The sequence below is a fragment of the Acipenser ruthenus genome, chromosome 40, assembly GCF_902713425.1.
Source record: "Acipenser ruthenus chromosome 40, fAciRut3.2 maternal haplotype, whole genome shotgun sequence".
In the NCBI taxonomy this organism is placed as follows: domain Eukaryota; kingdom Metazoa; phylum Chordata; class Actinopteri; order Acipenseriformes; family Acipenseridae; genus Acipenser; species Acipenser ruthenus.
Genome location: NC_081228.1, coordinates 5042085 through 5114173, shown reverse-complemented (window position 1 = coordinate 5114173; position 72089 = coordinate 5042085).

Genomic DNA, 72089 nt, shown 5'->3' with positions numbered 1-72089 from the left:
CACAAAAGACAATGCCGTAGGGTGCATGGAAGGCGCAAGCTTACTGTAGGAAGCCCACTGTTTACTGGTTATGCTTTGAGTTATGTGATAATGGGAATGAGTTTAAGGAGAATGTATTAGTCTTTTATGCATCGTTTCCAAAATACCTTTCTCTGAATCTCTGCCATTTAGTTGTCTTGCTCTCCAGCAGCAAGTCAGATGTGCAGGGCTGCTCAATATTCCCTCACCAGCTGCTGTACTTTCTCAGGCTCACGTCTTCTTGACAGTGCTCATTTTTGTTAGTGGCGTTGTAGCTCAGACCACCGACAGATCTGGACAGCACAATGCAACAGTCTTCCATTTTATCGTCCTTGAGGGAGTACAATTGTGCTAGAGAGGTATCTGTTTTAGTTACTTGTTCACATTTTACTTTCTTAAACTAGTTCAGCACCATAGACAGCAGCCAATAAACTGTCAATGTCTGTTGTCCAATTTCACTATGCTTAATTGACAAAGAAAGTACACCTGTGTACCCCAGGCTCCTTGATAAATGATAGGGATTTGTTTCCCCAACACTTTCCTGCATCAATGTAGTTACTTATTATGTTACAATGAAAAGGCTTCATTTTTAATTTAACGATGCAAAGCCTTGTCTAATGCTCTGTATCTGGGAACTACAGTTCAGGGGGAGCAGAGGTGTTTTACTTAAAGAGTACATAAGCACCTTTTTATTTGATTATGTTACATGTTCCCATGTGTTGCTAGAACTGTTTATGTAAGGTGTGTGTATTGTTTTAATTTATTTTATTATTTATTTATTTTTTTTACATTTTGACCACTTTTTTAACTTTTACATTGCATTCCCTCAAGACGGCTTCCCATGTACCCACATGGACCTCTCAGAAGTACATTTCCCATCATCCTCCTGCTCACTGGTAAATCCATCTCACTTACATATGTGAGCAGGAGGATGATGGGAAATATAGTTCTTAGAGGTCCATGCCGGTACATGAGAAGCCATCTTGAGGCAGGGAATGCAATTTAAAAGTTTTAAAAAGTGGTCAAAATGTAAAAAAATATAATAAAAATTTAAAACAATACACAAACCTTACGTAAACATTTGTAGCAAAACATGGGAACACATAACACAATAAAATAAAAAAGGTCCTTATGTACCCTTTAAGTTCTTTTTGCTGCTCTCATGCTTGATTTATGCTGTGTAATTAAAAAGAAAAAGCACTGCTCCTGGCCATTTTGCCCCGATAGCTCATGCAGCAATTAAGCGGAATGCTTATTTCACTCAAGCCTCAAGGTGTTCAAGCATCTATCCTATTTGTAAGACAGCAAGGATGCAGGATGGCTGACTCAGGGATGGACTGTGACAAATTTAAGAGGAAGGATTGTATATTAAGACTTGATAGTCGATACAGAACACATGATTGTGCAAAATTGCAGACTTGATGAGAGCAAGGGGGATACTGTGGGCTTCAAGATCACCTGCAGATCCCAGTACTTTTGGTAACCCAGTCCTCTTGGTAAATTAAATGTTTGTTATGTTGTTCACTGAAAGGATTCCCAGGCTTTGAAGCAAAAGTGTTAGATGTAAGACCCTCCTTTAATTCTTTTCTACAGCAAAAGGATCGCTGGCAGATATCACTTTTCTCCAGTTCTTGGCAGGAGAGCAAGTGTGAAATGGTCTGAAATTGCCACGGTATGATCTGAAGTTTTCATTTTCAGATGATGAATGAGACTTTCCATCTTTCCCTCTTATCAGAATTATTTGGTACACACACAGCAATCCATCCCGCATCTGACAGCCTGTGAGCTAATCCCTCCCTCAGCTCAACACAATGAAAGTCTGGGAAAGCAATAGGTAAAATCTGATCTATTGACGTGTTTTATCAAAAGGGAAACAGTCCTGTAGTAAAGTTTTAAAGGTGGGGTGACACTGGAGTCTGCTGTTATACTAAGGAAAATACTGTCTCCTCTCTCTACTCTCTTCTTTATTCATTTTTTAGTTACTCAGTAAGAGATAACTGATGGCCAACAACATATAGTTGGACAGTTATCTAATCTGATAATAGGTAACTGTTTTCTTCTAAATAAACATGTTTTCCATCAGGCCAGGTTCTGTGTTTCCATGCTGAATCCCAGCAGATGGACAGTCTTTGTGCAAACAAGAGCACTGGAAACATCTCTTGAACGGTTCATAGACAATGGCACATCTCTCAAGGGTCATGAAAAGAGAAATGTACAGTACCATGAGTGGAGTTTACAGAACCCATTATTCAATTCAAATATCCACTTCACATTGTCTCCATGCATTAGACAACAAACGTTGAATGTCAAATACAGCATACAAAGAAGACATTTTTTCTTTGTGTTGGTGTTGCCAAGTTTGAATTCACGCCCATTTAAATGTTATAAAATAAATAAATGCATACATAAAAAGGCTGAAGCGTGGTGCTGTAATTCATTGCAGGGGAAGTATTGTACATTACCTTCAGTGCATTACACAAGAGATATTTTCTTTTGCACATAAAATAAAGAGATGCTGACCAGGTCTGAGGGAGAGAGAGAGAGAGAGAGAGAGAGAGAGAGAGAGAGAGAGAGAGAGAGAGAGAGAGAGAGAGAGAGAGAGAGAGAGAGAGAGAGAGAGAGAGAGAGAGAGAGAGAGGCAATTTGATTTTTGAAAGAGTAAATTCTTGGAGGATGTGCTGTTGGCCTTATCTGTACTGGTCTTGCAAAAACTCATCTGTCATAGTCAGCATTTTTAAACACTAAAGGAAAGACAAATATAGAGGAGCATTTTTTTTAAATGTTGTCTTTGGTTTGTATACCGTGTGGCAGGAGTAGGTGTCCCTGACACTGAGCATCATTGTAGCGGATCTCTGTTGCCGGAGAAGGGGAGGAAATGTCATTAGGGACTTCAGGGTCGGGTCGATGCTCTTTGTTATCCCAGAACAAGAGCATTTAAAGATTACTTCCTGCCCCTTTCAATTAACTGCTGCCTTCTTGGCAATTGTTTCTTTTTAAAGTTATTTATGCAGTCTTTTCAATAATGGAAACCTCTCTTTCACACCAAAAATCAGCTCTTAAATGAATGGGGTATTCAATATGGTTTGTAGATTTGCTATAGATTCTATGAAATGCTGTCTTTGCGAACTTCTACTGTAAGGGTGTTGAAGGTTTTTTATTTAAAGTGACAGTGCTACGTGGTCAGGCAATGAACAAAGGGGTGTCCTGGAATAACTTGATATTCTACAATTTCATTTTCTTGCTATCCACTACCTACATTAGGGTTTTCCTGGATGCCTCTCAAATGTACTTTTGCTGTAAATAACATAAAATAACAAACAGAATCTGTACCCTCCTGAGAAGCAAGCAAAGCAGGACAGGGAATGTGAAAACATTTAAAATTACAGCAAAATAAAAAAAAGACTGGCACTTGACAGTGGTATTTATGTGTTCCTTATCTGGCAGTTGTGCCTGTTACCTTACCTAATTGGATCTCTGCTGTCAGGGAATGTCAGTGTAACTATTATAAGCCATTGTATCCTACATGCTTGGATTGGAATGGTATCAATTACTTGAAAGCGTTTTACATGTTAATGAGTTTTAATGCATGCATACTGGATGCTGATGCTAATGACACCCACTGTGCAAAAATAAACTTAACATTTTTTGACATGTTTCCTGGTTATGATTTTTAATGCCACGTGACTGTCTTCAGTATTAGTGTTGTTGCGAATATAAACTACAGGAGTCTATCTAAAACAAATCAATTGAAAACCACAGCAATAAAAATGCTGCCACTATTTTACATAGTTTTACTGGACAGATAAGGGATTTATTCTGACATAATTAGGGGATTTTAGTAAATAGTTAACATATCTGTGTTTGTCTGGTTTAATCATATACACATTACATTGCCATTCTCACCATATGTTCATGTAGTCAATGATCTAATGTGTAAATTCATTATTTTTGTAAATGTAAGCCCAGAAGAAGAAAAGGAAAAACAGACACTTTGAGTATGCAAAACAGATGGTTGTCTGTATGAAATCTCCACAGCAATTCAGAGAAGCATTTTTCTTTCTACGCTGTGAGCCTGTAGTGCATTCAACAATGGGCCCCGTCTCTCTCTTTCTTTGACAGTGGATTAGACGATCATCACCCTCTTCATGCAAGATTACATTTTGTTAACATATTTGCTGCCATATGCAGGCCCAAACAAACATCCATCTCCTGTTTGGTAAATGGGAAAACCAAGAAAAAGATTGAAGGTACTGAATCCCTTTCAATCCAGAAAGCCTTCACAATAAAGCTTACAGAATACGGTGTAGTGTTTAGGACTAGTGCATTACTTATCGCAGCTGTCTTACGGGCTGTACAGTACCTGTGTGCAATTTCTTTTTCAACAGAATTCCGGTTGTTTTTCATATTACTCGCATACCCAGTGTCATTAATCATTTTTTTTGTACAGATGGTAAAAATAAATGTAGCTGCAGATTGGTTTTTTGGGGGGACTTAATATTTGAATACAGCACAAGGATGTGATGACCCACCCCATTTGTGTCTGTGTGACAAAGACTGATTCTTGGTGATAAATCTCCCTCCTGACCTGTGAGGGCGCTGTGTAAAGGAAACAGAGTGCCCTGGACTGGACAGCCAGAAAATCCATTCTCAGGGTTAGAAAGGGGGTGGAGCTAGAAAGGGGGTGGAGCTACTGTACACTAAATCGACCCAGAAGAGAAACGACGTGGCAGCCGTGGATTGGAGGAGCGGTTGCACTAGTTAACCAAGGGGTCATGATTGATGGTACAAAAGGGGACGTAGCGAGTTGATCTGTTCCTTTGTATGGTTAAAGCTGACCTGGAAGGAGAAACATGTATTGTTATCGTGAGTGTTTTGTTTGTTTTTGTCGTGTCTAAGGAACCACTTTGTTTGTTGTTATTAGTCACTAAAGGCCAGCACTTATCCAGACTACACTGCACCATTGTTCACGATAAACTGTATTTACACCACGAGCACTAAGTCACTCACTGTGGACTTGTGTTTGTGTTTTGTGTTACATGTGGGTGTTAAAGATCAGTACTGTTATTATTTCGGGACCAACCCGTGGATTAAAACAGAGCAATACACGCCGCTGTATTGCCTGTTAGCATTGTTATTATTTACTGTCTTTGTGTCATCAGACCAATTGGTATACACATAAAATATCATTGCACCTGGATTATCATTGTCTGTCTGTTCATTGATCACTGCTGCATCCCTGCACCTGCACACTGTTAACCACTTTGCCACAGTCCAGCACAACACTCAAAGCAACCCAGTAACAGAAAACAAACCACTGCGATTCATTTAACAAGGACCCCTGCTTTAATTTATGGCTCCGATGATCACCCCCAGCTGGCCGTGGATTCCCTTGCAAAACCAGCCATAGACTAGTGGTTGAACTACTGGGACTAGCATTAGCAATATAACATGTATCCATGGCTACCCCTCCAAGGATTGCTGCAATACAAACAATTGCCATGTTGCAATATTGCTTGAAAAGTGCTATTTTGTCTGACCTTGTGTAAAGGAGCATTAAACTGCATAGGTATTAATCCAAAACAACTCCAGAGATCTGAACTAAACTTCACACACCAGCTTTTAGAGACAGTACCTTGTATGGGAACTAATATTACTTGTCTTAAAAAACACAGTAAAGATTTTGCATGCATAATGTTTATTTTAAATCATTAAATATTTAGGAGGGTTGCACACGTTTATCGGTGGAAGTTAACCTGAAGGTTAAAATGCTTAAATCCCTACCACAGCATGTTTTTTCTTTATTTTATCAAGCCCACTGTGTTACATTATTCACCTGACTGGTTTTCCACATTGAAATCAATGGGAGTCCAAGTGGTCTGCTCACTCCATTAATTCAGTATTATGGGTCTGCTTGTCTGTCCTGGACAGCTGTAATCTATATATATATATATATATATATATATATATATATATATATATATATATATATATATATATATATAATGTCTAAAGGAACATTTACTTTATGACCTTCAGTGGAGGTGAAAGATAAAGATTTATGTCAATGCTCTAAAATACAAAAGGAAAATGAATGTTATTTTGTGGGAAATTGTTCACTACTGAATGCTTGGCTTCACTTATCTTCCAAAAAGCTGAAATAATACTTGTTTCTGATACCCATAATAACATGCTGTATCATACTTAGCTGGTCTCTGCAACGCTTGCCTGTTCTTTGCTGTGCTTTAACTTGTCATTACCACATCTGGCAATGCTTTTATCATGAACTCATATAAGGGCATATTTTCAAAAGAGATTGAAGCAACTAAGGGCTAGATTCTCACTTGCAGAGGGTCTTCATGATTGTGTAATAATTGCTCTGTACCTGAAGGGTTAAAATCTATAGTGTGACAGACAAACAGACAGAAAAGATCATCGCATAAGGGTCCCAGTTTTTAGAACGAGGACCCTAACGAACAAAAACCAACCTGAACCTATTTACAAACCCCTGATGTGAATGTTGGAGTTGTGTATTTCTCTCTCAAGCAATCTATATTTGATAGGGGCGTTCAACCTTACATTTCTTCAGCAATTTACCATAACAGGTGGAATTAATAATTATTTTCATAATATGACGTTGGTGATGGCTTTCCAAAAACACCTGTTTTTTTAAAGGGTTAATGATGCGGTGGAAGTTATAGATGCGGTGTAAGATATTTGATAAACACACTAATGAGGTTGATGAGACCAGAGCCCTTGAATAGCTCAAGCAGATGGCAGCACAAACCAAGCCTGGATAAATCAGACCTTTAGTGCTTTAAGGTGCTCACTCTAGAGACATTTGTTTGGCTGCTGTTCATGAAAACATGCTATTAAAATAACAGCATCTTAAATTTGTGTATTTCATTTTACTCTCTATACAGAAAACAAATACGTTTACCAACTGTTATCCAATTCTGTATTGTACTGAGCTCTGTTAAATAGTGACGATGACATTACCCAATAGTGCTCATCGTGCAGGAGGACAGGTAATGTCACAGTTGAAAAATGTTAATGGTAGTTGTTAGGAGTGTGCAATAATACTGATACAGCAGTATTTGCGATATTCATCAGGAAATACAATAATTGGTATTTGAACAATAAAAATTGTATTTTTGGGTTAACTGATTCAGGGAAACGTCTACTGGAAAAGATAATCACTTCCTGTGAGAACTCATAATGTGAGCAGTGCTAACACAAAAGAAAATATGGCAGAAGCACACAGAGATTTTGATCTCCTTAATTTCTGTAGAGCAAAGTCACGTGTCTGGAATAATTTCCTACTAAAAAAAATGCAATAAATTGCAATACAGATCATTCGTCCCAATACCCACACCTAGTAATTATTCACTGCATATAAATACACAAAAATAAAACAGCAAATACTACCTTGCTCCAGTAATAAAAAAATGCCTGGACCAACCACATTCATTTTAATTTAAACCTACACAAATAATTTGGTAACACTTCACACAGTGTATGTCAATACTGTGTATTTGCATAGAAGTTACTTAGTAAATACATGTGTATTTACACATAATTGCAATGTTATTATGCATAGTTACAATGTACCTAATGTGTAAATTTTTTGCCAGATATATGTAAGTACACAATTGTATCAGAAAAAGGTTAGGGTTAGGGTTAGGGTTATTGTTAAGTTTAGAGTTAAGTTCAGCGTTAAGGATAGGGTTAGGGTTATATCGTGCAAAAATATATTTATTACATTGTAAATAAAGATGCTAGTATTAATCAATTAGTCGGTTATTGATCACCATGCTGGCTTTATGTTTTCAAGCCTCAGTTTAACATACATTGATCGATTAATTGACCTGGCGCCTCACAAAGCTAGCTACCATGCAACCCATGCTTTCCTTGCACATTAATAGCACATGGTTTTGTATTTGTTTTGTGATGAGAAATGTCGGATATCTTATTGCATTTTAATAATAGAATTAATAGTTATGATAGTTTATTCAATGCCTACATCATAGTATCAATTGTTGCTTTTTAATTTCTTGTTGGTTATGACAGTCTTTAAAGTTGTTGATGAACATCATTAATATAGTCAATACAGTAAATATGCATTTTGTTTCAATGGCATTGACTATGTAGTGGCTGCCTTGCTTTTAATCCACTCTGTTTTGAGTTAAAAGGCATTTAATGAACACTCTGAAGTAAGCAATGTGATGATGATGCATCATTTTGTTGTCTCAGAATTGATCTGTTTGCCCATTAGATTCCACAGGATTGTAAGAAACCCTAGATTTATTCTTTAAAGCTTTATGTGATCAATAAAGCATACATAGAGGAATGTGGTTTTTAATGATTACGTCTTCGCAAGATTCATTTTTAAACAGCGCGTCGATAAAAAAAACAGTACCAAATCCATACCAAATAACTGCTTTAATGGCTAATGCAGATTGCAAAGCTCTTAAAAGATAGTACCTTATGTGAATTTGCCATCCATCTGTTCACCATTTCATTAAATGCAGCACTCGCATGAAAACTGCAATTTGGCTGTAATTTCGCTGAAGTTGTTGTTAACAATTTGCAGTTATTGTTTCTGTCTTTGGGTTTAAAGCAGGTTTGTATTTTTAACAAGTACTGTAAGTTTAGCTGGGCTGTATTTTTCATTTCACAGTCTAAAAATAGGTATTTCATGATATTTCACGATTAAACACAGCATTTATTAAAACAGAAAAAATAACGCTGTCACATTCAAAATTGATCATTTTTCTCTTGAGTTAATATACAACAAACGTTCCTAATTATTGAAATGCTAACCTGAACAACAGTAAAGGCTAAATATAGTCATTCTATTTTAAACATCAGTGGATTAGCAAACAAAAAACATGCTATTTGTGGAAGCAGCTAGTTTGAAATGACCTAGGAAGTGGAACTGTACCTGACTACCTGAAAGTAAAGCATATTAATAGCTTTCTTCAGCATGGTGCCAGATAACACATGCTTACAATAACATGTGTTTCTTTCAAAACTGTACATGAGAGACCTACAGAGCGAATGGAAATTCACAACATAGAGGGCCCCTTGAAATAATAAACCCACGTTCCATGCACATTGCAGGTGATTAAATGTATTTAATCTTGTTTAATTGTATTGTAGTTCAAAAGCATAGATGAACATTGTGGTTGTAATTTGAGCATTGCATTTCAGTCTGGGTGAGGGCTGAGGTTATTTTTTTGTACGTGTTTAGTAATGTTAAGGTATATGAGGGCCCAAAAGGAAAACCCAAACTGTACATTAGAGAAGCAGCAGCGAGAAGCTAATCACAATGTGAAATTGGTCCAGCGCAGTGTTTCCCTTCCTGTGAAACAATCCTTTTATCTTAAATGCATTGGGACTGGGTAGGCAAGGCCTCCCATGTGTGAAACATTAGACTTTCAGCCCCTGATTTATTTCTCTATTTGTGTTTATGATTCAAATCCCTGCAAGCAGAATAGAAGAATCGTACTGAAATATTCATGAAGACCATTATAAGAAGCCTTTTTGCATTGTTTGTGTGTTATTGTCTCAGGGATAAAAAAAAACAAACAAAAAAAGACAAACATTGAACAGGCACAGTCTGTAGAGAGTTGAAGAGCAAGCAGATTTAAATCAGAATTGAACTGCTTTTTTTATGTGCTTTCTCGTTTCCGAGTGCCGTTTCGTAAATATTGGGTTTAGTTAATTTGATTCGTATGAACTTAGAAAGTGCACTGGGAGGTTTTCATAGCGCTAGGATTATGCAATACTATCTAGCTGGCTGTGCAGTCTTGTTGGGTCAGATACGGTTTGGATTTTTAGAGAGACGTCAATGAGGGGCACTACTGCTAGCCACTGAGATGTAATATTATTGCCGGAATGAAGAAGTGAAAGATACAATAGAAGTTCCGGTGTTCCATGCCACCCAGTATGAACTGCGCATGCGTTTGTACTTTTCTGAACCTGTTATAGCTCCTCCCATTAAAGGGGGCCTCCCATGTAAATGTTTTACTGGATGTACATTTCATTCAGGATCATTCAGGATATAATAGGGAAGACACTAGGCTGCATCCAATTAGTCCCTGGTTCTTGTTATATGTAGGCTCCCCTTATTTACACTTCTCCTGTACCAAAGTGATTAGTACAATAATTTAACAAAGACTGGTGCGTACATGTTCCACGCATAATAACTGGGGAATACATATTCATTATTCTAAATAAAGGAGTAAGACGCATATATTATGCTTGGTTCCATGGGGAGGTGTGGTGTGGTTTCACGGCTTTAGCTATGAGAACGTGTCTGTGGGACGCATGGTTCCACGGGGAGGCGTGGATCCATGGAACACCAGCATCTTGCACTTCCCCTTGTACAATCATTTACTGTACGGGAATTACGTTCAGTATTCAGCAAAGTAGGAAAGAGGGTTGCTGGTGGGTCATCCTTCATTGTGGAGCCAGCGATGTAACACGTTTGTTTCATTGCAGGACTCCTGTAGAATGGTCAGTCTATGTCTTGAAAGCTTGACAATGCATTCATTGAGGTGCAGTTGGGCACAGCATTCATTTTATTTTTCTTATGTTCACCCCATCTCCAAATGATGTTTAAAAAGTCACTGTAGAGTACGTTCTTTGTGGAACAGAGATTAGATTTATTTTTTAGCTGCTTGTTTTTATAGTTCCTCACGTATACAGAGTGAAAATTATCCACAGTAAACCAATAAGAAACATCTTCCCGATATTTTGATGTTCTAGGCAATTCTTCTGTTTGTCCCTTTTGCTGATAAAGCTGCACATTTTGGAAACGCAGGCAGGATGTTCATTTTTCAACCTTGGCTCCCCCACCCTTTGGTCGTTCATTGTTTTATTTAATTTTTTCAATCAAGCAGAAGCATTTCCTTCAACTCCACTTAGAAAACGTCCTTTCGGTGTTTATGGCAGATCTAATCATATCGGGGGGTCGGGGTGCTAATGGGAAATTCAGTTTCACTGTTGTCAGGTTCGTTCTCTAATAAAACCTCAGTTCTGCCTCTGGGTTCTTCATCATTAAGAATCTGCTGCAATGTACTGTCATTATGCATTCAGGCGCTTTTTATGAGCACATGCAAAGTCTTTTCTGTATTCTTCTTTAATAAAATTACATTTTCAGGGCAGATACTATCGCAGGGTATAAAAGATAATGGGCTTCTTATCTGTTTTCATGAGACAATGCTTGTCCCTTAACTACGGTGCTTTCATACCAATTGGGCACTTAGAAAGCTGAAAAAAAACATTTCTCTGACATCTGGTGAAAGATACTAATGGTTTTTTTCATGAAATGTCTAAAAAAACATCAGTCCTTATGGACAGTTAATGGAAGTCAGTTTTGCATGCAAATAATGGAAACTTCCTGTGAGCATAAATCCAAATCAGACGTTGGTTCAATGTGGCTGCAAAGAATAATCAAGCATGCTTCAATATACCTTGAAAACAAACACAGGAAGAAAAATACAAATACTGGGAAGGACTGGAGTCGACGGTAATAAAAGCTTAGCAAAGTGAAGCAAACCACAGTCATAATAAAACAAATGCATTAAAATAGTCGTTAGTATATTTCAGAAGGGATGAAACATCAATTACAATTGTAAAATATATTTTATAAAACTACCTACAAGCTACTTACAATACAACATTAAAACAAGGGTTGTTTATGTCTGGTTTGGTAGCTTTGCTGGGTGCGTTTTATCCTTTCTGATTTTTTTTTTGTTGTTGCAATAACTACATGTTGTTTGTTTTAGCTTTGAGAGACATAAATGTATTGCAATGGCATAGCGTGGACTGCAGCACAATTGCAACGCATTTACCAATATGGCAAACTAATCTACAGGAAGAGCATTGCCTTTTAATTCACCTAGTTAGAGACGGATGAAACAGGCTAATGAAACAGAAGGCAATGGTGTGTGAGTGCATGTGACAAGGTGGAAGACATTGAACAGGATTCACACAAGGGTTCACAACACACTGCAGAACAGTATGTACAGCTTCCAGTCTGTTCTACACTGGTAACAGCACGCACTTAGATCTGCGTTCTAGTAATGGATCAGCTTTCATTGCTGCATGACAGATCCCCTGTTTACGCTCATTTGCTGATAGCGTTTATTTTCTTGTAGGTCCCCTGAAAGCAATATTTCCCTGAAGCCTGAGTTTGTTTCCCAGCCTCAATCCCCCTGAGCCTCCTGCTCTCCTCCACAGTACCTTTACCCCCGGATTTCACTTAGCTTTCTGTAATTATATCTGAAAGGGAGTTTACTCCTTTCATCTGACAAGGAAGGAAGGAAGGAAGGAAGGAAGGAAGGAAGGAAGGAAGGAAGGAAGGTATAAAACCAGGGGAATATATTCGCATCAAGAGGTTTGCACCCACCACCCCCTGGAGAGAAGGATGTGTGATTACAACTAAAACCAAGAGAGAGCACCGCTTAGGTTTCAATTTTCCTTTTGTCAGGCTGCACTGAGAAAAATAACATTACTGGTGTTCTTTTAACTGTTTTATCCCCCCCCCCCCCCCCCAACACATTGCCTGTTCTTTCCTGTAAACCGGTTGGCACACATATTTTCTAGTTTTTTTTTCTGCTCTTGGTTTTAAATCCAGGTTCTACAAAACCACATATATATATATATATATATATATATATATATATATATATATATATATATATATATATATATATATGTATATGTGTTAATTAAACAGAATCTTCCAGAATTCATTTCAGGTTAACCTTGGATATTCACTGGTTTGTCTGGTTTGTTTCAGGGGAGTGGAGATTTCTTTTTCAATTAACTTTATATATTATTATTATTATTTATTTCTTAGCAGACACCCTTATCCGGGGCGACTTACATTTGTTACAAGATATCACATTATTTTTACATACAATTACTTTATTTTTATTATTTTTTTTTTTTAACAAATTATTTTTACATATAATTACCCATTTATACAGTTGGGTTTATACTGGCGCAATCTAGGAAAAGTACCTGGCTCAAGGGTACAGCAGCAGTGTCCCTCACTGGGGATTGAACCCACAACCATCCGGTCAAGAGTCCAGAGCCCTAAACATTACTCCACACTGCTGCCTTATATAGAAGGTATGTAAACACTGTGCTCTTAAGACACCTTACGAACATGATTAAAATGTACCAATAGTGTAAACAGCTGTGTTTAAATGATTTGTTTGCAACTGGTTTTGTTAATAAAAGTAACTCCTACAGAAGTAAATGTCTGCTCATTTTTGTCAAAGTTTAGACTTTTTCTGAAAAGAACGTCTTGGTTTCAGTCAAACGTTAAAGAATACAACAATATTCTCTATGCGCTCTAGAATGGCGTGGTGTATATTATGTTCTGACCTGAACCATTTGTCACATCTTTCAAAATGAAATCATAGTTAGCTCATGCTGAAGAGTATCTGAATCCAGCAAAATGATGCACACTGCAGGCAATCTAGTTTGTGCTATAGGAGCCTGTAAATAGATTGTGTTTGTGCATGAACATATATTGCTTTTATGTTGCAGTTCTTTTAGTAGATAAAGTTAAAAATATCGAAGGCTGTTGGGTTAGTAACTGAATGTGCTTATTTATCTCTACTGGATGAACTGAAATAAACCTCAGTAATGGGGATTGGAATACACCATGTAATATATATTTCTTCATGTGCACAGAGCCAGAGCCTGACTCCCAAACCCTACTGAATTTGGGTATAGTCAGTAGCCAGAGCCCAGAAGGTTGTGGGCTTTTTCTATTGAATGCATCACAGATGAATGTTCAACAAATACATATATTGTTCGACTGATGTCAAACAATATATGTATTTCTGCATACAAATGGTCCATGGTAGACTTTTGTGGAGCTTAAAACATTCAGTCATTAGCCAAAGACACTTGGTTATTCTTCAGATTTACCGGTAAATGTCCGAAGTAAAGCACTATCATGTTTATTTCAGACATTTACCGTTTTTTGTATAAATACTGCTGAAAACAATTTCACTGCAACAAATTCACTTCTTATTGCATTCAGCCTGACTTAAAGGTTCTGATTTTCTGCTGCAGGAGAAAGTGGAAGATTATTAAATGTTATGTTGGCTCAGGGAAGTTACAGCAATTCAAACGCGTAGACCTTCCTGAGATTCATGAATCTGTCTACATTCAGACTCTTCTGGGTAATCATTAAAACTGTTATGCCTGCTGCTTTGTGTTTTTCTTATTTTTCATTTTTAAATGGCCAGCGAGCCTGGCCTTGAGACGTTGACAGAATTGCTTTCCGCTGTGTGGGGTAGTGGAAACATGCTGCCCCTAAGGCAAGGGGAAGGTTAATGGTTTTTCTTGCTAGCTCTGTAATGTTCAAGGCACTGTTCCTCTCTGTTGAGTCCCTTTATTATTTGTTCTAAGACTTCTTTCAGGTAACAACAAACACAGTTATCGTTCAAGTCAAAAAGGTTTAAAGAAGAGGAAAAAATCTCTAGGACTGGTGTAATGTGGTACACTTCATGAATCCTCTGAAATCTTAATCTTATTTTGTCACTTGGTTTCATTATTTACATCATCTATGTTTCATAAATTGCACCAGAATATTTGTACCACAGAGTATTTAGGCTTTACTCATATACTGTATTATCAAAATGTAGATGACGTGGCTGAATTTTGTACAGCCCTTCTAATGATGACTAGATAAAAAAAGTGTTTTCAATTGTATAGAATTTGTCATTGTTCACCTTTCGCTTGCAAATTACAATCTTCTTTGCTTTGCTCAAAATTTGTAACAGTGACAAGTTGTGCACATTGTTAATGTACCAAAGCATGCATTATGCATGTGTGTGAGACAGGGTGAGAACCTGGGCCATGAAGACTTCTGAAATAACTTGCTAGTGATACTCTAAATGAGCCAGACTCCCTGTGATAGGATTGCAAGGAGTCCCTATTGTAACTCCCGACCACTGGCAGCGCTGTGTAGGGCTGACCGTGATTGGGTCAGGAGGTTGAACTCTGACCAGACCGGAAGTTCCGGATCAGGCGGCCATCTTGGCCCAAGACTATTCTTTATTCATCGGAAGGGAGCCAAGATGCGGTGAGAGGAAACCCACTGCAGCAGCATGGAGAAACCCTGTGCTTCCTTTGTTGTTGTTTTTTGTAACAGCGATGTTTTTGTTTACTCTTTTTATTTGACACCTGAGTTTACCATTGTTGGTATTCCAGATAGTTTTCTTGTTTGTTTTCGGCAATACTGTACTGTTTATTTTCATTATGTGTTAAAATAAAACCCTGCCCAGATATCATTGTTGGTACAGGGCTCCAGGACTAAACGTCACTTCCGGCTCCTGTGTGCTGTCATTTCTGGTCCTTCCCTAAGCTCCGCCCACTACCCTCCCACACTCCCTTAGTGGAATAGTAGGATAAGCCTTCATACCTGACAGTGCATGGGCAGTGCTAAAATATACTCCAATGGACCACCGGTATGTCTTATCTTTGGTGCTTAATTTCAATTTGATAAACAGATTTAGGCACACCGGGATACAAAGGAATCGCAATGACTGACAATCAGAGCATATCTGAATTGAGCATTTTCAATCAATGCAGGTCTGAATTCAATTTTTTGCTCGGGGAGCGTCTCAATTTTAAAAGTAGCAGATTGGCAAAAGTCCAGTGACAAAAATTGGCTGTCTGACATGTTCTCTGTCAGACAGCCCACTGAGACGCGATAGGATTGACACAAAGGGCAAGTGATAAGTATGGTGGGTTAGCATCAGCATAAAGGTGCAATCTGGCACAATGCCTGCAAGGACTGGCTGTTCAGACATGAGCTGGAAATTGCATTCAAAACGTTCCATGCCCTAGCATGTAAGCCACATATGTGTGAGATAAGGGTTTTAATGTAAAGAGCATTGCAAAATGGGGGTGGCATCCCTTATATGAGGTCATCATGCAACAAAGGTAACACACTATCTCCTAGACTCATATGAGGTCATCATGCATTTGCATCTTCCATGTGTCCCCATATAAAGACCAGAAGGTATTTTTATCCGTCCCCATATGAGGTCGCCATGCATGAAATGGATAAACTGCCCCCAAAAATATTGTTTAAAAGCTGCTTGTAACCATTAATTGTAAGTGATGCTTTTACCATCGATTTGAGTTCTAGATTTCCTCTTTAACTTTCGTAGACTTGAGATGCTGGAGCAATTTCTGTTTTTGTTACAGGGTTCCTAAGTAACTACAATGTGAACACACAGAGTTTAGAGTTACAATGCAGATTCTGTGAATTGACCTGCCCAGAAGAACAGTATGTATTGCACAATGTACTGCGTGGCCACAAGCATGCCAATGTAAAAATGATAACAAAATATTGTGAAGTTCCTGCTAACCTGAGTGCGGGTAGCTTTCATTCAATCACCTGACCCAGGCTGCTGGCTAAGAATCTCTTGACACATCTGCAAATGCTGAAATAATTCAATATCGAAGACATGTTGGACAGGTAGTAGTTGGATCAGGAGGACAGAGCTTGTAAGCAGATGTCTTTTTGGCATGGTGATGGGTGCCCAGTGCCAGTCTGACAGATGGGGAATGTTATGGCATTGTTCTCATTAAGAGGGGATTGATATTGGGTTACCATGGTTCACTAAGAGCACAGTGTAGCTGATCTTTGTACTGGAAACTGTGTTCTCTTGAACATGCACCAGCCTGCAGGCTTCACTGAGTGCCAGCTGAAGAAGACATGGGGAAAGGGATTAAGCAGGGACCGATGATTGAGTAATGGCTGCATTCATTAGGAGCTAATGCTTTCCTATAATTTCTGCTATCATCAAGGGAGCGCTGGTGTTCATTATAATAATCCCTGACAAGTTTACACTTTAAAAGAAAAAAACACACACTTAGCTAGACTATATTTTTGTGTTGTGTTGTCCTTGTTTTAGACTACTGACTGATCGTGTCCGTGATGAGTTTAGTTTGACTTTTTTTGCTCTGTGATTGTTGTGGTCTTTCTAATGGTTTTTATGCTGATGTAGACCTGTAGGACTAGAGATTGTTTATATGTATATAACACCCCCCCCCCACCCCTTGTGAATGTAGTCACCAGAACCAGCATTTTATGAGGTTTGATCTGTTTTAATTGGGCCGAGGTTCAGATTTGTGTCACATTAACGGTCTGTTCAAATTAAACCATTAAGCCAGAACACAAAAGCCTTGACACATCACACGCCATTCATGTATAAGCTCACTACTTTGAACAGAGTAGCTTATTTAGCAGTAGCATTTTCCCTGTGGCTACATAGCTTACTAGGTTGAGGAGTGAGCGGTAAGGCTTTCATTTCATATAGGTCATGACTTTTTTTATTTTAGTCAACGTACTTACGTAATTGGATACTCTCTGGGTGAAGAAAGAGCTCCTGGAGCTTGAGACACCTCAGTTCCTCTAAATATATAACAGGGGGACATCAACTGGAAATATTGATATGCCTTTCCCTGAAAAAAAGAAGAAAGTTATAATCCCTGATAGGACAGCATGGTTTTCTTGGTTTTATTACATAAGAACGTAAGAAAATTAGCCATTCAGCATGTCTCTGAGAGGTTCTAGTAAGATAGCACAGTGATTCATACTATTCTGTATCTTATGTACTTTTGTGGCTGGACAGTGAATATAATTTAGTCCCAATTGCATTTTGATTAGCTTAGCCATTTCTTCGACCATGTTGACAGTAAATTGTAAAAGTCATATGATTTCCTGTATACATTTTTAGGTGTAATTCAGATTGCAAAATAATAAGGGAGCTCTGTAAATGTATTCAACAGACGTCTGAACATAGAACAGAGCAGACCAGAGGAATAGACCTAACCGTGTTCATTTTACCACTGGCATGCTTTCTCACTGCACCTTGTGCCCAATGAAGCAATGCTAGATTGATCTGTTTACCCATTGCTGTTTGAGATGTGCATTTGTATTTATTTTCTTTGCAGCTGATTCATTTCCTGTGAGATCTGCTCTTCTTTTCTTTGAGATACAGTGTGGTTTACTTGTTCCCTATGTCATACCTTGCAATGCTTAATGGACTGGGAGGGATATATAAGGACACTCATATCTGTATTTATGTAACATAAAAACGACATCATCATATACCTACAATCAATTGCATGGCCCTAGCTATACAACATATTATAAAATATCCACCAATGCAGTGTGTTGACTGCCCCCTTCCTGCACTTCTAGTTAAACAGATCAATACATTGCATGTTTGAAATACTACAGGGGTGACCCTTCACTGTCTATTCAGAGATGCATTTGTTCTGCTTTTTTTCATGTGAGGAATGCTTCGATTAGAGGCTTCAATGCCTGCGACTGGCTAATTCATTTTGTGCTGATGGCATGAGAGGATACTGCATGTAAAATGCATTTAAGAGCAATATTGTAAGGTGGCAGAACAAGCAATCAATTTTGGATTCCTGATTCTCTTTTTTCCAGTTCACTGCAGCGCTATTTTAATCAAACCAACACAGAGGCAGCATGCATTTTCATTAAGCCACAAAGCTATGCATTTGCACCTGTCTTCTTTCAGTAACACTTTACATTAAGTGTCTCTAATTACTGTGTATTTACATAGTAGTTACTTAGTAAATATATGTGTACTTACACATACTTATAATGTTGTTATGCGTAGTTACAATCTACTTAATGTGTAAATCTTTTTGCATAATATAACATTAACCCTATCCCTTACCCTAACCCAAACTCTATCCCTTACCCTAACCCTTTTCATTTATCATGCAAAATATTTACACATGAAGTACATTGTAACTATGCATAATAACATTGTAATTATGTGTAAGTACACATGTATTTACTACGTATCTAAATACACAGTAATTAGAGAGACACTTAATGTAAAGTGTTACAATTTTTTCATCAGTTGTCCTTTTTGGACGCAAAATGAGCCACTTATGATCTGCTGGGATCGACACTAAAGCCAGTAGAGCTGATGTGGGAGTCACTGGAGAGCATCATTGCTACACACCAAACAAGTACTTCTGCAAATGTATCAGCATCTATCTCACCATCTCTGAAACCCCTTTTAACTTCGAAGCGTTAGCAAGGATGCATCAAACTATCAAGGGACATCTCGAGCAGGCAAACAATGCTCTGTTAAAATATCACCTCATAAACAGAATGCTAATTTAAGTTTTCTACATGCCTCTAAGTTATTTATTATTAGCTTCATAAAATGTACCTTCCCTGTTTCTCATGAAAATACAGAATAAGCCCTAGTGCTGCTTCATTTACATAAACCAATTATTTTTGAAGCCGTATTAAAATAACTTACTAAATGTACAGTACATGTTTTTCTAGTTTGTGAAAAACAAAACAAACAATAAAGAAACATAATAAATATGGGGTGTGCATGAACCCGAGGGTTAAACTCCAAACCATACCGATTCCTGGCTCAACAGGTGGATTACACCTGTGGAACAGTTAATTCTTCGATAAGAGCAGCCCTCTGATCTGCTAGCACAAAACAGAGGCCATACATTTCCTAGAAGTCATGGAGTAAAGTAAGTGCTGACCCAAGAGACTTGGAACTTAAATCATAACTTATTAGAGGACTGACTAATAGCAAACAGTGATTAAATCAGCATTTGGAAACAGCGAGAGAGCTGATCTTGGCTGGAGAGAAGAAAACCCTCGCCTTTGACCTGATAATAAATCACAGGAATCTTTACTAATTAGAAGATGTTTATTTGTGATTCAATAACGGATTGTAAATGTCAGCAGTGCAGTAGTAATGAAGTAGTTACTGGTCACTAGTCATACTCAGGACACCCGTGCATGTGTACATTAATTAATGTATTATTAATGTTAGCCTTACAGCACAAAGTAAATGATTGCAGTGATGTTAATTATTCTGATGCAGAGCTTATCTGTGTGACACAAAGGACTGTCAGCAGGTTATTTATTGAATCTAATTGCTTTTGTAACAAGGCAGCAAACTGGCAACCGTGGTTCTCAACCTCTGTTCAAAAGACTTTTTAGTTTTGTCTTAGCATCGTATCACGAAACACTGCCCGTTACACATTATTAAGTGAGTTTAATGTTCCCTCAAAAATAATACAGTTTGTCTATAGGCTGGACTGTAGGTATACAAAGGCTACCAGCAAACACAAAGCAATACCTTGATCTGAAGAAAGCCAAAGAAATACATTTAATGGTTCTTGTTAGTTTTGCACTTTGATCAGCGAAAGCGGTTTCTGTTTAGCATTCCATCATTCGATTTGTGGAACCTGTTCCTCAGCTAATTAAGCAAAGCTTGAAAAGATATATACTTTTCTCATAACTGCTGTCTATTGGCAGTATTGATTTCACTGACCATCCGTCAATGTCTTGCATTGCTTGAAGCTGCCTAAATCAGCATAATACAGTCTCCTAAGGGAAATAAAACACATACTGCACTCCAAGATAAAAACATACAAAACTGACAAGTAAATATTGCTGTCTGAAATTGAAAGTCAATTGCAGATCAGAGTATAAACTCCATACTCTCCTCCCTCCTTGTTAAAATCAACCAGAAAAATATGCCTATAATTGTTGAAGTATCATTAAAATAATTTCATTTTCCTAGGAGAGGAATAACAAAATATACATGAAGACATGATACAGTAATAACATAGACAACTTTTTACATTAAATAATGTCAGTGCCAGAAATGCAAGTCAAATCTGCTAAGAAATAAAAGCAATGCTATGAATGGTGCCAATGTTTGATTGTGTCAGAATTATCTTCAGTGAATATTTTTTTTCTACAATCTTTTTTGCATCATTAGTTTTTGTTTCATTTACTGTCAGGGACTTCAGAGCTCCCAGCGCATTGTATTAAAGGCTTAATAAGCAACTCTTCAAATGTTAGCCTACAACAAAAAAAAGAAAAAAAAAGCCTACATACTGGAAATCATTGAGAAGCTGTCAGCAATCTCTTGCTTGTTTCGCACGAAAAGGGCAATTCTTTTTATTTTTTTTGTCTGAGTTGTATTGTTTATGATTTTAGAATATTTATGTTTCCCATGTGGAGAGCTCTGCTATTATATGATTTAAAGTTAGTTTAGTCAAAGCCAATGAACAGCTAGCTAAATAGATTAATAGCCTAGTCCGTTATTCCTTCATTTAATGGTGTTTTTAAATGTTGGGAAGAGGTAGTCTCCAACAGAAGACATGTCTCTCCAAATGATGTAGAGATCTATAAATATAACACAATGCAACAAAACTACATTGTATGTATTTTTTTAGAGACGGTAACATTTTACATTGTGACTCTAATTACTGTGTATTTACATAGTTGTTACATAGTAAATACATGCGTACTTAACCATAATTACAATATTATTATGCATAGTTACAATGTACTTAATGTGTACTTAATGTGTCTTACTGGGCAAATATATATATATTTGCCCAGTAAGAACATGGTAACTATGCATAACTAAGTAGCTACTATGTAAATACACAGTAATTAGAGACACTTAGGGGCTGATGTAAGGATATGCGCAGTGCAAACAATTGCGACTGCAAAATCCAAATTGCATTGCTACCAGGCAACTATTTCTCATTATATTTGTCTTATTTATCTATTTTTTTTCTGCAGACTATTAAGGGCATGACATTGGCTGCTTTACAGGAGATCTGACAACTTAACCTGACTCTGCCACATGGCCTGTCTGTTATCTTCATAACGGCATCTTTATTTGAGCCATAACAGATGACCCAGCCCAAAATGAAATATTTCCTAACCATCTGAATCGGTACCACAAAGCTATTAGTAATGCAATAGTGCGTTTACTACACTGCTGTTGCTATAAAGGTAGCCTCCTGAAATGCTGAATATATTTAATAGCTTCGGGAGTTCGTGAAAACCATTTTAGCAAATGCAATGAGTTTTGTCAGCTAGTCAGCATATTAAGAATTTGCCTATTACTACATATTAAATTGACTTATAAGCAAACATTAATATGATGTTTGTTATTCTATATGCTGGAAACTATCAAAGCGGTATATTGGTGGACTAAATTGAAATACATCACCAAGAACTTCACAACACTCAATCAGAGGTAAAACTACTCGGAAAACATGCTAAGAAAATGTTATTTAAAGCTATTAAAGTGGCGAGCATTCTTGTGCTGCCAGTTCAAATCAAGCTATAAACCAAACAAGTTAGCAGCAACCACAGTAAGAGACTTTTCTAAGGTACGTCTCCATCCTTAATGGTTTGTGACTGAGGATCGAACCTGGGTTCTTAGGTTGAGAGACAGGCATGCAGTCTACAACAAGCGAGCCAGATTGTGCAACTACTCAGAAACATCAACAGCAATGGTAACCCTTCTTAATCACAGAGATGTGGGCTTTACTTGTTGAGCCATTTTTAATGAGACAATATGTTAACATTATTGCGTTTGACATATAACTGTATTTCCCTGGAAGTGGTTAGGCAAACCGGTACTAGTAAAAAATATGCATTTTATACAGGTAAGCAAAAAAAAAATCATTTAAATCAGCGAAAATCAATGGTGCTGGGAAATGCAGCTGATGCTGGGAGTTTAACATCAGACTCCAAGTCTGTGATTTTGTGTTGACAAACGCCAGAAGGCATTTACAGCAGCTCCTTTGATTCTCTGACTATCCTTGACACACATAACAGTTGCATGAAGAGACAAGTGAAAACATTAAACTTAACAGAATAAAAAATGACAGAAAATGAGCTTTGCCGTTAAGAGGGCTGTAAAACCATGATGTTGTGATTAGACATTCTTTAAAACAGAGGATTCTTAGGATGGAAAGCGAGATCCTGAGCCACACCTATCCTATCAATCCCCTTGAATAAATCTTACCCCTTAACAATGCTGTCGTCTTTCTTATTGAATAGACTGCTGCCCAATAAATACCCAGCGATACTGAACTACCGCACAGGGTGTAACATTGTACCTGGTAGTATAAACATCTTTTATTTCTGCAGCATTATTATTTTTTATTATCTCGAATTGAAATGCTAAATTGTGCAGAATAGATTATGTTGTAGTGGTCACAATACTCAGTTCAACAGAAAAAATGAGCACTGGTTATAGTCTTACCTAAGTGCACTCTATTGTGTCCATCACTGCATTAACACACTTCAAAATACATGTACCAGTACATTAACTGCACAGCATAGTACTGTCAAGTTTACAAAAGTGAGTTATGTGGCTGTCTGTGAAGAATAAGGACACAGAAACTTAAATTGCATTTACTGTACTATAAAACAGTCAGCATCAAGTTCTACTAAAGCTGAGCTGAAATCACGGTCTACCAAAAGGTGAAAGGCTTCATTTTCTCATTGGCAGCCCACTGAACCATTCATTTCCCTTCCCCAAATACAGCTCATTATAGAGCACTCCACAGTCTCACAGTGAAGAATACAGTGAACATTAGCAGGGACTGCAGTGAGCTAGCTCAAAGAACCAGGTCTCAGTAGTCAGATTTGTGATGGCTGGAAGTTTAATTAATTATTTTCTACTGATAGACAAAGGCAGACACAGGCATCGTTCTGAAGAGATAAATTACCTGCTCCTTGACATCACACTAAAACAGGTGGTTCAGGCAGTGGTTTGCTTGCTTGTTCTGGTTTCTGCAATTATGGCCTTTGTCGGTTAATGAAATAGACACTTTTCCCTAAAAAAGCGTTTCATCAAAGCAATCAGCTTTCCATGACGGTAATACCGTTCCTAAGCACCATTGATCTTGCATGAAATAAGGGCCAATACAAACCCCCCCCCCAAAAAAAAACAGAACATATATCATGCAAAAATATTTACACATTAAGTACATTGTAACTATGCATAAAGACAATGTAATTATGTGTAAGTACACAGGCACTGAAAATGTGCATTTGACAAATCAAAGCAGAATTTACTCACTCTACAGTATGTCCATGCTCAAGTTTGTTTATGACCTGCTGCAATGAAACAGTCAGAAATAACAGGGGGTGCATTTGAGAGCTGTATTGAAATGTTTACTATCTTCAGGTGAGAACCGGAGACCGAGTGCAGGCAGGTTGAGGTTGAGGTTGAGTTAGTTGTCTTCTAAAGGACATTATGCTACCGTACTTTTCATGGATGATCAGTCTACAATAGTTACCAGCTGGTTATGACAGATGTCATAAAAACCGTAGCCATCTGATGCATTCTGCTGGTAAAACAGGAGCCAGTGACAGGAATGAATTTCAACAACCTTTAAATTAGAAAGGTCCATATGTGAGGTTGCCTTTAGCTGTACGGTCGACTCATTGCAGTCGGTTCTCATCAGAGGGCTGGCAGCCTGTTTAGACAGTGTCAGCGTAATGGGAAAACATCTGCCCTAAGCTGCGTCGGCAAAACTGTGGATTCGTGTCTTTTATGATGACAGAGCAATGGGCTAGAAAATACAATCCCTTTCTTATTAACCAGATGGGTGCACAGACTCTCAACACAGCTCCAGGTTTAAATAACCTACATTTTCAATTAGGTTTGCATATCACACGCCAGTGTCATTAGGAATAATGAGATGGTGGCAAGCAGCACATTTCACAGCGAGCGTTTTCAGGAAAAGGAAGTCTAGCTGACTTCTGGTTAGTTTCAAACCATAACCAACTAGGGTTGGTTCATTCCCTTACCCTTCCATATTTACCAAAGAAAAGCATGTGTGATATCGGTATGGAATGTGAACCATCTTGTGATGACATAGTACAGGCTGCTGTGTGATACAGGTATCCACTTAACGGGAGTTCACAGTGGGTGCTCACAAGCGGTTTTGCCATGACATGGGTTTACTGGCTGCTCTGAACTTGAGTGGATGGGAATCTGCTAAATTCCAGAATACAGTAGATCCTTATATTGAGCCAACTGGAAAGTCTTTGTAAATTAGCTGTGTTAAATACAAGCAGATTTTCACTCAAGCGGGTCAGAGTGGCCAGTAAGCCACAAGTAGCCACTCTGACCTCTTACAAAAAAAAATCAGCTTGTATCGTAGAGCATCCTATGCAATATTCTATATGATTATTATTATTATTATTTGAAATCTGCTGGGAAACATTGATACTTTTCCCAACAAAATACCTTGTGTTAGAGTTTGGCTGTCTTACCTTGGCTCAGTTACTATGGAAACTTGGCTCTGAAGGATTGCTATGACAACACAAGGGAGAAAATATGTTCATGGAGAATAATTTTGAATTAGTGCTATAGAAAAGGCTTTTTTTTCCTGAAAGGCTTTTTTTTTTAAAAACTGGAAAGTTATATTACCAACACAAAACAACTTACCAGTAGATGCAGAAGCATTTACAGTTTCTGAATAGTTTATTTCTAGTTTACCATTTAAAAATGTTTTGGTTGATTCTAACCGAATCCGGGACTTAACAATACAGTATGCTGATTACATATCAATACAGGTTTTTACATGCATCACATGTTATTTCATTGATTTTCTGTAGTTGTATTGCCTTCTCCCACACACAAACATGAACACTCAAACAAAATTCTAAACAAACATGGCAAGCCATCTCAAAGCTCTTCTACGAAATAAGAGTGATAGAAACTCAAATGTTTCTATAAAAAAAAATTCAACAAGACGTACATATACTGAGCTTAACAGTAATGTGTCCTGTGGCACATTTTTAAAAGTAGAAACTATTTCTAGTTCCTGTGTATGCACATGCATATATTAATAAAAAAAAGACACCTGAGCTTTTTGCATACACTTTTTGTTTGGTAATATTTGTTAATATCTATATATATATATATATAGGGCAGATATATATAATTTTACACTATTCTGTCATGGATTTCCTCGAAAAAAATCTGTTTTATTTTTGGAATATCTACTTAGCAAACATAGGACTGAAGCTAAATAGATAGCGAAACGATTCCCAGATGAGAAAAATCAGTTGTAACTGATTGCATCAGGCCTGCTGGGGATGTCTTCTCATGCACAGTGCCATTAATCTCAGAAACATTGGGATTAGACAGTCAAGTCAAAGAAGGCTCCTTAAGCAGGTCCCTCAGGTAATGGGTATTAATTCTCAGTGCCACATGATATTCTTTAGACCCGAAGATTAGTTTCATGGAGGGTTGCTTTTGATTTTAAATCACGGAATCTTGCTGCCGTGAAATCGCTCAGAAGACGAAACCATGTCAATTTAAGGCTTCAGTGAAATGATGCACCCAGGATGCTAGATTTCCATAATAATGCTAAACTTCTTCCAGAGCACAATTTTATCAACACTTTTTAAAGCCGCTGTCAATAACTGTATAAAAACGATGTCCGATAGCCTCACAGATTGATGGGATTTAATTGATTTGTCCGGTATTGACCATTAATGTCAAAAACATGTATCAGTAGCTTAGGAACCCATATTATCATTTCAGCAGCCAGAGGATAAGTATACATATATATATATATATATATATATATATATAACACTGTATTGCAATCTATGTGACTCATGCACAGGCCCACCGAGAGGGCGGGGAGGCCAGGGATATTTCCCTGGGGCCCGCTGCCCTGAAGGGGGCCCCGGAGAAAGCAAAACAATACATAACAAAAATTCTGGTCAATCAATACTGAACATTTCAACATTATTAAAAAAAAAAAAAAAAACGTAGCAGGACCGATTGCATTTGCGTCACCACCATGTTAAAAAACAAAAAAAAGGTAAAGGTTGCTCTACACTGCTTAGTAGGCTCCTGTACACTGAACCGATGTGCTCGGGCAGGGACGTTTGTACCCTGCACAAGTTTACCATAGTTTAAGCAGTGGAAGCGCTGTCAAAATACTATTCATTTATTTGAAATTCAATATCTGAAATACATAGTGAGAATCGTTGGGTGTGTGTTTATTATTTCTAACTATGAATACAACTGGGCATATGCTGAATAAGTTGTTTGTCAGTTTTAATGTTATTTCTCTGTTTTGTACTGTAGCGAAGCTTGGACTCCAGGAAGGAGGGTGAGTGCTGTGTATTATTTGGATATTATTTGGACATTATTTGGGTTGAATTGAACCTTGGCAAGAGATGGTTGTTTGTGCATAATTTTAAAATTCATGAATAGGGTTAAATGCATCTAATGCTTATAGGATTATTTGGCTTTTGAAAATGTTAAGTTCCGTAAAACAGAATAATAATTTAAGACAAATCAGCAAAGAAAACACAAACGAAAGTAATGTGGACTATACTGCTACAGAACCTTCCATTATGCATACACATATTACAGTTGTAATTTCCTTTCAAAACGATAGGCTACAGCATTATAAACACAGTGAGATACTGTATGCAATTGTAAAAAATAAAAAATAAACATATATTGCAATCTGTCATGATTTAACTGTATGATTCCATCTATGATCCATGAAGCTGCCATTTAGTTTGATCAGCAGGTGATTGCAATACTACACACATGGGGACGAGGGGACAGGAGGCACTAACCAGTCCTTTCCCCTGGGCCCGTCAAGTCCCTTGGAAATGTGTTTAGACGAGATGACAAATGAAGAAGCAGCAGTAATCAGACAGTGATAAGGACCGAGTGGTAACCTGGATACGGCTGAAGTGTGCTTGTTGCTGATTTATACAGGCTTGTTTTTAATAAGACACTCGAATACCCGCAGTTCTGGAGGTGGTCTTCAAGGTTTCAGAGCGGGTTAAGGCAAAGAACAGAATGTACGAAAAAAAAGCTTTTAAGAGATGGAGAATAGATGTTTAAAATACACTCAATTGGATTAACAAAGAAGGCGTGTGAAGTGTGTTTAATATAGTGCATACCAACACCGTACAATGGGCTGAGCTATCTTCAAAGAGCAAGGTTCAATAATGCACTGTTTAAAAACATCATATAACCCAGGCGTTTAAACATAACCTTGGTCACACAAGTAGTGTGTTTTTGCTGTTGATCTTTGTCATTTAGGTATTTTCTCTCATTTGAAGGCCTGAGTTTCCAGCTAAAGCACTGTAAGTTAATTTGCTGTGATACAGGGCAATGCCTGAGCTTTAAACTTGAATTCTGCTTCTATTGTGCAGAATTTACTGCAGGAAGATTTTGAGTTTAGGTAGGGGGTCCCATTGCTGCAGCTCAGGAAATTGACTTTTACAGTAGCAGGATAAATTAGTTTCAAATGCATAATCACAATAATAATAATAATAATAATAATAATAATAAAAATAATAATAATAATAATAATAATAATAATAGTAACCAAAATATTAATATGATCACATCCTGATTATTAAAGGGTTAAATGCATAGCACGATACTATGATACCAAGGGGCTATGTCAAAACCAACAGCAGCAACATGATAACTACAGTAAAGAATCAACTTTTAAAGCTTCTCAGGGGCATTAGATACACTTTTCCATTTTACACGTTTGTGTTCATCCACGGCTAAGACTGTCTCGTCTAATTCATCCCAGAAATCCATTCTCTCTTCATGAAGTCCGAGTGAGTCCACTGCATAAGCATTTGCAAGATGGAATGCAGGCAATAACCTAAAGCCAAGGAGCAAATGATCTAGAACTGATGTGACAGGCTTCCTATCAGCATATGCAGCCAAAAGCATTGCTTCTAGTATGAGCTGTGAACCAGAAATAATGTTCTTCTGTTCAAAATTAGAAGCCCAGCGGAAAACACAGAGCTGCACTTTACAGCGCATTAACCCTAATGGAAATTCTTATATTCCACATAGGCAGCTACCTAAAGCAAACAGGATTTTCAAATATTTGTCACTCAATTACATGCTCACCGGATGAGGATTTCTAGTAATCTACAAATGTCCTTAAATATTTCATGGCTTTCAGTATAAGGGTTCAGATTCAAGCAGTGTTTTACTCTTCAAGTGGGTTAATCCAGTGTCTATCTGTCTGTGCTATAATGATTTAACCAGGCTGATTTACAGTAAGACACCCTGCAATATTCATCAGATACTGGAGATCGCTGTAGACTTTTTAAGCACGCTGGGGACGTGTCATCTTACTTAATAAAGTGCTATAAAAAATAATGAAAGGAACATTGCAAATCAAGAACAGATTTTGTTAACACTTTACATCTGTAACTGCTGTGCAATTACACAAAAGTTACTTAGTTAATACATGTGTACTTACATATAATTACAATTTTATTATGCAGTTTTCGCATGATATAACCCTAATTCTAAACCTAAATCTAAACCTAACCCTAACTGTAAACTCCTTTTCTGATACAATTGTGTACTTACATATACCGTGCAAAAAATATAGTATAAAACTACTGATAAACAGGTAGCCCTTTACATGAGGTGTCCCTCACTGCAATGTAATTATAGCATAGTAATGCATGGTTATGCTGTTACAATGCACCAGCATTCTAGTGTCTGTAATTAGACTGAACTTTACATAAGGGGTGTCTCCCCCCCAACACAATTTCTCTGCAAATGATACGTTCATATTTAAAAAGGCAGTCAAGAAAACGAAATTCCCATTACAATAAAAAGCATGCACGATGTACAGTAACTTTAAAGTGCCTCAACCATATTCATAATATACTACAACATACGATGATGCGCTTGCTTTGTGACTGGATTAAGATATATGTGTGTTGCTGTTAAAACAACGTGCATCATTTCTGTAGGAATATCATTTGCTGGTTTACCGTCTGCATTGCTCCCAGTGCTTCCTTGCAGCATGTTCGCCATACAAAAAAGATGTGTGATCTTCTCATTTGTATTGATTTCAATGCATGGACATTTCCCAGTGCTTGCTGTATTTATGCCATAAGGGAACACGGTGTTACCAACAGATGTCTATTGTTACCTTGTCATGTAAGAAGTGCAGCTACTTTGCTCATCAATGTTTCAAATATGTTCTTATTAGTTTTACTGTGAAGCCCCAAGGTAGGTAATGCATACGTGTATTTGTACCTTGTTCTGCTTTTAGTGAACAATAAATCTTAGAAAATAATGGAATTCTTCTGGTATTATGAAATACAGCACTGTCAAACAAAAGACATATTGTACTGTAAACCAGCGCCTTATTATTATTATTATTATTATTATTATTATTATTATTATTATTATTATATATATATATAAATATATATATATATATATATATATATATATATATATATATATATATATATATATATACACTGTGTGTATATATATATATATATATATATATATATATATTTTATATTCTTGAAAAAACTGTTACAGAATTTGAAGCTCGTAAATCATACCAGAGTGCTTGATGGTTAGTGTAACAGGGGTGTTCTGTTACTGTGTGGGTATCCGCTGAGATTTGGGTTTGACGTTGAAACTCAGCTCGGGCATCCAGTTTTTATTTATTTTCAGGCAGTTGCAGTGTTGGTGGCTGCCACTAGGGTACCAGCAATGGTAGCCTTAGTGCGGGAGGATATATACAAGGCAGTACATGAATAACAAAATACAAAAACAACTAAGAAACAAAAGGTGGCCAAGCTTGGGCCGAGCACTACTCCCACTAAAAGGGAGGTCCCGCTTCAGGAACCTTCACTCTGCATAAACTCAATAAACTTTTGGTAGGATTGAAAATCCCCTAAAATAATCCTTACCTATTGTCCTAAGGATCCTGGTTAAACACTCAGTGGTTCTTAACTCACCCTGGTTCCACATGCTAGTCGTGAGGGTTTCGTCCTTCACCTCCAGGCTTGCAAAAGAAAGAACAAACACAAGAAGCACAGACAAAGAACAACAAGCAGGTGAGCAGGGTTAATTGATTGTCAATTCTTCAGTTGAGACTTGGCCACCTGCATTGGGTTTAAATTAGGCAGGCAGGGAGGTGTAAACTTGCACCCTTGCCATCCAGCACAAACTTTGTTTTTACAAAACTTGCACATTTTTTTTACAAACCAAACCAAAACTATATTTTATTTATAAGCCCAACACAAATATATTATTTACCGGGGCAGCCCTCAGCCCTGCCACAGTTAGCATAAAGGGAATAGGTGGGGCAGTGCAACAATGTGTCATCTTAACCTTTGTATGGGGGATCATTTTTACACAGTTTGCGTCTATAAAAGCTTTCATTTATGAAGTTGTGAACTAAGATTCTGGAGCTTAAACAGGATAGCTGCCCTCCCCTTCTAGACGAAGCCAAAAAGCAGGTGGAGGCCGAGGAGGAGGAGCAGCGAACTCCGGCACAGAGCAACGGACGTAATGGATTGAGGGTAAGAGATAAATCCTGTTATTGCCGAACGATTTGTTCAGAGTATTTAAAGCGTCTAAAAGTGAGTTAAAAGTGAGTTTCCTGCCTGAACCACCGCTTTGCTTAATTAATATATACACACACACACATTGTTACCCCAGAAGTGCACTGCTTTTTCTAATAGAGGTGTGTGTTCGGGCTTGTCCGGCTGTGTCTTGAAGATTCATTGAATACTGCAGGTCATATAGCGACATGTATTTTCTGAATGAATAAACCCAGCAGACTGTTTCTGAGTCAGGGGTTCCCCCTGTCAAACTGGCTATGATTGGTTCCATGATGCAGTGCTCCTGCAGGTTGGTATGGAAGAGGAAGCTAGTAATGCAAGTGTATACTAGTAACAGGTTGCTATGCAAACTAATCAGCAGAAACTACATTACGGGATACACAATGGTTTTAGGTGACCAAGAATAACCAGTGAGTGAGTGGAAGACACTGTGTATACCATGTGCAATTAACCATTGACTTATGAAGACAGATTTCATTTAGCTTGACAGATTGAGGTTGTTGTGGCGAGATCCTAAGTGAAGCTTGGCAAAGCTGCTTTCGTGATGTCACTGCTACAAGCTGGACATGGGAATATGAAAACACAAATACGCTTTGGAGCACACCCATGTGTAGAATAAAGGCCTTTCGTGTTGTTTTGCTCCACAATTGATGAGAAGCTAAAATTGCCTGGAAAATAATGAGATCTCCAGACCCTTCTGGAGGGGACAGGCTGTTTCAATGAAAATGCTACAACAACACAGCACCACAGCAAAAGACATCTTTTAATTATGAGACACGGGGAACTGGAAACCATTTTCTCGGTTAAACCGCCTAATATACGGAACGTAGAGGAGAGGCTTAATGCCAATTATTTCTGAAGTACATATGTGTTGCAAACAGATTATCTTTGATGATTTCAGCCGTCTTTTGACAAGTCAAGCATCAAACCCTAACTGCGAGAGGACCTGCTCTTTAAAATAATGCCAAAATGGTAATTACATTAGGGTGCAGTTCACATTGCCACAGTTTGTGCTAAACAACAATTAGTGGAAGCCAGACACCTCTGACACTACAGACAAACACTAATTAAATTAGCTGGTAGACGGCAGAATGTAAGAAGGAGGCTGGTTCTTAGTTCAGAAAGCTAGGGCTAGATTCTACAAATTAGCACGTGATGTATTTAGTTATTCTTCCTGTAAGTAAAATACACCAATTGCAATCCTAAAATGAAGAGGAAACAGTTTAGGATGACTTACTAGCCCCTAAATGAATTAAGATTAATTGGTTTGAGGGGAAAAAACAAGCTGCGTTCTAAAGATGTGCTCCAGGTATAACCAGATCTTTTGCTGTTGTTTTTAGTACTGTTAAGATACCAAGTACAGTGAGCAGTAGCACATTTAATGTACCTGTATATAAGTATTACAAAAAAATAAAGGCAGTCATAAACCAATAAAGGTTTATTTTAACGTATCCTTTACCCATATTAAAGCACCTGGATATGCATCAGTATAAAGACAATTTGTATATATTCGAACATTACGCATAAATGTACATAATGTTTCAGTGTCACACTGACCAAGGACAGAGAATATTGCATTAGCAATAACTGTAATCCATTCTTACTGTAAAGCATCTTCTCTAACCTTAACTGAGCTCTATGGATCTGACATGGGTGCAGCTCAAGCCTCAATGCAGACTGCCTGCACGCCACGAAGGAACGACATTTTTCAGCTTATCTAGCCTGCTTATTGGGGAGGTTAATCTGTATAGACTGCTGCGCTTTTAAAGAAATCGGAAATCTAGGGCTCAAAACTGCTTGAGATACAATCACATCAGCTGCTTTAGTGGATTAGAGTTTTCTTTTCTCTCCTCCTGCTGCTGCTGCTTCCCCTCTCGCTCCCAGGACCATGAGAGACGGATATTTTTCATTCTCAATTATCTCCCGCCTTGTCAGTGTCAGTCAATGGGGGAGTGGGAGAGTACAGAAATGCAAAAGGTGTCAACAGATTTGTTGCCGGATCCTCTGGGCCTGGCACGATTAATTCCTATTTCTTTATTGTATCCAAGGTGTTGTTCTCCGCTTAGAGTGACTCACAGTGCAAACAAACAGCAATCAATCCTGCACCACTGCCAAGAGGGACAGCATGGAGTCAAAGTGTGTCACTAATATAAATTACTGTTATTTCAAAATATAATGTCTTTTCTCATTGCTGTGTACCAATCTGTAGCAAGTATGCACACACATTAAGTGCCTCTAATTACTCTTTAAGTACACTATACAGTAATAACATAGTAATTACACACACCATGCTGTATTGTGTAGTTACAGTGACATGACTATATTGTGACATGTGTAATTACAATGAAGTAATCAAAACAAACTAGGATGACATATTTTAACAGAATATCTTGTTTCTAGGTGTTGTAAAATGGCACAATAATTTGGTAACACTTTACATTAAGTGTCTCTAATTACTGTGTATTTACAAAGTAGTTACTTAGCAATGTGTAAATCTTTTTGCACGATATAACCCTAACCCTTTTCTGAGAGAATTGTTTGCTTACATAAATCGTGTTACAGGTGTTACTAGTCACTCTGCTTTGTTTGGGGCTGCTTGAGTTTGCAGTAGTCATAACCCCCCCATGCGATATCTCGGAGGTTCGAAAGCCTATATAATGTTATGCACTCTCAAGAGTCATTGTAATGCCACTGGTATAATGTAGTGCAGCAGGCCTAAATGGAAATTGGATTGGAAATTATGCAATATGTATTGACATGGAACACATCTTATGAGATTCTCAAATTTGTCAAGTGTTTCCAAACTAAATATACCAAGCAGGGTTTCTGTAGTGAGGCCACTCAGTATTTCATGTCACCATGTAAAATATGCATCTAATCTTCATTAATCTTCACAAGCAATCAATATCCCTGCAGAGCTGCACTGCCGCCATTGTATATCTCAGCATCACTCCAGTCTGCCATAATGGGGTTGCTTTGCTAGCAGGGTTAATCTGTAATTTGCCCCATTAAGTGTGTCAGACTAAACTCTGTGATTTTAAACGTGCAGCTTAAAAAGCGTTTGGCTGAAATGTAATGACGAGACTGAAAAGCACTAATTGCAGAAAGGTGCAATTCATGAATTCACACTATGCCGGAGAGCTACAGTATTTGCCTGATGATGGAGGGCTAGTGCTACTTTAGATAGACTGGTACCTGTGGAGGTTTTTGTTTGTGATGAATATATAAGAGAAATATAATGCACTAATAAAATGTACGAGCCGCTGGTTATAGTTCAATGGAGCGTCTCGCTGTGTAATACAATAACACGACAGAATCAACACAGAATACTTCATATCTTATTACTCAGTAAAGTTTCAAATATCAATAATCATAATCACAGTAACTTGTGAGTGCGTCAAACTCCATAACACGAACCACCACCTCTAGAGGCGGGGTTAGATCTAGATGTTACACATAGCCCAAACATACCAATGGATCATTATGGTTCACTATAGAATATGCAGTATATAATAAGACCTAAATGCCCAGAAATATTTGTGCAATACAAAACTTAAAATCTAAAGCACAACAACAATAGTAAATGTGCATCATTTTTTTTTGGTTTTGTTTTTTGCGTGGTTTGTTCAGATCTTGCAAACCAACACTTTTATTTCTAACAGGACAGGTTCCCCCGAGTCCTAAATGTAAGGAAAGAAACTAAGGAAATGAAGTTAGGAACATTCTGTATTATGCTATTTCCTATCTTAAATTAAGATAGGAAAATAAGTTAGGAGAGCATTTTCTGTAATATCAACTCTCCTAAACTTGTAGTTAGGACATTCTATCTCTGAAGATAAGATAGGAATGTCACTTAGGATGCTTTTGTAATACGGCCCCTGGAAAGCAATTCTATTTCACACCCTCAAACAGAGGGTACTAACAAGGATGCATGTTTAACAAAATGAACCAAAGGGGATGGTGCAGAGCACTCCATTTAGACACCATTGTTTGATGGTAATAGTAGCAGTCGAATTAGTAATATTTTACACAGCCATCAATTTTTATGGAGGTATTTGCATGAACATAGACTGTATTGTGCCCTTTCAGAAAAACACCATTGTGATGCTGAAACGCAGAGGCCACAGTATTATCAGCAATGACCACACAATGGCTATTGCACAGTATTATCAGCAATGGCCACACAATGGCTATTGCACAGTATTATCAGCAATGACCACACAATGGATATTGCAGAACTGTCCTGATACAGCTGGACTCTGATACTGTTATTACACTGGATCACCTACCGCTGAGACACCAAAAGTACAATATGTGAAAATACTCAAATGTTTCCACTGCTTTTACTCACTTACTGTGTAGAGACATCGCTGAGCTCTGTTCTAATTTAATTGAATCAGTCTCCGTTTGAGAACAAGGATGGTTACATCAACATCGGTTTTCTATCTGCAGAAGAGCTGGAATTAAGTGGTTGAGTAAAGAACTGCAGCTGCAGAAGACAAGCCCAGGTGTTGCACCCTCATCTAGGTCTTACACAGAGCTGAGCGGCAGCTCTTCACACCTGATTGCTGTGCTGGGCAGAGTGGCAGAGTTACGCAGCGTGTGGCCAGTAGCTGCAGCATGGAGCACTCTTCATGTATAAGGCCTGATTGGGTCTAACAAATGAATGGTGATATTCTCATGCCCCGATAGGTTCCTGTAGAATAAACTGGCTGGGAGTATTAATGAACCTTCCAAGGCTGTTCTTCTACCTCACTGCACTGAGAGCACCGTCTTTCTCTCATTGTTAACTGGCATAAAAAAAGAAACCAGACTGCTGCTTCTGCTTTTCAAAGAAACACACAATCATTTCTTGCTGTGGAGAGAGGGAAGCTTTAGTAGTTATTAATACAGTTCAATGGCACCATGGGTATAACAGTGCAAAGGGCTAATTCTGTGCGTATGGCTACTTGTAAAATTGATATATCTCACCTGCCTCCTGTTAAGAATTGCTTTTTTAGCGTGGTTATGCACAATACATTTCAAACGTGAGCACACAAAAATACTATTGTGGGCTCACGTTTATACATGTTGTTACAACATGTTATATCATGTTCTATTACACCATCATTAATGCTTTTGGTAACACTTTAGTTAGATATCCGTAATAAGTAGTTATGTACAATCTATAAAAATGTTATTATATTATTGCATTACATTCTGTCTATAATATGTTCAAAGGTCACTTATAGTGTTGCCATGCATTTTACAGATTGTAAAATATTTTTGTCACCTTGCTTTCCAAAGTCACTGTTGAAATGAATCCCTAGGTATGTAAATGGAAGAGACATTTGTGTGTCGCAGGGTTAATAATGCACTTTCACTGAGGCGTCTATAGAGTAAAATACAGAGCGTGCACCAGAGCCGACAATGAAAGCAGCCTTTCACTGCACTCTACACTGTACATGCCAGGCAGCAGACCCTTGCTTGTGTTTAGAGTGTAGCTACATTTCCCCGACAGCACCAAGGCACTGTTCCATAATTCACAATCTGCACGCTTGTTCTAGGTTATAAAAGGTATTATTAGAGAATGTCTGCCAGCTGGGTCTGGTATCTGTTTTCAAGAAACATTTTCTGATAAAGGTTCAGTGCCCTGGGATACAGAGACGCCTCATCAACAACATCCTCTCTCTCTCTCTCTCTCTCTCTCTCTCTCTCTCTCTCTCTCTCTCTCTCTCTCACTCACTCCCTCACTCTCTTGCTATCCCGCCCACTCCCTCTTTTCTTCCTTTATATATCATATTTTTTGTATGCAATTGAATGTACAGGTATAATAAGTGCACTTGTGTACTTGAAACATAATGATACTGTATCTTGCCTGGAAAATAACTGTTAAATGCCTATTGTTAATGTATGAAATTCCATCATTATAATCACAGAAATATATGTGTAGTCCATGCAGTGAATGTTCTTTCGCACAAGGCAAATTGTTTGTCAAGAGAATCTGAGTGATTCCAAAAGTTCCAAGTCCACAGCTTGGAACACTTGTTAGCCAATGAGATTGATCCCTGAATTCTTGCCATTCTAAAAATGCTAATGATATCTGCTCGGCAACTTCCATAATTTATTTTGACCGCTAAAGTGTACAGTGGTGCTGGAGGCAACAACAGTAAATTCTATCCTCTAATCCAACCTCCAAATCCCCTAAAATAGATTCTGTCTGTATAATTACGTGCACAGCAGTGGGCAAGTAAATATTTGAAAGGTCTGTGTTGTGTACCATAGACAAGCACTGGAATAACTGGCTTCCGCAGAACACATAGTAAAACACACTGTGAAGCTTGAATCAGCATGTAATGATGTCTACAGGGTCACCATATTCACAAGCAGCAATGGCAAATCTTCCGTCTAGAGTATGATTAATATTCTCTCCCGTTATCCGTGCCAAGCCTTCATTCAAATTGCAAAGCTTCTCCGCCTGCGCTTCTTATTTTAAATATATTTACTACATTATTGGATTGTGAATAAATAACCAGCCTCATGCTCCCGGAGATAGTGCCTTTTCTTAACGCTCTGCGAAAGAGTTACATGGTTTGACAATTCTGTCTGTGTGAGGTTAATCTATGGGAATAAACAGTGACAAAACAATTTTGAGTGTTAAATGAATAGCAAATCCTTGTCTCTGATTATTCTCACTCAAGCCCAACAGTAAGACTAGTTATCTCTGAAAAATACTGGCATTGCACCAGCAGCGTAGACAGTATTATAATATTGAGACAGCAACCCCTGAACTTTGTTTCCTTGGCAACACTAAGTGAATAAAGATGCAAATGAATTAGCTGGTGTTAACAGAGGAGCAGCAGCAGGTTATTAATGTCTGTTGTGCTTCATTTGCAGAAACTCGCCATCTTATGCCTTCTGCCTTAAACATTTGTAGATAAATAGATTGTGAGGAGTATATTAGTCTTCCATTAAAAACCACTTATGATAAATCAGCATTAAGGGTTTATCGAAATTCCAGTACATCTTGTCTTGCACAATTGTAAAGTAAAAAAAAGTAAAAAACAAAACAAAAACTTGTACATGTTTAATAGTAGTTCTGGACTACAATATCAATGTGTGTGATGTATAATGAGCTAATGCATTGTTTGTAATGAGTCTCTTATTTATAAGAGCACCATTTTGCACAGTTTGGGCAGGGCTTTGTTTTTTAAATCACTCATGTAATTAGAGACACCCTACACACAGCAGATTAACCTATATGCGTCTGTATCATGGGCTAAAGACTGCGTGCATCGGGGATCACCTGCCCTAACAGAGAAGTTACCTGCCAAACAGATTCAGTCAATTGCATGAATTTAATCATGATGTTGATGACCACCTGTTACAGTAGAAAGCTTTGGTAGGGTTTTAGATTACAGGACATGAATAGCCATGTAATTACTGTGTAATAACTTGGCGATTGCTAAAGGGTCCTGTTAAACAGTAACTACTGTGTACTGTGAACAAAATGCTGTTACTTGATGCATGCACATGGTAACACCAACACACAGACCATTTCCAGATAATTACATACTAATTCCACCCATAATTACCAGGTAAGAACATGATTGACATGTTATTATTATGCTAATACACAGCATGTATGTCCTGCAATCCTAAATGCTTCTGACACTTTAACAAACCAACCTGGTTCTTAAAGATCAGTATATTTCACTTCACATCATTGAGTCGAGAAATAAATATGCATATACTGATGTTACACAATGAGGAGAGAAGTATAAATGTCAAAGCTGAGGTTAGACAAAACGCTTAGATGAAATAGGAATGTACATTTGTTTCTGTAAAGTCTGTGCAGGTTTGTACATTTTATTCAACTTACTTTTACTGAAGTGGGACATTGCAGCTTTATGGTCTAAAAATGTGCTAAAAACCTTTGAAAAGATGGCCTTGAATTATGATTCTTTTTTTTTCTCAGGTTCATAAAAACATCTCAGCTTCGCTCCACATATATCAAAGCATCAATGCTTTCAAATGAAAACAGTATTCCTTCCAAGAGTGGAGGACAGTATTTAAAGCAGGTAAAAATGCAATATGAAGCTCCATTAAAAAAATATAGCATTTTTAAAAGCCGTTTACCTACTACAGATATTGCAATTCTCACCCTCTCGATTGAAGTTTAAGATTTCTCTTTTGGTTCTCTTGAGCTTCTTGTACAGTAAAACAGTCTCCCTCTGCACTTTGCTAGTGAAGTCTGTTTCTTGTACATAATACCCTGTGCTGTAGAAAGACTGTGTATAAAATGGTCCCATATTTAATGCATATAGAAAGTACACGCATCTTCTTATCTAACTGCACATGTTTTAGGGTTTATACATATGCAAACATCTGTATGACTGGGCAATTATGACAGCAAAAGTTAATTCGAACCCAATCCACGTGATGCACTCAGAGGTAGTGTGTAATGGGATTGTTGTTAGATTTTCAATGCTGAAACCAGGGTAACATAATTCTAGTAGCATTTCATTGTGCTCTTACTGTGCAACACATTTCAGTATTACAACACTCTTAGTTAATGCAGAGAATGCAGACCTGCAGAATACAGGGTGGGACCACAAATACATTGTACTTCAGTGACACAGTAGAAATAGTAATCATGGTCCGATAACACTAATTATTATTATTATTATTATTATTATTATTATTATTATTATTATTATTATTATTATTATTATTATTATTATTATTATTATACACTATTAGTATTACATATTATTCTTTGAAAACATATTGTATATAAATCTATAACACAAATTGCGGCTTTGTCTTTTTATCCCATAAAATACATTAATTGGTGTTAATGAATTTATAATAATGCATATCATAATAAATGGAGTGAGTTTGAATATGTGAAGTGATTGGGTACCAGGATGCTTTTTGGAAATTGTGCTTAGGGCAACTCGTGTTTGTATTTTGATTGTATTGATTAATATGGATAATAGAATTGTTAACTCTGCACTGAAACGGATGGTGACACTTTAAGTGTCTCTAATCACTCTGTATTTACATAGTAGTTACTTAGTACATACATGTGTACTTACACATAATTACACTGTTATTATGCATAGTTACAATGGACTTAATGTGTAATTGTTTTTTGCACAATATAACCCTTTTCTGATACAACTGTGTACTTACATATATCGTGCAAAAAGATTTACAAATTAAGTGACTGTGCATAATAACATTGCAATTATGTGTATTTACTAAGTAACTGCTATGTAAATACACAGTATATTTAATGTGTCAATATAATATACTTATACTTAATGTGTCATTTTTTTGCATGATTACATGTAACTACTATGTAAATACTAAAAAGTGTTACCTAACAGATAATGCTTGCATTTGACTCTCTGACTGTGAGCCAAGCCTTTCACACAAAAAAACTATGATATATATATATATATATATATATATATATATATATATATATATATATATAGATATATATATATATATATATATATATATATATATATATTACAGAACAACAGAGTTTGATCCATGTCTCACACAGCCAGGGGCACAATCAAGCTTTTATAATAGTGTACCGTGTATCAGTCTCTATCTATTTATCGTTTCCATTGATTTCTTTTTTTTTTTTTTACTGGTTTGGAGATGGTCACCCTGCTCTTTAAAAGACTGATGGCCATCAACATGTCAGTCTCTGTCTTGTGGTGAAATCGATTTAATGATGCATCTCTTGTTAAATACCCCTGGGTTACCCATAAGGACACTGTTTGCGACTAATAATACAAGTATGATACGAGAAGGACACCCAGAAAATGGTAAAGCCTGTCGTTTCGTCCTGATTGTTTCATTATTATCTTACATAGTGCAGTTAAAAAATGAAGAGGTACAACTTGGGTTTGGGCATCAGTGGTTATATAAAATGTATGAACATGTTATGAGGAAAGCAGTTCACACTTATAAATTATGGTAAGAAATATTATCATTGAATGGAAATACATGTTTTTTTTCTATAGTATAAGTTGTAGATATCTGATGCTTGCTGAACAATTTCAGCAGACCATTTTTATTACATTATAAACTATATGCAGTTCTTAATAACCATAACAAAGACAATATTTCTTAATGTAATGATAAGTCGTGAATTGTTAATAAATGCCCCTTAAAATAAAGCATGGTCGCAAAGGGTTACCTGCAAATTGAAAGGGTTGCTGTAATAAAATCTTCTGAATAGTAAGATACAGCTGGCTGTAGGCCCGCCAGTTGCATTATGCATAGTTTAACAGTTCAGTGTGCTGAATAAGACTCTGACTTTCCGAACACTTCTAAGACTTTAACACATTGTCATACTATCTGTCCCAGATCTGTCGGGACGGTTTTTGAAGGTGCTGAAAAAATGATTCTCATCTCACGCTGTGAAATCAGGTTTTTAAAATTCAGCTCTCGTTATGTTTGGATGCTTGTCATGTTCAGGGGTTTTGAAGTGCAAGACGGATATTTCAGTTCCAGGCTCAGAGGTTACTAAACCTTGTCAGATCTGACCAGCTTGCTCCCTTTCCTGATCTGCAGCACTGCCTGCAATGCACGGTTGCTTTTGTGACTGGAATAGGCATAACCACACTCAGAGGTGTCTTAATGACTTTGGAGGTTGCTGGACACAGTATGAATTGGGGCCCCCTACCATATTACATTTTTGATCAATGTACATATGGGAGGACGTACTGGCTATCGCTCCCCAGTTTTCAAATCAAAATTATGTCACAGTTCTTGACATGCAATTTATATCTTAAGACGGTTCCTTATAATAAGAATTAGTAAATCTCTTCCTTTGAGATTGTCTTTAATTGTTTACACATCACTGCTGGTCCCCTTTCCCGCTGGGGGCCCTGGGCATGTACCCAGTTTGCCCATGCCTTAAGACATCACTGACCACAATGACAATGCCTACATGTACCCATCGATCCAGAGGGGTCAAGGACTGGTTTGAAGAACAAGGTGGAGACTTCACACACCTCAACTGAGGCCTTATGGGACAAAGTTCAACTGTCTTCAGGAAAAGGCAACCCCCATGCTACAGCGCTGTCTTCATACTGATATTGTAAACTGAAATCCGAAATACTCTGTGACATCTCACATGTTAACAAGCAACTTGGTACGGGTAAAATAAAACAGCAGGTTTATCTTAACTGATGTATTTTTCTTGTTGATTGTTGATTAGACTCACTGTCTATTCTTGTCTGTTTCACTCATCAAATACTGGTAACTTCTTTAACACTCTGGTGTACCTAGTGGACTTGAAGGTTAGACACAGGAGGGATTTCAACTTCTCCATCTCAAATAAAGGTCACCAGGATGAGATAAATCAAACAGTGTGAATCTGAAGAAGAAGAAGAAGAAGAAGAAGAAGAAGAAGAAGAAGAAGAAGAAGAAGAAGAAGAAGAAGAAGAAGAAGAAGAATACATTCGTTAACTTTGATATTTCATACCCATACCAATTTGCTCTTGAAGGAACTTTGACATAAACATCACTAAGTATGTTCAGCATTTCTCATTGGGAATTAGTGGGGAATAGCAACTGGACCAGCCACAGGAAATAACAAAGACTGCGTACCAATGGTTTGAGTAATAATAGGCTCTCCTTTGGTCATGACCATCGTTCTTACTTATGATATTTGTGTTTCAAACGAAATCTCACAGATTCTGAAATGGATTCAGGAGATGGTACGGTGAATACCAATATTGAAAGAAACATCAAGAAAATGATAACTGATTGAGGTGGAGGAAAGGACACAAGGAGAACAGCTGGAGTCCTCAAGCATGCTTCTTCATAAATACCAGCAATCCTCCTCTCCAAGGACACACAGTGTATCAAAGTGGATATCTTCAATAGCAGCTCCCACCCTTTATTCTTAAAAGGCGTTGAATCGATGTCAAAAGCTGAAGTCACCTGAGATGGTCAGCACAGGTCCACAGTGAAGGGCTGTAGCAATGGATGGGCTTCAGCGAGTTACAGGAAAATAATTCCATCTAGGGTTTCTGTGACGTCATAAATTACGAGACCGAATTTCAAGTAATTTATAAACTGTCACAGAAACCCAAGATGGAACTGTTTTCCTGTAACTCACTGAAGAGGCCCATCTGTTATTTTTTATAATACATAGATATCCTTGTGATGCTAATATTAAAGAAGACAAGGTTTAGCAGTATAGTTTTTTTTAAAGTAGTGTTTCAGTGCTGTACAGATGTTCTATGTCATTAACCGTTAGTGCTTCAGCTTTATTTGGATGATTGCCTTTACCTTGTTTTAATTTTCCGTTCCTCTCCAGTTTCTCTGAGATACAAATGTACCAGCTTTATATCATTTTTTTTAACATATTCTCATTTTGAATATCATTAATGAACATTTCTGTACTGTTGGTGTTGTTCAGTGATTGAAAACGAGACATGTTGTTTTTGAATTGAAAGTGATGGTCTCGAGGAGTCGAATGGGTCAAAGTTCAAGTATATTTTCCTCTAGAGGAATTATCACTTTTTGATGTCACTACTGTGGTATTATGGGGACAGCAGTATTGATAATGAAACACGTCTAGTTCTGCATCTGGTATTGACATTTTCAGTCCCTGTCTGCAGTGATGCATCAAAGACCAGTTGTTTGTTCCACATTGGCTTGAAAATTGACTTCCGGTGTTCCACTGTCTTTGACACCTCCACAAGCACAAATTCCAACAGCAGGGTGTTCAATTATTTACATTACCAAGTTTCAAGGCCTATTTGTTTTCTTTTTTTTCTTCTCACAGATTGGTGCGGGTTCTGTGTCAAAGATTCTTCTTTCTGTACAATTCTGAAGAGACCATAATATTGTCTATCAAAGTCTAAACGAAATACAAGCAAACAGGAAAAACAGCAGTTAAACAGCAGGTGTTGTTAAATTAAGAACAGGTAACTGTATAGTATACTGTAGATACAACAAACTCAATTTCAGTTATAGCCTTCCACAGCCATTACAGTCCATTTCTAAGAAGAAAATCAGGGTCACGTATGCATAAAATGTTAACTAAGCTTTGGCATCCACAATTAAAGATGGTTTCCCGTTACAAAACACTGTCTAACCTAATTTTAACATTTGACTAAATAACAGTATTGAAATAAATTGTGAGTTTAGTCAATTATAGCATTGCAAAGCATGTCCTTTCATTAATATCAATGGTCAGCTGACATTATAGCCATGCCAGTCTTAAACCAGTTAACTGGACTATTAAAGAAAACAGACTAAGCATATAAAATGCAAAAATCTTGCTATACTGTATATTATTAAGTCTGTACAAAACAGCAGTAAAAATAAAAGTTCCTGTGATATAAAGCCAGTGAAATTGTCTCCTTTCTTTATCGTCTGCATAAGAAAACAGTCAATATCCTAAGCTTGGTGACTTTGTCAAGGAAGTCCTTGAATGTGACTAATTGCTGCAAGAGTCCTGGTTGATAACAGGAGGCAAGACTGAATGGAAGGCACTGTAGAAACCAATCGATTTGCACTTCTCACCCGCACTCTAATCAATAATGCACATAAAAAGATAAACCACCCATCTGTGTATTCTCCTCTGACTGTCTTCTGAAATAAAATACTAAATCATATTACTGGTCTTTTTATGCTCCCTTGTGGTCTGACAGGATCCCCTTTCCTGCACAGAGCTTTGGAATAGTTTCAGGCAGCATCTGGTTTCAATAGTAAAATAGGACGTGCTGGATTCAGCTGACAATGTGTTCCATGAGGGGCCTAGAGCACATTAAATAGCTTCTCCAGAAACGTAAATGTATTTGGGGAATGCTCGCTCCTCATGACAACCGAGGACACTTCATTCAGGAGTAGATATATCCTGTCTTGTAATGTAGCAGGATTTAAATTTAAAATGTTTCTTTTTGTTGCTTGTTTTAAAATGAAAGAGCCCAAGAAATACAGTATTTATCTTTCTTCCATCTGTCTTTTGCTGAAACATGGAATCGTAAGTCACACAAAATTGTTTTTCAATTTCTTTGAGGAGATTTGCTGCAAAACTGCCATGCAGGGATTAAAATACAACTGAAAGCGAATATTTAAGCAATTCCAAAAGTCACAACATCTGCAGCCTCACAGCAACCACAGAAATACGGAAGACAACGTCTATCGAAATGCCCAAAGCAAATTAAAAAGAGACTGGGGATAGTGACATGGATAATTGTATTGAACTGAAAGGCATTGCCTGCCTGCCTTGTGTCCACTAACCTAAAGCCAAGGAAGAATTCACTAATTCACTAATACGGTATTATTGCAGATTTCGAGTTTGTGCACAATTCTAATGAAAAACACATTTGTCAGTAATTGCTCTTTCAAGATAATCATTCCACGGCTTGCATGGTTAAACACATTTTCCACTAATGGTTTCTTAGAAACGCACATGCTTGATGTGTTACCTGTATTTAGAGACAGAATGATAACTGTTTAAAGGCTTTAAGATTATAGGAAGGAATATAAACCCATCTTCTTTATTTTGGATAATTAAAATAGGATCCCCATTGAGTTTGAGTTAAGGATACAGTGAGGGTAAGAACCTTTGAATTATTCACTATGAACCCCAAAGCTTTGGGTCCATAAAAAAAGGTGTTATTTAATTCTTGACATTGAAGAAATTGTTAAGCTGATAAAATACTGTGTTAGAGAGCAAATTATGTTTCTTGTTTGTTTGAAATTACAAACAGTGTTATGTTGGTGACTGGCTTTGTCCTGAAGCCAACTCATTTCCTAACTAGAGTTTTTTTTTTTTTTTAAATTAAGGACGATTCAGTTGAACAGGACTGATGAAAACTGGGTTCGTTTATGTTGATTCTATTGGCATTTCCCTTCTGCCTCCCACGGTGAAGCAATTACTTACCTGACAATCTGAAAATAAATTGTTTACATTCTTATTTATTACTGCTGTGCAGAGATGCTGTAACCTAGCAATGGAAATGAACAAGAATTGATGAAGAGCTGTCCTCTTAATAAAGGGGGGATAAACAAGATCTCTGTATGTTTGAATGAAAAACATTTGATTGGGAACATTTAGATGCCGCTTGGAAATAAAATGCATAACAACTGTTTGTGGTTAAAACACAGAGTTCTTAGGTCTGAATTACATCTGCCTCAGGGCCCCCCTCCCTCCCTCCCTCCCTCCCTCCCTCCCCACCCTCCCCTCCCCACCCTCCCCTCCCCCCACTCCTCCCCTCCCTCCCCTCCCTCCCCCACTCCTCCCCTCCCTCCCCCACTCCTCCCCTCCCTCCCCCAGCTATAAAATCGCATCTTAGGTAAGCAGCCATGGGCCTTTTTCAAGTAGAATAGATTTTTGTGAGAGTGTAAAGATAAAACAACACAATATTGATCTATGCATGAGTTTTTTGAAAGACCTAGCAATTTGAAGAAATAAACTCTGCTGTTAATTTAACCAGGCAGATACATGCTGCTGGATAAAATCCCTTTTGATAGTCAGTTACAGCATGAATTTTCACAGCATGTAGCACAGCACCCAGAATTTAAATATTTTCACCTGTACCAGTCAGTGTACAAAAAAAAAAGCACCATCAAACACAACATTGGGCATGGTGGGTTAGCTCAGTATGGTATGTTCATTAAAATTATTAAAAAGAAAGCTGTAAAATCCTGTTACACTTAACATTTTTAGGGTCTCTAGTAGTTACATAGTAAATGCATGTGTACTTACACATAATTACAGAAGCTGAATAAATTGCTTGCACAGGTTGACATGTTCTTCAGTAAAGGGATTTCAGAATTTTAAAAAAAATATATTTTTAAGGAATGAACATACATGTTGTTATAATGCATGTTTCCGATGCACTTAACATGTAAATCCTTTTGCACAATGTATGTAAGTACACAATTGTATCAGAAAAGGGTTAGGGTTAGGGTTAGGGTTAGGTTTAGAGTTAGGCTTACGGCTATATCATGCACAAGAAATGTACACATTAAGCACATTGTAACTATGCATGATAACATTGGTAATTGTGTGTAAGTACACATGTATTTACTAAGTAACTACTATGCAAATACACAGTAATTAGAGACACTTAATATAAAGTTATATAAAAGATATAAAAAGTGCTACCCACAATTATACCACAGCTGTTAGACTCTTCTTTTCAAATAGTATACCTGTTAATGTAATGAATACTAAATGTTCAAACTAAGGGCCATTCCTACTTGACTTGTGTTTGCAGTTTATTATTTTAAAAAAATTCCCAAGTCAGAAATAAAAGCTTGTCTTTCAGTTTCCCAGTTTAGTGGATCAGTGCACTCTAGCAGTCTCAGTGGGTGGCTTCTGCTGAGAGATGTAGCTTGCCCGCATTGAACAATCAACCCAAAAAATATTATGGATTTTCAACATAAGGTTCTTCGTTGAAAAATCAGGCGAGCATGTGTTTCACAAATTAAATTACAATCACCCGTCTAGGTAATGCCATATACCATATTGTATGTGAGCCAACCCCTCCATAAAAAAAAATGAATTAGTGCTGAGTCTGTGTGCATTTCTGGAATACTATCAGAGCTATTTTGCTAATGTCACACAAAAAAAAAATGTGTTGGTTTACATTGCGGTTTCAAATTCACAGGGACTACATAGTGCAACACCATGGTTACTGTGAAGTAGACTGACGATAATGTAACATGTTTCCTTTTGAATGTGACATTTAAATTAGTTTAATTGCAGTTTCCCCCAAAGGAATTCTGGAATACCTAGAGGGAGAAGAACAAAAAATTCTGTTTGTTCAATTGGTATTGACTGTACTAGGAAGGTATATTTAAGTCTACATACTGTGTAGCCATGTTTAAATAAATATAAACTGTAGGTTGACATATGACAGATACTGTAAACAATGCATATTATTATTCCAGTGACTTTTAGACATGTGGATGACATTTTAATAAGAACATCGTTTTTGTTGTCAGTTTGAACAAACACTGAAAGTAGCTAGTTCAGTTTTCAGACGTTTAAGGGATTTGTGAGTACAACTTCAGTAAGGAATGTGAATGAATAATGTTGTCTATTTCTCTCATATTCTGTTGAAGAAAAGCCAAATAATGAACTAAATACAAATAAATAAATAAATAAATAAATAAATAAACACCATATACGTTTAACCTGTCAGAAAAATATTTCTATGTAAAGAATGGAACAGGTTGATTCAGATAAGACTTATTGGTGTTGAAACGGCACACAGAATATGAATTCTTTGTCTATTTACTTTTAACTGTATTCACAAATGTGTTTATTTATTTATGTATTTGTTCACATGCGTTTTTTAGGGTGTTTAGATATTGTTCAGCACGTTTCATTTCTCATCTACTGGCCCTTACTTGAGAACACATAAATATGCCATGAGCTTGGGTCTCACATTCAAGGACCTTGTCCCGAAAGCGTGCTTTCCTGTTATTTTCTGCTTCTCCGTGAATATTACACACAGTTGTGTTCAGGGGAGCCTGCAGTGGTACAGCCAGAAAGTGACTTGCTTTGGAAAACCCTTGTGTAGGTTTCAGCTAATACCTTTATCTCTATTATTAATATAATAGGTGGTGATTTCCATATAAAAGTAAAGAACCCTAAATCTGTGTGTTTTGTGTCCAAAATGAATAACACATGCATACATGTGTTCTGTGTTTCTACAGTGGCTAACTTTCCTGCAAGGCAGCATGGTACTTAAACATAGACACAGATACAAATCTCCTTACTGGTATTGTATTTAGCCTTTGTCATGTACAGATGGTTCTGTAGATAAATATCAAGATGTTGAAAAAGGAGCCTCCATCGCCTGGAAATGGTTTGGGAAAAATGGGCCATTAGTTCAGGAGGTAGAGAGGTTCCAGAGAATCGGGCCCCATCTAAAATAAAACCAACGCTGCCAACCACTGCTGAAGTAGGGTGCGTTCGAAGTCTTAGATCAACTCAGTTACAGGCCTTGATAAAGTAATGGCTGAAGGCAAACAGGATTTAAGATGTCAGACAGGTAATCCATTGCCAGTATATTCACACGGTCATACATCAGGTCTGAACGATGGCATTCAGGTGAGTTTTAAAATCCCATTGTCGCTGCAAAGACACTCTGCTGGGTTTCTTAAGAAAAAAAGGCTCCTCCATTGTCATATATTTCAGGTTCTAATTAGTTGCTTGTCAATTTACACGCCCATATAGTATATTCTGATCTACAGCTACAATAAAGGAGGCTAGCACAGTTTTCTGTCACTCAGGCATATTTGAATTAGCTGTCAGAGTGAGCCGTCTATATCTATATTCGAAGCAATGGCAACAATAACCTGCAGGCAGAACACAGTTTGCAAGAGTTGGTGTGGCTACTACTATTATTATTATTATTATTATTATTATTATTATTATTATTATCATCAATTTGATTTCTATTTACTGGTATGTATGTATAATAACACACAATCCCTATGGTCAGTACAGGTGTCTAAAGTTCAAAGTTAGGTTTAGTCAAGTTGATTTCAATTGATTTCCTAATTTTAGAAATGTTTAGAAATTCACCCAAATGTACATATTGGAAAAATAACAAGTTTACTGCGCAGCTGAAGAGGAGATTTGTCTAAAACGTCATGAAATAAAAAAAATGTAATCATTGAAACCTTTTGTGTACATCCCCAAAAAACTGGTAACACTACATTGTGTCGCCAATTACTGTGGATTTATGTAGTAGTTACATAGTAATTACACATGTACTTACACATAATTAAAATGCTATTGTGCATAGTTACAATGTACTTAGTGTGTAAATCATTTTTGCACAATATATAGTACACAAGTGTATCAGAAAAGGGTTAGGGCTTGTGGGATTAGGGTTAAGGTTTAGAGTTAGGGTTATGGTTATATCATGCAAACAAATGTACACATAAAGTACATTGTAACTAAGCATGTATACTACTGCTATACCTCGTTTCAATACATTGGACTTCAACTACACAAGGAGGAGTGAAAGGGGCATTAAGGCATATCCAAAATAACGAATGCTTGTTTTGAAAGATAGGATGTAGCTTGCCAAATTAACACCTCAAACCAATGCAACATTACAATAAAAATATTGAATAATGGTTGTCGCAGATGCAGCTCTTCGGTGACATTGTTTTTCAGCATGGCATTACAAATCTTTTAGTTCCTTTGGATAAATGTCATTAAAGTGTTTGTCATGCACCAAATACACATCCAGGCAATCTCCATGAAGGCAAATTAGGGGATGCGTCAAAGGGGATGATGGACCATGTAATTGGGACATGATCATAGATGATGGTGATGGTAATTTCATTTGTTGCGGATACTGTGCAGTTAACAGAGACTTTGGATGAGTACTATAGGACTAAATGAATCATGTCCCCCTGAGCAAAATGACAAGTCCTTTCTTGATGGATGCGCTAATCTGCAATTGTCTAAAAGACAGATAGCTCTGGAAAGACAGTTTCAGGGTCAGTTATTACTGTACCTTTTTGAAATTGCATGCAATGGGAAGATATTCTTCATCTAATTATACCCACCCATTCCCATAAAGGATCAGAGCCAGGAATGTAAAATATACATTGCAATAGACCAAACTATACTAGTTTTAACTTTGACATTACTTCAAACTTGTACATTGGGTATCAAGCTCTTCCACATCCTCCAGAATAACTCCAGAAATAATCTGTACTTTTCACAATCAAGAGCTGTTTGCTTGGACATATTTAGGCCAGTTATTGAGCTGCATGGCATCCGTCTGAGACTGCCTTCCAGGGACTCAATTAATACTCTGCCTTCCTTTCAATCAATACCGGCAAATCTCAGGAGTCCATATTCCAGCGCTGCTGGGCTGCAGATCCTTTGATTTCGTATTCCTCCTGGGTTTGCTGTTAAATTGTCAGGTATAATGGGGGGGTATATCTTTGCAACACCTGCAAGGAGCAGATATCCACTCCAAGCTGTTTACTGTTTCATGGTTCATTTTTAAATTCACTGTAAAAAGGGCTTTAATATCAAACTCTGTAGCCGCACACAGGTATATGGAGCAAGAAAACACAATGCCTGCATATACCATCCATGTGACTTTGAAGCTGTGTTATTTACTGAGAACGAATGAATGAAACTGAAGTTAAATGAACTTTTCGAAATATAATTTCTTAAAATCAATACTGCAGATTCTAGTTAATCTAAACCCAGCCAGTTCAAACAAATCTGTAATCTGAACTTGAATATTCTGTCTTCTCTGATATGCAAAATAATGCAAACATGGCATTGATGCTGATCCTCCCATTTCCTGTAGGTCATCTAGTACTGCCCGACTCAAACATTCAAATGTTTGAACACTACATGAACCACCATGGAACGCATGATGACGCATGATGAATGGTGGAGGTTGTGGTCAGCAAACAGGGTCTGCGTATAGGGTCTTGTCCCAGATATTTCGGATTAGCCAGAGTCTGGTGTAAATTAATTATATCTTTCATACCTTGTTTGTGTGCTGTTCGCAGTGCGTTCCATACACCCTGTTTACAACACTATTAATGTGTTTTGTGTATCACACGCATACACTCAGCCATGCCTGAAATCAATTATAATAAGCATAATGTGTTTATAATACAATTTGATATTTTTAATGAGGAAGAACATGAAAGTATGGTAATACAGAACATTCCTTTTGAAGGAAACAATCACAACATGGTAGAACAAAATTACTTCTCAGCATGGTTTTTAATGAACAGAACGGGTTTTGATAATACATAACTAATATTGCTCTGCTCAAAAGAAAAGATCTGTGGAGGTTATATTATCAGAAGCCTTTTTAAATATTCTCTGTGTGCGTTTTTATATTCTCTGTTTCAGAGGCACAGAATAGAAAACAAGTACAATACATTTTAAATATGAAAACATCCAGAGCTTGATTTGGTCCCAGCCCAGGTGTGAAATATCCAGAGCTAGTATAACCAGGATACATTGTTGTCTGAGGAGGCACAGACTGTGGTCTTAGCAAAGGCTAAATACAATTATTATTATTATTATTATTATTATTATTATTATTATTATTATTATTATTATTATTATTATTATTATTAAGAAATAAATCTGTATGCTGAGTAATATATATATATATATATATATATATATATATATATATATATATATATATATATATATATATATATATATATAATTAGATAATGTATAGTACCATATAGAAGAATAAAGGAAAATGCTGCCTGAAGGTTTAAATAAATATGAATAGTTGATCATTACATCATTAACTATGTATTACATGACACCACAAGCAGTTGGCTCTCTTTAGCAAATATATATATATATATATATATATATATATATATATATATATATATATATATATATATATATACACACACACACAACAAATAGACGTTTACAGGAGCAATTAAATTAGTTTCCGTCCCATGGCTTGATTTCTCAATCTTGAACGCAAGCATCTGCTGCAGACTGATCTGTGTGAACCACAGCAATCACACTACAGGGTGTCTGGCACCTAGTCACTCCAATCACGGCAAAAGCATTATACTCTGAAAAAGAAAAAAAAACATTGAAAGAATGCCAGACGCACAAGGCCCAATTACTTTGCATCTTGTTTATCAGGGCATATCCAGAAAACAATAACCTACTGTAGTGCAAAAAGAATTACTTAATTTGAAAAGTTACTGTTAGAGGCAGACAAATGGTGGTAAGATCAATAATGCCACTTGAGGAATGAGTCCTGTGCATAAAATGCCAGGCTAGGGTGATAAATAACCTAAACAGGTGATACAGTTTAACTTTCCTAATGAATGCAGCCCAAACTGCTTACTAAAGAGAGTGCATAATTGATTTTCTGAGGAAACAAGCACAAGATTTAAATGTACTTTAGCTTATTACAAGCAGGGTGTAAAACCTTACCTCCAACAATAGTCAAGCAGCTAGAATGGAATGGAAGCCGTGTCTAATGTATAAGGTGAAACTGTAATACTCATTCAAATTCAAATTACAAGTCATTTAAATGCAAATACAAAATGGTTTCCTATTGAAATCATGTTGAGTTCATGAGTAAATATAAATTAACGATCCGTTCTGCTGAACATTGAACTCCCATTTTATGGTAATTGTCTATCTGCACAAAAAACTAATGTTAATAACTTAAAAAATGAGTGACGGTCTGGTGGGAAAAGGTGCTGGAACATCTCTCAACCAGAGAGAAAGAAATATATATTTTTACTGATAATATTTTTTACTGGTAATGGCAGGTGGCATCACATTTCTCTACAACTATCTCCCTGGGTAACACATTAAGTGTCTCTAATTACTGTGTATTTACATGGTATTTACTTAGTAAATACATGTGCACCTACACATAATTACAATATTATTATGCATCATTACAATGTACTTAATGTCTTTTTGTGGGATATATGTAAGTACACAATTGTATCAGAAATGGGTTAGGGTTAGGGTTAAATTGTACAAAGAAAGTTTCTCTTGGATGTGCTTGATTTCCTCTGGACAGGGAGGGCTCTGGAGGGTTTTATATATCAGGTAAACAATGGAGAATTGTGGAGATTTGTTGCTGTTTGACAGTTTGACAGCTGGGGCTGGGGCTGGGGCTGTGATCTGTTGCTGGTATTAATGATCACGTGTGATACAGGAAATATGAACTGGATGAGCCCATTGAAAAGATTATTCACCAGTTATTATAAAAGAATGCAATACAATCTCAGGCAAAAGTTCTGAATCTCCTAAATAAATGGTTAGAAATCATAACATTTATTAGATTATTAAAAGAGTCGTTCTCTTTTGAGGTGAGCCTCTGACAGGGGTCAGAGGGCATTCAAGGCTGGGTGATGGGACCCATTGACCCCCTCTAAAGGGGGGGACACAGCTGGGAGGCAGTGGGGTGAAGCAGGAGAAAGATACTCCACACATTTTGGAAAAGGTAAGCCCTGAATTTAAAGACTATCCAATGAATGATAGGGAGGCGCTGTATCCTTGCCCCTAGAATCACAGAAAGCCTCCCAACTTGATCATTATTGCAGTACACCCGTGATTATTTGAGAAGTAAAGTTTACACGGCAGTAAATGGCTCCAGCGTGATCAATACACAGCATAAACACATCAATCAATATGGAAAATGTGTTTAAATGAGTAAACTAAATACTAAAGACCAAAAGACTTATATACACTACATGGGGAAAACCAGTGTCAGCTACAGCATAGTGGAGCATTGTAGTCAATTGTTGATTAACCATTAACCCTTTTCTGCACATTTATGAGGATGTAAAGAAAGAGCAGTTAAATAGCTGTGTGCACCTTTTTTTACTGGGAGAATACAAGTTCTGAGTTGTCGGCAAAGTGTGTGAACCCTATAGTGTTTTGTTGCTGGGCTAGGAAAAGAGGTGTGCATTATACTGTACAAGAGAGGAACTAGACCTGGTCATTCATGTGTGTTATAAACATGGTGTATGTTATTGTCTAAGAATTACTGTAGATGAAAAACAAAGACATGGACATAATGTGAAATTAGCAAAGGGTGCCGTTTCTCATAATTTGTCGCTCCAGTAATCCACACACTTGGTTAATCAAGCCATGATGATGACACGTTTTGCTAGACTGCCTGTACGGTCTGTCTAAAGATCGTATTATGTTTTTCACATTTTTTATGTGCAAGTCAGAGAAGGAAATATCAAAGCACTGTATTTTATCTGCTGTATTTATTGAGTCAAACACCGCCTTGAACCAACTGCAATCCATCCCTTTCAGGGGCATTTATAAGAACTATGAGCAAGCATATCAATCCATTCTCTTTTAAATTCATATTAGATTCTATGCAGTTTAGTGAGGACTGTGGATTTTTTCTTTTCTTTTAATAAAGCAAAATCTTTTATTTGGAAACAGCTTGCAAATGAATTATCTACTGTCACTTAAATTGGTTCAAGTTCAAATAAATCCCATTTTAATTGGGATTTGAAGGAACAGCGTGCCTCTAATAGGCTCTTTGAAATGTTCCCAAACTTCATTTTAACACAGCAGTAACTACATTTTAAAACTCTCAAGGACACAATGACTTGCCCAGATTGGTAAATGTGAATCTGTCATCTCGGCAGTTTTGCATTTTGTTTACAGTTCAATCTTGTTATATAATCTTGATGCCGCTTCTCAATCAATGCAATTCTTGGCAGTTTTTTAAAATGAGCTTTAACAGCAGGATTCTCATGTTTGTTTTCTTCAAGTAATTGAGAAAAACACTTTTGCCTTCTCATCATCGTATTAAAAGCCGTAAGCCCTGACTTTTTGTCTTAGAATAACAGGACTTTTATAAATAGCAGTCTTATCTTTTTTTCTTCTTTTTAGCTGCGTATTGTAAAGGTTTACAAAAACCACATTGCAGTTCAAACAGGGAATGTAGAAGGGCTGGTACGATTAAATCGAAAATTGTTTTTTCAATCGATTCAATTCCTCATTATATACATTGAGATAAATACTGGATAATCGATTAAATAATTACATTTTTGTAACGTGCATAATTAATAACATTATTTAAGATTTTCAACTGCACCAAATGTCCTGCCTTGCTATTGACAGTATTTCTGCCAAAGAGAAGCAGTGGGCGTGCTCTTTTTTTCCTGCTTAAGTACTAATTAGCATCTGATTGGCTTAAATACTAACTAGCATCTGATTGGCTGGTCCCATTCTGACTACCAGCGAATCAGTTTTGAAAATGATTAAAATAATCACATCAGTGCCCAATTAATCGATTGCTATTTGGAGGCTTAACTGAAAGCCCTAATATGTAACCCCTACTGTGGACAAGGGCCTCAATGACGGGGGTTTAATTGTGTTGGTGATCATGAGCAGCATCTGAATGGTTAATAAATGGGGGAAAGTATCTACAAACCAGAACATATTGTTGATGCAACAGAATGATCCAAGGAAGCATTTTTGGTTACACTTTAATTTAAGGATCTTTAAATGAAGAGCCTATTAATGGGTTATTTCATTTTATTTACAATTGAAATGTATTACAATAACGGCTTCTTACGATGCCTCAGTTACACGTTCTTATAATTGTATGTTGCTGCTTACTGTTAATTGCAGCCTAATGTATGACACGACACCTTTCTAATACTGAATTATCATTTTTTCCAAACAGATCCTTCACCTAAGTAACATGTATGTAATCGTGTATTATGCTTTACAGACCTGCCTTTATTCCTGTATTGTATTTCAGTCTATTATATGGGATGTCTTCGTTTAAACCCTACAGCAAACTGTTTTCAAAGGCGCAGCACATGAATAAGTAAAAGACAAAAAGGAGGACTGCTGACACTGTTGCTGTTTTCAGCATTAGCGTCAAAGGCAAAATGCAATCGAATAGATCAAATTAAAGAAGTTGCAGGCTTTTATAGGGCTTCTTATACCGGTAAGTGCTTGTTTACGACTACAAATACTCACAGGCAATAAGCACACCTGTTTATCACACACAAGGGGGACCAAATTAAAGTTACAGTTCCTAACCGGAGGGACCCATGAATCTATCAAAACCTGTTATTACATTCACTCTGAAACACGGCCCTGGGGAATCAAATTTTATCAACAACCCTTTCATTTACTCTAACTTGCAAACATGTCTGATAACCCTGTTGGAAAAATAATATTTCTTTTAAATGGCAGTATAGCATCACATACAGGTAATTTAAGCTAGTTTTGCTAAGCTTATACCACTACCCAAGCCCATATTACCAACAATGGCAAGACAATGGATTCGGTCAGTATATTGCACAATGCTAATTGGTAGGGTGTTCTGTGGTACATGTCAATAACAGGCACTCTCAAACTATATGGTTTATTGTAAAGGTGCAACACTTCTCAACATGCTAAGGGTCTATTCTTCTGGTGCATACCCATTATATGCCTACACAGAGCTCCCATATTCCTTTGGGGGGCACTGGTCACTTAAAGGGGCAACCGTGATATGCAATAGGCATATAGTTAAGAAACTCTTAAAGGGATAACAGGTCCATATATAATAGGGTGTGTTACCATCTCGTGTACATTTGAACTATGCATACTAACATTGTAATTATGTGTATGTACACATGTATTTACTATGTAACTACTATGTAAATACTCAGTAATTAGAGACACTTAATATAAAGTGCTGTCCCATATTGCTGGCCTAGAGCAAAAACATCACATTTTGAGATATGAGCATTGAGTAATAATAATAAAAATCCATCAGCAATATAAGTTTGTTCATTCTTTTAAATGTTGTAGTTACCATATTCTTACTGGGTTAATAGCACAGTGATACAGGTATGTTAAAATGTATGAAACATTACCATTCATGGGCAAGACTGCATGTCACAGTAGAAAAAAATGGAATATAAATAGTGTGCATAAAAATACACCAGCTAATGCTAATAAAATAAATCTCCCTTCCATTTCCAGAGATAAGGTTTGTACCATGATAAGGTCTCCTTAATATCTTCTGGCAGTGTGACAGGGAGTTGATGTAAAAAAAACAGAGTCATATATATTCTGCCTGACAGACTTAAATAAAAATGTGGCCCTATCACAACCCAGATAAATAGGTTGATCTTGATCCCATTATGAAATGCTGAGCTCCTGCATAATATCAATGCAGGGTAGGCTCTGCAAATCCCCCATCCAGGAAAGCTCATTTAGTTTCAGCTAAAACTTAACCGTAACTCCGTATCTGCCAGAAACCTATTTTTTAGCGTGGAATTCTGTGACGTGGTAAATTTAATCAGGTCACACTTTATATCAAGTGTCTCTAATTACTATGTATTTACATAGCAGTTACTTAGTAAATACATGTGGACTTATACATAATGACAATGTTATTATGCTTAATTACAATGTACTTAATGTGTACGTCTTTTTGCACGCTATAACCCTAACCCTAACTCCAAATCAAATCAACAGTATGAAGGTCACTCTTGAAATCAGGACTTAAAGGATGTGTTGCAGTAAGAATACCTCTGTTAAGAAAGGGGAACAAGACTAAAAGGCTAAAATATGCACAAGAACACAGAAATTGGACTATGGAACAAAGGTGCTTTGGACTGTTGATGGATGGACAATGACACCTGTGCCTTCTGCCAGTTCTGTTATCAATTCAATGCTTGTCTTCTTTCTATTCCTTAAGGATATTATCTTCAAGTATTGCTCATCCTTGTTAGACAGCGTTTTGGGTCTTCCAGTCCTGGGTTTGTCAATTACAGATGATGTTTCTCTGCACTTGTTGATTATGCTTCAGATACCACACCTTAAAATCAAGTGATGCAAGCTATAAGCTATTTCACTCAAAGTTTTTTTCTTCCTTATGCAAGGTTGTTATAATAGTAGAAAACATTAGTGGAGGCTTTGAGTAAATTGCTGATGCTCATAATGCATCAGAGCAGAAATATTTCTAAGACTTTTGCACAGCAGTATATATATATATATATATATATATATATATATATATATATATATATATATATATATATATATAAAATCATAAGATGTTAGAAAACATATGATCCTTTGTCTCGGTTTACCACAGGCATTAAGCTATCGATCTATTATTGTGAGTTTTTCATCAGCTGGCATATTGCATTCATTGGCAATGAAGTTATTTTGGTCCTATTGATGGTTGAGTTTGTGATAACACTTGCATCTATGTACAGTCATTCAATAACAGTGATCCCATACAACCCTGGACACAAGTAAACACAATACTGAACAGCATGTATTGTGCCTACAGGTCCCTTCAATCAAAACACTGATTACTATATTGATGATAAATCACTTTCTCAGAAAATCCCTTCATCTTCTCTCAGATCGATGCACAAGATGATACGATTTGGAGAATGCAATCTTTTGCAAAATGTAAATCAGGCACAGCGGCATAGTTTCTTCAAAGTAAATAGTTCAAAGGTATTCAAATTAGTCAATGTTGTTTTTTTTTTTGTTTTGTGTTTTTGTATTCCTTAACAAATATTATAATCTCTTGCCTCGGTGTCTAGGAATGCATCTTCAGTTTTACAATTATATAAGAAAAAAAAAGCTATTCTCCATCCCAAGAAACACAGTATCGAAAGCACGTGCACCCAGAGGAGTAATCTACACGAAGTAATCTTCACTTTTCCAAGGTCAGAGAAATGTCTCTCCCTCACATTGCAGCAGTACTGAAACTTTTATTGCTCAATAATTTATTTGTTGAATCACTAGTGTTTTTGTTTCTTTTCATTGTGAAACTTCTCAGTCATGATACCATTTCTGATATCTATAGTCTCAATACTATACAAATATTTTCTATTTGAACATTAGGATCTTATTGTCATAGCTTTTTATCACAGTCTTTCAAATTTTACAATTAAAACCACTTTTTTTGGTCTATATTTAATTTCCGTTTTATTACATTTTGTGTTAGACTAGTTTTAATTGGATGGTTTAATTGTTATTTTTCTGTGAAGCGCATTGGGATCTTGTGATGAAAGTTGCTATAGAAATGTGAATTGTATTGGATTGTATTTTACTGTAGAATATGGAAGTCAAAGAAAAGAAGTACTGGTACAAAATAAATACGTTATTTACAAAAATAAACCACACAAATAAACTCTTTACATGTGAATTTTTTTCACCACTTCACAGAAACAAATTTTAAAACCTGCTTATAAACCCCCCTGTGGACCACCTTAATCAGTGTGTAGCGTGGGATTAAATTAAAAATACAATTTTAAATTATTTTTGAAAAACATGAAAGGTAATATAATTGTACTCAAACTACCCAGCCTCATTAGCAAGCACTAGGTATCAAAAATGATAACGAGACATTTCAAACGAATGTCTTTATATACATTCTGATACTGTACGTCATTAAAACGGTATAAAAGCATCACACTGAATGAACTTCAAAGCACTAATCCTGCTGATTCACCCACTCCTGGTTTTGGTACAAGTTATACATTTTAATATTTGTTTTCATTGTATTCAATGTGCAGACATATCTATTTATTAAGCAGAAATTGGATGAAACAACTCGCTCGCAAGGTTGTCTAGAGGACATCTTTGAAGCGACTATCCGCACAAACACTCAATTAAATTACATGAAAAAATGTTTTACACTCAAATTGAATCAACTAAAAAAACAGTTGCTTCTATATTAACAATAATAAGAAAAAAAACCTCAAGGTCGATTATAAACTATATTACATGTGGTTAGAGAAGATTGGAGGGCACTCTTGTTTCTGGGCATAACAGCTTTCATTAACACCAATCACACCACAGTAAATATTTGTACTTTTTTTTTAAACTTTCCAGTACTGAAACTAGCAATAGCCTTTGAGAAAAAAGGGTCAAATTGCTTCTCTGTTTCACTTTATCTATTTATGCCTCAGCAAGCTAATCGATTGTAATACCTACAGTCTTGCTCCAAAAGGACTATTGCTTCTGACATCAAATTGTTTAAAAAGTAGGGCAATCAATCCATGATAACTAAAGTTGTGCACCGGGAAAAAAAATGGCTGGCAACTGCTTATTCTATCATGATAAATAACAAAAGACATCCTACAGGAAGGGTGACGTTTTTCAGAAAAGCTGATCTCTATTTAGTGTTTCATTACCATATGCCAATATGAACACATTATTTTGTTTTTTACAGGTACCCATCAATATCTAGCAACAACTATATTTGTTCACGTTGTGTACCGCTCCAATTTGCGTTTCCATCAAGTTGTATTTCGGTATGGTTTGGGTTTCGGATTCACCCACGTGTCTCTACTCTTTTTAGCTTTGGGAAATAAGAATCCAAAGTACTTTTGCGCCAGGAAAAACAAACACAAACAAACAAACAAACAATAAATAACAGCTTTACTTGTGAACTCCATGATATTGCAGGAGTTATCGGTCATCTTTGATCATCCATGCTGGTGTGACGGAGACCTTGAAGAACTTGACAATGTTGCTTCATGGACTTTATTGATGAATAGCCTCCGGCAGCTGCACAGGACTGTTTGACAGTGAAGTAGAAAAGAAAGCAGTAGCAGGTGGTGCTGATAAAACAGGTCTATCTGATTAATAGAGCCTCTCTGGATGCCCGTGCACAGGTGTGCCACAGTGATGCATTTCTGTTTCCTGCTCTTTCGAAATGACAGATAGAGACAAGGTGCTTGAAGGTACAGATGGGAATGCCAGGCTTACTTACTGCTAGGTGGAATCCAGAACACGACACTCAACGAAAAGAACTGAACTGCCCCCAAATACCTGAACTTGTTCTTAGTCTGTTGTTGCAAGGACATGCTTTCAATGCCATCCCAACTCAGTTGCATTTAATTTCGTTTCACAGGCATGGCTTTAATGAAAGATTTAAACCAAAAAGTCACGGCAGGCCACCATTGGAATAAGCTTTTACTTCTTTCTCAATTAGTGCATTTACAACGGAGAAATGTTTTTAATGCTAGTGGGATGGTGCCATGGTCACGGCCATGGGATTGATTATAAAGTCGGCTCATCCTGTAGTTTGCTGTAAAGTTGCCCATGAGGTCCCGCTGAGGGGAAGCTTGGCAGAAACACATGCCTACTAAAATATAGAGCTAGAAATGCCACAGAGTTCCTGAATCATCACTCAGTGGAAGTGTATGTGCAGTGGGAGTAATGATCCCTTTCCCATTCCTTTTTAAAAGCCATCACTGTGAACATTAATGATGTTACTCATGACACTGTAGGAATTACACTGCTCTAATGCCAGCTGTAACCTGTCGCAGAAACATCAGAAATTACCTAAGCATCTGTGATATTCTGAATAACCATGCAGAACGTTATTGGTTATTATTTCAAATCAGCGCTCTGATACAGTGGAAATGTACAGCACTAATGAGGAATTTAAGCTGATCAGACCTGATTAATTGGATTACAAATTAGGTAGACATATTTTATGATTTAAAAAACTTTAAGAAAGTTAAAACTCAGCATGTTAAAAGAGGCAAAGCAATTTGATAAATGTAAGATACCAAAAAAAAAAAAAAAAAACGGTAACACTTTACTTGTGACTCTACTGTGTATTTACATAGTGTTTACTTGGTGAATACATGTGTACATACACATAATTACAATGTTATTATACATAGTTACAATGTACTTTATGTGTACACTTTTCTGCACGATATAACTTTAACCCTAACCCTATCCCTAACCCTGACTCTAAACCTAACCCTTTTCTGACACAGTTGTGTACTTACATACTGTATATCGTGCATATAAAGTACTTTGTAACTATGCATAATAACATTGCAATTATGTGTAAATACACATGTATTTATTAGAGAAACATTGTAAAGTGTTACCCGAAACAACACTTGGACTACAAGTAAATTAAATTGAAACAAAGAACAGCATAGTGTAAAATCACTTAGCCGTGTGCCGGTACAGAACCTACTAGCCTTTTGTTTTACTTCATCTTTAGAATCATTTTCACTACTTCCACAATCACTGTACAGTAGAGGTTTATATGATACATGTGTAGAATAGCCAGCTATGTTGTTTAACTTGTTCCAAGCCCCCTAACCCTAACCCTAACCCTAACTCTTTTGTGTACGGTCTGGGTCCAAGCTATTTTCGCCTGTTTTTTACTGTTAGATTTGTGGCTATAACTCTTTAAATGAATCTAGACAATTTGCAGACTTTTTCTACATTCGCGTGGGCAGCCAGTACATGAGGGATCCACCAACAAAAGCAAGCCAATATCAAACCATTATGCTTTTAAAGTCTTAAACAGATTGAAACTGCAAAATGTTCTGTTGACATTTTAGAGAGATCTGTTCATTTTTCTGACACGCAGCGGCTGGAAAGGTATTTAAATATTCATGGTATGAAGAGGGAACTTAATACATATTCAGACAATTTATTTCAACTGTCAAATCTGCCACAGCTCTAAAAAAAATCAATAGGAGAACAAAAAAAACACGTATTTATTTTGCAGGCACAGCAGCGTTATGGTTTACAGCGTGTTTACTGATAGAAAAGAAATAATCTAATCGAGCGATTGCTGGATTTGGTTTTATTTAAGAGGATAACCGTTGAGACTCACACTCTTCACAGTGCTCCGAATAAAGAAAGGGGTTGACATGCAATGGAAAGATTCATTTTTGAATAACACAAAAATAATATAATGCCTGCTGACCCTCGCCCGTATGTAATAAAAACTAGAACATATTCCTACACATAATGCTCAGTGTCTGCCTATGAATCTAATGCAGTTCATTTTGTCGACAGAATAAATGACAACAGGAATAGAGCAGCTCTACGTGCTTTCTGATAGGCGAAGAAATGGAAGGGAGTCAAAGGAGAAATGAGAGTGTGAATTACATTTCCGTAATAGGCTTGGGGATATCATTTGATTAGCTCTGACACATCATTGGTTTCAGGAAAAGCCCAAGGCTTCTGCATAATATTGAAATTAAAGGGTTTTTTTTTACATTTATATCAAGATATATTATTCAAGGTTGATGAATTGACTAGGCTGTGCATTCGTTTTTTTCAGATATTATATCTGCTGCCACACTCCGCTGTGAGCAAACTAACAAAAACAGAAAGGGTGTATTTATAATGGTCTTGACGCCTTTATTTTCTTCGGTGACGTTTTACTGTTGCCTGTTTAATTTGCTTTTCTGTCACCAATGCGGCATGATTGAACTTGGAATCCGGATTGGAAATTATGGAAATGTATGCATTCTTACAGAAATTCATCTGCATGACAAATTTATTGTGACTTGGCAAAATACATGTGAAGTAGCAGAATGTTCTTTACAGGCAGGTACTGCATGGTAGTTCTCCAGCTAAAAAATGCATTATAGTATAATACTGCACTTTACCTACGCAGAATTAGATTAATGTTTATAAATTAAAAGGACATTTAGCATTCGTTCATGCCTAGCCTGCAGTCATAAGCAATAAGGTTTTTTTTTTTTTAGATTTAAATCTGTTTAATAATTAACACAAATTACTTCTTCTTTCGTTGCCACTGTGTCCATTCTTCAGACCCTTGATTTGAATGATATTTTCCTCATTTGTATAACCTGTCAAAGTAGTGTCCTGCATGAACTGAAAGTTACACTACTTTGCACAATGCTGGAAATATTTAAGCTTCAAAAGGAAAATATTTACGTTATTATCAAAGGACATTTGAATATGTGAACGAATTTCTCTCAACCAATCACCATACACATAGCAAAATAATTGCCAAAACATAATATAGCACCACGCTGTCTTTATGCCTATATTTATTCAAAAGCTCAGCACGCTTTTTAAAATTCATTATGGTTCAGGGTTTGGATTCGTGCACACCAAAAACGTAGCTCAATTATTGTAACTCTAATCTCTATAATTCTGTTGGAACACATTATAACTATTTGATTTCTATTGAAATCCTACTAAATTTCACATCAGGTTAGCTTCACAAAAGTATTGTGCGGTTATGGATACAATAATTCAATGCTGCTGTATTTTGGACTGCAAAGACAAAGTGACCTATTTTTATTCCATCTTCTCTTTTAATTGTGGATGTGATTAAGTGTGTGTGTGTGCATGTGTGTGTGTGTTATGGTTGAAATCAACACATTGATTTAGATGCACCATGCAGAGCTTATCATAAAAAGTCTTAAATAAAGATTCAGAGTGATTCAAAAGAAGCTGAAATAATTGTTATTCTTAAACACAGGATAGTATAAATACTGATGCTGGGCAATTAATCTAGTTTCTGTGCCATCAAGCTGAATTCTCAATTGCATATTTGTTGAACAGGTCCTGCTCTTTTGTAGCTGTTAAAGCTTGAGGAAGCAGGATTGCTGTCTGACCCACTGTGCTGGAATGGAAGTAAATTGTGATGTTCTATTTGAAAGAGCACACCTTCCCTGAGCTTTAATACTACTCACAACTCTTGACAATAAACTAAGCAGGACCTGCTATATTATGACATCACTGTTCCAGGTTTAACTTTGATTGGTCATGGACTGGTCGGTGGCTTGAAAGCATTTTGCTGTGAATACCCTTGGTTTTTAAATACCTACACGTGTCGTAGAGCTGACCCTTATCATTTTAAGAGTCTGGTTTATTCTTTGTGTGTACAGTCCGTGACAGAACCTCTTAAATGATAAAAGAGAGACATGCAACACGTATACATGTAGGTAATTTTGCTATAAAAGAAAGCTGTTTCAAAGAAAGCATATGGCATATTTTTTTGTTCTTCTTTGAGTGTATGTTTTCCTGTTGGCATTTAGGATACCAGTACGCTGGTGGAGTCTCTCGTTCCCCAGCTGTTGTGGAGTATCAGGTTCTCCACTTTAAGGAACACATGGGACGAATCATAGAAACCAACATCCCAGGAGTAACAGCTGCGTCCCGCAGACACCCTGAGGAGAGTGTGGATCAGTATTATCCCTCTGCACAGGGGGGTATGCCAAGGGAGTAGCAATCAGCGCTCAGCAGCATATCATCTCCAGCATGGTGCTTCAGTATAGCACAGTCTTTCTTAAACCCTTTTAGGTACAAGAGACATACAGCAAGGGTCACACAAATAAGAATGGTGCTAACTTTCTTATTGTTGCAATAAGGTGCACAAAACAGGGTTTAAAGTTGACTAAAATACTTGAGTCATGTGATAGTCACTCGCAAATGCATTTTAAGAGGAAACCGTTTTGAACAACTGTTCAGATCTTTACCTGCACTTTTCCATGTATTAATTATATATCATGGTTTAGAACAAAGAAACCGCAAAGGAAAAGAAAATCTACTTATGAATTATGGATTGCTTCTAAATTGAAATCTGCCGCCGACCCTGGAGTTTAACGTGTATTGTAAAGAATAAGAAAACATGAATAGGATTTGATGACATTTACATATTCTGTGTACGCAATTGGGGAGCTTGGATGGAAAAAAATGATTGCAAGGTAAAGGTCCACCTAAATAAACTGTCTTTTACATTCCGGAATGGCTTGATATCATCGCAGCATTAACTGCATTTATTCACGTCTGCCCTCGCCACTTCTTGCTATTACAAGTCAAATATTAAAGCCTGGTTATAATATTTATATTTATATAGGATATACTGCCGAATCAAGTTGCTTTCCGTGATCTGCATATTCCCCGGTCACTGCAACCCTAGGATAAGTGGTTGCAGCAATCATGGGTATGTGTATTCAAAGAGATTTCATAACAATGTGATTCAATGCTGGAATAAATATAACCTTTTCCCACTGCAATTTAGCAATCAGCACAGCTCCCTTTCCTGAACGCTGCGCAGTATCAGTGTTTCTTCACAAAGACAACTGCAAGAGGGAAGGCTGGCTGGGGTACTGTCAATTAGATATTGCGTGAATTTTGCAAAGTACTACCTCTGATCAAAATGGGATTTTTGTAATTAAAAGACCACGAGCAAAGATGCACATACCCACATCACACAGTGCTGTTTAAAGCAGTCTTTCATTTTCCTTCTGTGGCTAACTCGGTTCATCTCTATGCTCAACGGATGCATCCCATAACAGTATGTATTGGTGCTTCTGACTTTGCCATCTCGGAGGATCTTACTTAGTGGAATACTTGGTAGAATTCTTCCAAGTGCTGGGAACGTCTGGCAAGTCTGTCACTCCCAGGCATTGAGTTGCTCTGACGTGACAATTACATTAAAATTATGACACCTGTTTTTGTTTCCTCCCAGCTGGAGCATTAGGCCTTATTTGGTGCTTTAAGCTTTTATTTTTTTTAAAAGTGCCTGTGAAAGGATTAGATGACACGGAAGTGAGCGATGTTGAAGCACTTTGTAGGCGCCCAGGATTTATTTACAAGGGAACAGAAGAAAAACCAGGTGATGCTACCAAATCAGAATAAAAAATACAAAAAGAAAAAAAAAAACACTGTGAAAGCAAACTGAAAAACCGAAGCGAGCACTACTCCCGCTAATCCTTATTCCTAATAATTATTAAAGCCTCGACCCCAGGTCCACGCACAGTGGTCAGAGGTTTTGGGCTTCCTCAGTTTTGGCTGTGCTTCCTGGTCTGGTGTAGTGTGGATGGAGCTGTCCGTAGCTCAGCAGCCTTGAGGTGCCACACTCTGGTTAAACGTCCAAAGTGCAGCATTGGCCTTTCCTCTAATGCTTCCACAGCATATTGATCTCCAGCAATATGTGTTCAATTAGAGATTTTAACAAAAAGAAATGCAATTCAGATAAGTGCTAAGGTTTGTTCATAAATAGATTCATCACTCTGTATTGCATTAGTTATAGCTTTGCTCTGAATCAAGTCAGTTATAACCTGTCTCAAATTCCGCACTTGATGGGTCTAACTCAATTGACAGGATCCTTCAAAGTGAATTGTTTTTACAGCATATAATCCCTTCTGTCAGTCGTGTTAGCACTGCATGATTATGCATGAAGTCAGGAAAAAGCAGCAGAAAATCTTTATCATGCAAATAATGTTTGTTTTTGATGATAAAAATCAATTACCATTCATTATTAATGATCATGTTTTTTTTTCTCCAGGCAAGAGTTATTTAATAAATTTAAACAGTGGTCCAAAGGGGTCGGCAAAAATCACTACAGTTCAGTATTTCAAGGACACGAGTGACACTGCTACAAAAAACTGTTTTCAAAGTTAAAATGATCTGGCTGTGAACTGACAAGAGAATCCGGTGATCTCTCTAACTACTCTGCCAGTTCACTGCTGCAACACAGTAATTGCACACATAGTTGTGTAGTTACAATGCAATTACAAAATGAAAAATGTTGTTGGTTGCTAGCTTTGTAATTATACCATATTTACAATGTAATCACTATGTTACCATCTGTCCAATTGCAATGTAAAGTGCCACTCAGAATTCAGACTCTTCTCTCTCACTAGCTCAGCACTGGCTACAGACAGGCTTATAAGAAAGCTGTTTTTATGAATAAAATAAATTACTCATCTTCCAAAGTATATTACAGGTTCTAATGCAAAAACCTCAAAACCTAAACTGCAAAACCTTTTTTTTCTTTATTTGCAGAACACAGTAAATAATTAATATAGAACTATATAAAACTTTGCAGGATGTGAGGCACAATATGACTATAGAAAAGTGAAGAATTAATGTACTCTTTGCTGCCAAAATATTGCAAACCTGTACTAGCATCTCACATGCTTCGTCGTCAGTTTACAGGGAAGCATGACAGTTGAATCATTTCTGAAGGCATCGAGTTACAGTACTATTACGTTTTAAACATATTCCATTAAGCGCATAATATCATTTCATATATATATATATATATATATATATTGTGACAAAGCACAACTCACTCGGGTTCGTGCCCCTTTAAAAATACGACCCAGAACAATGAAATGGAGTTTTAAGCGCTGGTGCGCTATTTTTAATAAACACAAAAATCAAACAAAATACACAAAATAAACACCTGACTCCTCTTGGAGCACTAACTCAACTCTCAGGAACACCCTGACTAACGCGGGACAGCTACGCTGTTTTCCCGTCCGTCCCAAAACAACAAACTTCAACACACAGGTTTGACACCGCACTTACTTTTTCTCTCTGGCTACTCGGAGACAGAGCACCTCTTCTGCCTCCTTCTACTCAGCAGCCCTGAGCATTCTGACTGCTCCTCCTTTATACCCTGCACCTGGTTCCAATTATCAATTACTTCCCAGGTGCCGGGGATAATTAAAATAATAAAACAGTTAAACTAAACAATAATACAATTAACAAATCAATTAGAAAATTAAATGAAACAATAAAGCAACACAATCAAACAAAAAGGTGCATTCCACACATGTTTCTCTCGCAGGGAGGTTTTAACCCCCTCCCTGTTGTCTCTCACTACCCACTATCTCACAATATATATATATATATATATATATATATATATATATATATATATATATATATATATATATTATGCAAGGTAAAACATTCCAACTAGATTTAAAATAAAACCAGATATATTTCATATAGGTAATAATACCTGGTACTGTATATCATTTCCCCTATTAGTCCCTGACCTCCATTGCCCTCGCCTGTCACAGCAAGTAGTGATCAGAAGAAAGTCCAGGCAGCTGTCAGTGAGGCATCAAGACATGGTTCACTTTGTGTTTTTCCTCTTCTCAGAGGGTGAGGAGCTCCCCAGCGTGAGTGAGCGAGGGATTCTACCTGCCAGGAGCAATCCTGACCCGAAGCAGTACCATCAGTGCCGGGGCACGTCTGGTCTGCCTGATCAGACGATGGGGAAGGTGATGGATGACTGCCTTTCATTCCTCTCCAGAGACCTCACACTAACTCATAATATAATGCACTTTATTGAGTCGCCGCGCTGTGGACAGAATGAGGCACCTTAAATATGCAGCAGATCCAATAGGACACGTAGTTGCTGTAAATTATAAATAAATTATATATATATATATATATATATATATATATATATATATATATATATATATATATATATATTAAACAGATTTAGAAATTATATAGATGGTGTCAATAGCCACTTTCTTCCTCTGGGATTAGTTGCCAATATAATACCACTTCTTTTATTTAATTTGCGGAAATCTATTTGGTTTTCAAGCTGTAAATGCTGTGTTTAATTATATGACTGCTCATGGTCAAATAAAGTTATTTGAGAGTTCTGTGTTATACTTTTGTACTGAGAATCTAGGATTCTATGTTATTGTTCAAAAACATGGATATAAAGATCTGTCATAACTTTGACAAGTTTAACTATAAACGTGTTTATTGCTTCAAAGATGGAATTTGAAAATGCTGGAGAAAATATAACTTCTTTTTTTTCTTTTCTTTTTTTTTTTTTTGTTTTGCAGTCTGAGTCATCTTACTCTAAATAGCAGAGGCTCCAGGCCCTGGGCTGTTTGTGTTCTTCTCTTGGATGGGAATAGAAATTGAAGGACATGCTGTTGATCAGAGATAACCTCTTGAAAAACAGAATGCTTCCGGTGATTGATCACCATCCCGACTGATTCATAGTCTTTCACAAGGCTGTACTTTGCAATCTTTTTCAGGTGCTCTGCGCTATCGTCTCTATTTCACCCTTGCACCCTTGATTTCATATATATATATATATATATATATATATATATATATATAAAATACTGTGTACTGCCTAACAGCAGAGGACAGAAGGTAAATGATGTCTGGGCAATGTGGGTTTGTATCATTCAATAGAGCTGATCAACTGCTTGTTCTTTTGGCAATACTTTACATTAAGTGTCTGTAATTACTGTGCATGTACATAGTACTTACTAAGTACTTACATGTGTAATTACACATAATTACAATGTGACCTTAACCCTTTTCTCACACACTTACATCTATCATGCAAAAAGATTTACACATTACGTACAGGGTGTTTAGAAAATAAGTTTACCACTTCAACACGCCGTATCATTGATGTGGTAAATTTACTTCCTAATCAACCCGTACATTGTAACTACATACAATTTGCAGTAACGCAGTAATAACACATACGGTTGTATAGTTACAATGCAACAGCATGCTTAAAAACAAAAGAAAAAATGCTGTAGTTACCATTGTTGTAAGTATTGAGTACTTTATATTTTTATTCCATATCCCTGACCCTTGCCTCAATCCTAACCTTCACCTTATCATTATTACCATCAATAGCGAGACAAACACAAAATAGAAGTTTCTGAAATACGTTTTTCTGAAGTACATGTTCATTGCTGAAGCAACTCAATATTTTTTTATCGAAGCCTGGTAATAATATGTAAATTAAAAAAATAAATCTATATGCTTGCAAATATCATATTGGATATCTGTTCAGCATCTTCGGCTTTTGTTTTTATCGAGTGTACACATTGGTGTTGTTAATAGACCAGATAAATGGATGACGAAGTAGTGAACCCCTTGAGGCTTGTTGATTATCTCTATCCAACACTTGTATCAATTATTTGATGGAGCTGAAACTGGGTATTATTTGTCAGATACACATTTACAAAGACATGAAAAAACAACCTTTTGATTACTGGCTCCCCTTTAGCAAACAGCTTCTGTCTAAGCAGCTTTACAAACAAATCCGCAGATATCTCCAAATGAGAACATGGGGCCATTCGTTCAGCACTCTCTTATTCACAAAGACAGTACTAGCTGAAGGCTGAAAATGTATGGCCTGACACTGTATTCCAGCATTTAGATACAGATCTGCAGGACAGACTCCAGCATAGCCTATTGCGTCATCACTTTTGAGACTGGCTACATGAGCATTCTACAGCAGCTTGCATTCTTGATTACACGAGAACATACCAGTCTAAGGGTAAACGTCAGCCTGTGAAATCTGCCCACAAAAGGAAGATGCAGATTTGATGTATTACATGTCTGTTTACATGAATCCTAAATCAACCATGCGAGAGAGAGAGAGAGAGAGAGAGAGAGAGAGAGAGAGAGAGAGAGGAAAAGAAAGAGAGAGAGACCAGTGAAAATCACAGTAGTTTCTAATATATTGCTTCCCTCCGAAGGTATCGGAAAAGCAATGAAGCTGTGCTAAAATAAAAACAAATGCCTTTGTGTGAGGCATTCGATCACAATAAAATAATAGCATCACTTCAATCCGATTATCTAGACGGGTATGGCATGCCTAGGCTGCAGATTTCTTCATAGAAACGCCATTGAAAGGCTCTAGCAGTGCTCTGTTTTAAAATC